Source organism: Mytilus galloprovincialis, chromosome 1, assembly GCF_965363235.1.
Source record: "Mytilus galloprovincialis chromosome 1, xbMytGall1.hap1.1, whole genome shotgun sequence".
NCBI lineage: Eukaryota > Metazoa > Mollusca > Bivalvia > Mytilida > Mytilidae > Mytilus > Mytilus galloprovincialis.
In genome coordinates, this window is record NC_134838.1 from 33,836,332 (window position 1) to 33,908,420 (window position 72,089).

General features: G+C 31.6%; 3 protein-coding genes and 1 long non-coding RNA gene across 4 annotated transcripts in view; 3 read left to right on the forward strand and 1 right to left on the reverse strand.

Moving 5' to 3' along the window:
* Positions 1-735: 735 nt before the first annotated feature.
* Positions 736-4,218, forward strand: LOC143075783 (uncharacterized). The gene is made up of 3 exons (XM_076251376.1): positions 736-826; positions 2,757-2,909; positions 3,987-4,218. The coding sequence occupies exons 1-3, from the start codon at positions 781-783 to the stop codon at positions 4,136-4,138; spliced, it is 351 nt and encodes a 116-aa protein (XP_076107491.1). The 5' UTR covers positions 736-780; the 3' UTR covers positions 4,139-4,218.
* Positions 4,219-10,719: 6,501 nt separating this feature from the next.
* Positions 10,720-14,213, forward strand: LOC143072181 (uncharacterized). Its single transcript, XR_012977068.1, has 3 exons — positions 10,720-10,860; positions 12,797-12,946; positions 13,790-14,213. It is a non-coding gene; the product is annotated as an uncharacterized LOC143072181 (long non-coding RNA).
* An 11,769-nt stretch (positions 14,214-25,982) lies between these two features.
* LOC143072186 (uncharacterized) lies at positions 25,983-50,386 on the reverse strand. The gene is made up of 10 exons (XM_076247009.1): positions 50,289-50,386; positions 39,859-39,916; positions 39,016-39,162; positions 38,483-38,571; positions 37,128-37,374; positions 34,458-34,615; positions 32,270-32,332; positions 31,816-31,936; positions 29,379-29,504; positions 25,983-28,133 (listed from the first exon to the last, which is right to left on the reverse strand). The coding sequence occupies exons 1-10, from the start codon at positions 50,376-50,378 to the stop codon at positions 26,872-26,874; spliced, it is 2,361 nt and encodes a 786-aa protein (XP_076103124.1). The 5' UTR covers positions 50,379-50,386; the 3' UTR covers positions 25,983-26,871.
* A 9,355-nt stretch (positions 50,387-59,741) lies between these two features.
* Positions 59,742-72,089, forward strand: part of LOC143072194 (2'-5'-oligoadenylate synthase 1A-like) — a 15,476-nt gene continuing 3,128 nt past the window's right edge. The window contains exons 1-5 of the mRNA XM_076247021.1: positions 59,742-59,852; positions 64,481-64,666; positions 69,590-69,854; positions 70,617-70,786; positions 71,337-71,527. Of these exons, the coding sequence (XP_076103136.1) occupies positions 64,499-64,666; positions 69,590-69,854; positions 70,617-70,786; positions 71,337-71,527 (794 nt within the window). The 5' untranslated portion in view covers positions 59,742-59,852; positions 64,481-64,498. The remainder of the gene's footprint in view (positions 59,853-64,480; positions 64,667-69,589; positions 69,855-70,616; positions 70,787-71,336; positions 71,528-72,089) is intronic.

Here is a 72,089-nt window from a genome sequence, read left to right on the forward strand (position 1 = left end):
AAAAAGTTAAATTCTGAAACTGTAATTTATTTATGATTATAACCAAAAAAGGGTAAAAATTAATGAAAAAATGGAAAATTATAGAAATTGGATACTTTCAACATGGCTGTAGCAAACAAATAAGTGCCCAACCGTATGATTTTTTAGAGTCATATAAACCAAAAAATCAGGTTTTGATTTTTTTTTTAATTCTAGGCATTGTTAGCTCCTCAGAGGTGTACATCCTAAATTGAACAGGATTAAAAGAAATAGCTAATCGTAGACCTTTCATTGGCAATAATTGTAATAATACTGTTTTGCGATGCATTGTCAATTGTTTTTTTCTTTGCCCTGGCATTGTCAGTTTGTATTTGACTAATAATAATGTATCACGTCAATAAGTAAAAACTACATGTATCACACAATATCACGCAAATTAGTACAACACAAATGTCAGTACTCTCACAGTAATAAATAAATAAACAAAACCTAGTGAAAAATTGGCACATCAAATGAAGACCACACAAAAGAGTTTATCTGATAATTTTGATTGGAAATTGGTGTAGGTATTTTTTTTTTCATATACACAAAGTTTTAATACACTAATTTTTATTAATCTAACTTTTTTTTTTATTTTAAGGAGTTCTCAGTATATGCCACATGTTTGATTATATTAAGGCGAATTAGATATTTACATAATAATTTATTTAAATGAAGTAGACTCGGATATGAGTCGTTTCCTCACTTTTGTTGTATTTGTTTACAATAATTGTTGAATAATGAAAAATAAAAATATTAAAAATGGACAAACTTACTATCTTCCTTTGTCTCCTTTATGTTTTCGAAGGTAAGAACATAGATTTGCATTGTGTGTGTTAAAATACTGGTTATTTTACTGATGGTAAGCCTGTTATGGTTTTTGGCTTCTAGAAATTTGGGTTTCGATGTTGCTTGATTGTTGTATTGTGTGTAAAACAATCGTTATATTCATATTGCTGTTTGATAATGCTGCTAGTAGAACATTTCTTATCCCCTTCTTTATCATCCAATCGGAATCATTTTGTTCCCTTGTCATTAATAAGTATACATTTTGAAATTGTTCAAACCCGTGGATCTTATTTCATTTTTTTGCATTTCTTGTTTATACTTTCTATGAGGATTCAGACCATAGATATAAAAAAATGTGGTATGATTGACAATAAGACATTTCTTCATTCAAGTCACACATTTTAAAAGAAAAACCATGCATGTTTTATTGAAAACATATCTTTGTTCACTTTAATTGACATTATCTTGGAGTTTGGTCGTTTCTGTTGAAGTACCTTCGAATCCAGAAAGGCAACTGATTATGACCAACCAAATTTATGATCAGTTGTGTATGTTAAACAGATTTGTTTCAGTTAAATCGAATGATGATAATTGAACGTTGGTATACTAATATTGCCTTATTTATAAAATTGTTATACAATGTGGATTTTGTTTGCTGCTACTTATTCGTTATCAAAATTGACTTTAGTTATTGTTTGTTTTCAATTTTCTGTTTTAAACAGATTTAGAAACAAATTATGACTAATTTTCGATTGAAATAAAGACCAGCAGTACTTTCAGCGGACAAAATGCGCGTCTGGCGTATTAAATTTCAAATCTGGTACCGGTTGTTAGCTATTATTCGTGTGTTTCCCTGTCCTATATGTTCTCCCATTTATTTGTTTAGTCATGTCATGAAAGTTGTCATTTTTGATGTTATATTTAACATTGCCATAAAAGCGGGAGGTTTGGCATGCCACCAAACCAGGCTCAACCCAACATGTTTTTAAAAAAATGTCCTGTACCAAGTCAGGAATATGGCCATTATAATATTAAAGTTCGTTTCTCTGTTTGTTACAATTTAATGTTGCGTTTCTGTTGTGTCGTAGTTTCCCTCTTATATTTGATGTGTTTCTCTCAGTTTCAGTTTGTAACCCGGATTTGTTTTTTTGTCTCAATCGATTTATGAGTTTCGAACAGCGGTATACTACTGTTGCCTTTATTCAGCATCAGTTGAAACATTAAAAATTCTTAAATAGAAAAGATCTGTTAATTATTGAAAGATTCTGATTATTTTAATTGATATACGATAAATGACGTAGGAGTAGGTCAATTCTGAAATCATGAATAAATATTAAACAGTTCTATGTAGAATGATAGCATTTTGTTTTTTATACTGACTTTGTCAGCTATAACATCATGCGAGCCTGCTAGGGCCAGCGTAGTTCAAATAAGTATGCCGTCTAGAAAGGCTATTTTTGATATTGCTGTTATCTATTTCTCACTATTAAAAGTAAAATAACAAATTCTGAACTCCAAGCAATTACATCAAACGAATGGAAAACAACTCTCATATTCCTGACGTTCATTTTTTTTTCTTCATCAAAAAGCCGTACAAAAACGGCATAATTATTTGGTCTAGGGCCATTAATTATTCTGTTTCTCGGCAATTTGTACATTTACACTTTGATATTACTACCTAATGTTTGAAAGATTATGAAAACGACTTGAAATTCGAAAATTTAGGCTTAACAGTGCAGCGACGTCGCGTCCTCAAGTTCATCAGCGTCAATTTATTAATGAAATGCAAGTGACGTCATTCAACAACTATCCCAACGTATTTTACACGTAAACGTAGTTTTACTATATATGTCATTATATACTTTATATTCCAAACCAATAAACCTACAGTTATGACAAATTGCCGATAATAAGAAATATTAAACATGAAGTAAAAACATCTTTTTTAGGTTACGCAACTTTATGTTATGTATGCAATTCTGACGAATTTCCGGAAGCATGTGCAGTCCACATTGATATGAGGACAAAACCGATAATACAACACATTCAAGATTGTAAAGGGAGCTGCTTTGTAGGAGCGATGGCTGATAAGACAAACGAAGGTTAGCATCATGTTGACTATATTGCATGTTTGTTTTCCAGGAAATCCATTTACAAATGAGTCACAAGGGTGAACTTTTTAGGTGCAAATGCAACGTCTAATAAACCCTAGTTAAATGGTCAAATTTAATTGTTTTGTACAGTTTTCGGACTTACATGTACCTGCTATATTCTCGTATTATAGTAGTAGCAAAATATGCAAATTAACACTGACTTAATGCTAATTTGAATAAGCAACTTAAAAGTCATGGTAATGTTTCTTTATCCAAAACAAATAGTGTTGAAGATGGATCTGTCAAATAGAATTGATATTAATTTGAAGACTTCAGGTATAATTTATTTAGGTTATGTATGTCAAGTATACTTTATACTTTAGGCAAGGCTAGATTATAAGTCTGCATGGTACCTTTGACAACTGAACAGGCATTTTTAATTTGTTAAAACTTATGCACAAACAGTTACGTCCTGATACTGTTACAACATTGAATCTTCCTTCAAGAAATGTTAAATCAAATTATAGCCTGTTCACAGATTCGCAATAATAATTGCACGCTTTTCTGAATTTGCAGATGAGTAATGGAATACATGTAAGACAACGTAGATTGAGTGTATTAACTTACTTCGCCAAAATCGTAAAAAGCATGTGATATGATAACGGTATTTGTCTTATAGCCATTTACCTAGGTATCTCCCTTACTTTAATGTAGTTGGTTTATAGCGACCGGATATTTTGGTTTTTTTTGTTGAACAGGGATCAAACAGAAGACTTCAATCGATCGGACGTCGTTTTGTAATATATGCCACATTGGACGTCGTTTAGAGGGTTAGATCTGATTTGAGAACTTTTCATTAGAAGTTGATTTACGAAACTGACGTATGAAGAGACCTGAGCGTCATTTTGAGTCTTAATTATATATTCCGTATTTATTATATATCTGAAATATTTATCACTTTTAAAGATTAACCTTGATTATCAACATTTCCCGTTTTTTTTGACATTTCGAATCAATTCATTTTCATGATTGGAAACCTTCCTAGTTATTTTTTTTTTGTACAGTTTATATTGTTTTATTTTTCAGCTCATCTTCGAAAGTGTAGCAATGACCTAACTGGATGTGATAAAAAAGACAGCGGATTTATTTGCCAGTGTTCAACTGATTATTGTAACCAAAACTTGCTCACTTGTCATCAACGGAGTAACTGTTCACAAGAACTATTTCCGATATTCTAACAAACTAAACAAAAATATTTTGTAATATACTATATATGTTTTTCTATTATATGTTAATAAATATTAAATTAAAAATAAAAGCAGCATCCTTTATTATGAAATACATTAATCAGACAGTCTCTTGTAGTAATTTGGCATTTAAAATCTCAATTCCCATGTATTAAATTAAGCTTTAGGTCTTTTGTTTGTATTGGTTTGGTTCCTGACAATAATTCGAGAACCACTCAGTTTTAAATTTGAACACAATGTCAAAAACAATACAGGTCGGATAAATTTCATTTTTGACGATTTTTGCATAAACCATTTATGAGCTCTTTTTTCCTTCATTATTTGTAAGACAGAAACGTGTTTTTTGTTTGTTTCTGTGTAATAGTAAATTTGTCATTTTACAGAATAAGAGAGCAGTAGCGTTCTGCTGTTTAAAAGTCATATATCGGTTAAGCGAGAGAAAAAATCCAGGCCACAAATTAAAAACCGAAGGAAACAACCAACAATAAGGCGAAAATAACGGAATAACAGAAACACTGAACTGCTACAAACCGAAACACTAACAAGCATAGAAACGCACTATTTGATAACAACTGCTTTCTTGATTTTAACATAATGTTATGAGCAAAAAATAGCTCAATTTAGAATTTTGAGAAAGACAAATTGCGGGTTTGGGTATCTTTCATCAGATGATACCCGAATTATTGTTTATTTGTGGATGTTTGTACTTTTCAGTCTTTTTTACGGAAATGTTGTTAACCGTGCCCAGAAATTTAGAAATGATCCATGTAAACTTGTCGCTCCTTTAAATAAACTTATTCTAAAAGGTAACCTATTCAACACTGTAATAAGATCATTGAATATTGTTTTTATTGGTATAAATTTGATTTTGTTATCAGTAAATTAAAAGCTAACTAAATATTCCTAGTATGTTATATGTATATACATATTCATGGATCTAGAATCTGTCGATACCTGTAACTTGGCATTGCACAAGGTCATGTTTTTCTCTGGCTGTTTATGACGTCTTTACACTAAATCCATTGGATGTGTACGGATTGATAGTTTAGTCTTAGTTGCATGATTTTTTATTAGTTGTTAGTGGCTTTGAACTAGCTGTAAGATAACTGCGAGTACTCTCATATCTGCTCATTGTGTCTTTTTGTGTCGGGATGTATAAGTACCGGGCCACGTCCACTTGTATTTTTGTCCATCTGATGAGTTAAGCCTTTTTCAACTGATTTTTATAGTTCGTTCTTATGTTGTACTGTTATACCACTGTCCCAGGTTAGGGGGAGGGTTGGGATCCCGCTAACATGTTTAACCGCGCCACATTATTTATGTATGTGCCTGTCCAAAGTCAGGAGCCTGTAATTCAGTGGTTGTCGGTTGTTTATGTGTTACATATTTGTTTTTCGTTCCTTTTTTTTTACATAAATAAGGCCGTTATAGTTTTCTCGTTTGAATTGTTTTACATTGTCTTATCGGGGCCTTTTATAGCTGACTATGCGGTATGGGCTTTGCTCATTGTTGAAGGCCGTACGGTGACCTATAGTTGTTAATGTCTGTGTCATTTTGGTCTTTTGTGGATAGTTATCTCATTGGCAATCATACCACATCTTCTTTTTTATATTTTAACTTTTTTATTCGAGCGTCTTTGATAAGTCATTTGTAGACGAAACGAGCGTCTGGCGTAAAACATTATAAGCCTGGTATATTTAATGATTATGTAGTGACATTAAGCCTCTGCAAGGCACAACTATTGGCATTACCAAATAAGTCTTTCAGTGGCATCAAAAACCCCACTGAAAATTTTAATTTTTTATTTTTTCCTGTTCAAAAAATGAATAAAATGTTTTCGTTGATGCCCTTACTGATCAACCAATCATAAAACTTGGTCATGTAAAACAAAATGTGAAACAAGCTAATATGAGCTGATGTCATCAAAACATTCATTGTGTATCTCAACTTTATAACAATATGACCTCATTTTACATTGGGTATTTATATATTACAGCACACACTTCAAGCCTATTTAGTTAAGATGTTTTCCCGCTTTCAGTCGATATGAGTTAAGTTACAGTAGTGGAATATAAAGGGAAATTCAAAAATGGAAAGTCCCTAAGTTTGATAAATTCAAACACTCGACTATATTACCATCGATATTAGTCCAGCCGATCTAGCATAAATTTGACCCTAACCTTGAAGTAAGACAGACGTTTTAAACTTTAGTATCGTATACCAAAAATACACAGAAAAAAAGTCACATAAAATCTAACTTGAGGAAAACTAAAAAATCAGGATTTTAAAATTCCTATAGAGATTTGCATTGAGAAGTGAGATAACTCTGCAAAAAAGGCAGACAAATCAATAAAAATGTATACAAAATTATATACCGCTTCTATTTAACAGAATGTATTGATTCTTGATGTTTTAGCCGTCTTAAAGAGTATAACAAACAACTCTTAAGGTGTTTTATATCTTTTATCAAGCTACAACTTAGATTTCATAATTCATTAGTTGACCATTTATTAGTTTTTTCGGCATGTCAAGGTAAAGAATCTCAAATTCAATAAAACCAAATAAGCATATATTCTTCTTTTTGGGCTTTAATGTTTCTTAACACAAAGAAGATGCTGAACAAATATAATTTACAGATATAAACAAAACCAATATTCAATTTTTCAAAATGGTCACAAAGCCATAAATTTGCAATTTCTTGGAATTTTATGGAGTATATGTATCTCAATTGATACCGTACTCTAGAGCTAACGTTGATCTTGTTGAACGAGGAATATTGCTTTTTCCCTGGTGTAAGGCGGCACGCAAGCTTAAAGTCGCCTTTGTTGGTTCGTCTTATTTTATCAAAAAATAAGAGCCGTGGTTATTACTAGTAAGATCACAACAATACTGAACTCCGACGAAAATTCAAAACGGAAAGTCCCTATAATCAAATGGGAAAATGCATTAAAAATTTTCTTTATTAGACCTTCGAAACTAAATTTATTTTCTTTTTTAAGATTAACGAATGTCTATCAAATCGAAATTTTTTGCCTTTTTTATTTTTTGGATTCGATCGTCACCGTTAAGTCATTTCTAAACAAAAGACGCAACTAGTGCACAGAATATTAATCCTGGAATCTATTATGAATTTATGATATATTATAATAGGTTACATGTTGTATGTTAATGTTAAGTACAAACGGAAACTTCTATTGTCTGATAAAGGGGAATACAAAATTTGAACTTACCACATTAAAAACAAATGACTTCATGTATATATTTTTGTATTAATTAAGACGTAACACGTTGTCTTGTTAAGCATAACCCTTTTGTTAAAAAATTATCGGAAAACAGGAATTAGTTGACTGAATTCATCAAAACATCAAAATTTTCCTGAAAAAAAGAATATTTGGTTTTCAATTTCATTTTAGTCAATTACTTTGCAGATTTGCACTACAAGTATACTGGAATTGGACAAACAGTACAAAAATTAACAAACACATTTAATTTGTTTACATGTTCTGAATTGAAAAACAGCTTCTTATTAAAAGGGTTTATATAAGTCAAGTTTTTATTATTAAGAAGAATGGACTTTGCTACCTGCATGTGACTAATGACACTTATTCCTTTGATATTGATGCATGTAGTCTATACTTGAGTGTCACTTAAAAAAACGATTGATACTTAATACGTATAATTATGAATGAGATCCTAAATTTTCTAATTAAACAGTTGCCTAACGATGTGTACATTTACGAAAAAACAATTTTCCGTTATTACCAAGCGTTAACATTTATGTGTGCTTCTGTCATAGAGATATAGAGGGTCGCCTCTAACAAAACTATTCAAATAAACTCATTATAAGTTCCATGATTGATTTTTTTATTTGCGCCAGACGCGCATTGCGTCTACAAAAGACTCATCATTGACGCTCTAATAATTAGGTTAAAATGGTCAAAATGAGTACGAAGTTCAAGGGCAAATATTTATAAAAGTTTTGCCAAATACAGCTAAGGTATCAAATGGTTTTTTCAATTTAAAAGTTTTGATGTGGTTGTTTCAAAAATTAAAAAATCTTAAACTTAAAATCATTTATTTGTATTACATTATAATCATACAGAGCTCTGATGATTATCATATTAATATTTTAATAATGAATAAGAGAGGTATGATATACGCTAATGAAACAAAAAAAAAACGATCAAATAGACAACTGATAGGGGAAGCATACTGTTTTTCTCAAACAATAGACAAACTAAGCTTATTGTCAATATCTCACACTGTAAATCATCTGATAATTTTTATTGGCTTGTGTGTTGGTACAAATTATATCAACAAAATATAAAAGAATGTTAATTATAATAAGGGTTCTTGGAAAAGAAAACGATCGAAATAAACTACGAAATACTCTTAGTGACACATGAATAAATACAGCTAAAGAAGCCCAAATAAATCACAAAGTTGAAGAGAAGTAAGAACCAAAACTTCTGAGGATTTTGTCAAATACAGTCAGGGAATCAATTGCTGAGGTAGAAAATCCTTAGAATTGTAAAATGAGTTTTATAATCAGTTAATTAAATAATCTGACCATAACAATGACAATCTATGTTAGAACAAAAGTGACTACTAAGGTAAATACAAAAGATGGAAAAGATAAACAAACAAAACGCAATAAAAACCAAATGAGAGAGAAAGAAACGTCCAAACAAATGTAAAGAAGTGAAACATCAGAATCATCCACAAAAGTACAACACAGAAAACAAATATCGAGAAAAACAAACGACCACTATAAAGACAAAGAAGAAATTTGGAAATAATCTGGTAGTGCATTGTTGGGAGCTTTTGAGAATTTGTTATAATCGAGGAAATGAGGACATTGAATATTTTCGAAGACAGGTATAACATATAGATAAACAATTCAAAACAGTACCCGTTTTCAAAAACCGATGAATTCAATTTTTCCATAAGGAATCCGTATTGATAAATATCTTTGTTGTTAGCAACAACCATGTACCAAGGAAACAAACACAATGTTATATTAAATAGATATATACACTTTGTACATGTGATGGGACATAGAAATGGAAGTTTTACAAATTTGAAAAAAAGTATAATCTATTCTTGATTTTTGTTTTATATCGAACCTCTTTAACATTTAGCAACCATAATATCGTGTCATTTCAATTAATACTGATTCATTGCAATATAAAATATGGTAAGCGAACCTTGCAAGACACTGTGTTTAAGGAGACTGATTAATACGCACACTTAATTACTGCTAGTTTCCGAATGCTATTTTCCATATTGTAAAATCATATTGTATAAAATATATTTAATTTTATGATGAAAATATTATTTACAACAACTGCCTCTTATTGTCTCTAGTTGACAAATGGAATAAAGCAGTTGGCTTTAAAATTGCTTATCACGAGAAATGAATTTACTTAAGGCATTCAATTTTATTATATATTACTTTATTATATTTTAAAAGTCATCATAGATAATGGGCCACTGGGCTATAATTAGATAATCCGACGCATGGTTGGGCTATACAAGACTCATAATTTTTAATCAAATCAAAACATTTGGAAGGCCAAGTTCAAGGCATTTGTTATCAAATAGTTGGTTTTTATGTTTTTGTTTTGGTTGAACATCAGTGATTCTATTGTTCCGATGTTTCTTTTTGTGGTTGATGTGTTTCTTTCGTTTTTGGTTTGTGACCCATATTTGTTTTTTTCCAATCAATTTATGACTTTTTAAAAGCAGTATACTACAGTTGCTTTTACTATTCATAAGCTTTAAAAACAATAGTTTCCGAACATTTGAGCCAACTACGACGCATGATCATGTCTTTCTTTTAAAAAGCAAACCTTAGTTTTGGAATAATTTTAAAATTTATGAGTAGACAATTTACTGAAATGTCAATGATATATCACACTAACACATAAGGCTGACTGTATATTTGGATTGTTAGACTCTCGGACACGAACGTCCCCAGTAGTCTAGTCAATATTACGATTAACCTCAAACAAATTGCAACACATAAATTTTGTTGTAAATCATTGTGTTGTATTTGAAAAAGAACTTAATTAAAAAAATACATGCAGTGACATGGACCCAGTAGTTCTATAATCTCACTAAAGAAATTACGTACACGTTTGTTATTGGTATGGCGCGTGTCGTCTATATTCGAAGCATTGGGGGCTCCCGAATAAAACATTTAGGGCAAAAAATTTAAACAGGCGGAAGAAAGGATTGCAAAAGAGAAACAAGATCTAATAAAATCTAGAACCGTGACAATGTAAAAATGTTAATGCATACGTTATAACTCGGAATTTTAATATTGTTGAAAATAATGTCAATTTTAAATGAAGTTCCATTAGTCAAATAGCACTGTTTTATTAATTGTCAATGATATGACCTGCCAATTCTCCGTAAAATACACTGAACTTATTTAACTTTCAACTTCCCCCTGTGTAGTGAGATATCAATGTGTACATTGTATAATTGTCAATCCACACAATTTGTATACTATAATATATAATAAAATTACAACTGAAGTAGATACGGATACAAGTATTTCTCTTTTTAGTCACTAGTAAGCACGTGACCTGACAAAGTTAAGTAAGACGCCTCTTATACATTGTTTTGTTTATTATTTAGGAATGTATTCTTAATTAAACAAATGGACATCACAATTCTCTTGATTTGTTTGCTCAATGTTTATCAAGGTAAGAAAAATGTTACCATGTACATGTAATTTTGCTAATTGTTGTCATAATTTGTGACGTTATCTAGATATTTATTCAAATGGTTAGACTCTAATATCAGTTTATAAACTACCAAAAGATTTATGGAAACATACTCGTCTATGTTTAAACCAAATGAACAGAGAAGGCAATTAAACATGCACTAAGCATAAATGGTTAAAATACACGCATACGGTATTTGAATCTTCTTCAATTAAACCTCGAAACAACAGGGCGAAACAGAACTACCATTTATTTCTGAGGGGTGCCTGGCAATATGATCAGAAATGTTATTGCCATTTTAAAAGGCAGCAAGCTTATATATTATCAATCAGAATAGTGCCACAATATTTGTTTTCCCCCAAAACAAATAGTCCCAAAATAAAAGGGAATTGACTATGAAATGTTAAGTTATAAATTATCTGTATACAAAACTTAATTTTTTTTCAAAATACTAAGGATTGTCTATCCATGAATGGATTACTTGAGCTGTTTTGAAAAAACCTTATAGAATGTTGGGTTTCTATTTTCTATAGCTTTTTGACGTTATTCGAACGTCAATTGTTAGTCTTTTGTAGACGGTACGCGTGTCTGGCGTGCAAAATTCTAACCGGATATAAATTATAAGTTTATTCTTTTAGCAAAGATAAACATACAACTTCAAACAAAAGAACAGTCTAAATGATTTCTATAATGTTTAGGATCAGAGTAAGGGTTTGTTTAGTATAGCCTATATGCAATGGGACGACTTAAGTGAATGAAGGCACGGTCAGCATTTTTAAAAATTAGTTTTGTTATTATATAATCTTTTTATGTGTTGTTATTTCAACTCATTTAGTTTATATATTTTTTATCATATACCACTTTCAAATATGAACCTATGTCCTTGCAAATATTAGAATACGTTGGCACTTAAAATAAATGGTCACAGTATTCCCTAAAGCATTGCACAAACACTACTTCCTGAAAAAAAACAAGCCATGAAAATTAAAAGAACATGAGACATTTATCTTCAAAACACAGTCGATATTGTCTTAATTTAAACTTGACATAAAAGAATAATCTATGTTGAGAAAGATAGAAAACAACATGGTCTTTTAACCATATTTGACTATCTATTCTCCATTTTGTTTAAGACAGTTGTGTTATTCGACCAATGCCTAGTTATCGTAAAAAAATAAATAAAGGAGGTGTGGTATGCTTGCCAATAAGACAACTATTCATCATAGTTCAAATGAAGTGGATGTAAGCAATAGCAGGCTATTATAACGGCTTTCAGTAACTAGAAAATCCCTATACCGTACACTCGACTATAAAAAAAGCCCTACCAAGACAAATTAAAAATAATTCAAACGCAAAAATCTAACGGCAAATTTTATAATTTTTTTTTTTTTCGAAAACCAAATTATGCATTTAATTTATAACTTTTTTTCATTTGTTACAGCACTTGGTCGATTTCCCTGTTGGTGGATTATCAGTCCCCGAGTGTATCATAATCTCAGTAGGCAATACTTTGCTACTGCCATGATTAATAACGAACCTTTATAAATTTGCTCGTTATTTTTAATATTAGAAAAAACCTACGGTTTCAACTCCCTTAGGCAAAGTTGGCCTTAAAAGAATTTGACATTTATTTTTGGCCATATTTTATTATATAGCTCCTCATCTGTTATATGCTTTATGCGTCATTGAGTTTCAAATATTCTGCTTTGAACGTATCTGGTGAAAGAAAACCAAGGAGGCGCTTCGGACATATTAGATTTATAACTTGATATTTTCATATTTTATAAGTTCGCCTATGGAACATACGTTCTTAATTTGAAAATGACATCTTTAAATGTAGTTGACTGCTCAGCTACCAGAATATTGCTATTGATAAATGTTTTATATCATTATTTTTTATTTTTATTTATTTAAGTTCATGGTATTAAATGCTACTTCTGCAACTCCGAAGAACATCCAGGATTTTGTGGCCGCGAAGGAAACTTGACTGCTGAAAACACGAAGAACATTGTAGATTGTAAAGGAAACTGTAAGGTTGGAACTCTCACAGTTGACACAAGTGAAGGTTTGTTGAATATTCTTTTAGGGATTATTTCCTATACTTCGTGTTAACATAAGTAAAGTCTAAGTTAAGTTAAAATAACATAATTCGTTTTCAATTCGATCTACGTGTTCTTCACGAGATTTTAGCATTGCTTCTATTGTCTTTGCCATCTCTTCCGTTTCCACAACTAACTTAACGACAAATGTAATAAAGACACCGTGAACAGCAATTAAAGTAGAGAACAAAATTGGAAATATATTTAACTTTTATTGTATATTTATTACAAAGAATAAACATCTCTTTCCTACTGACCTTTAGCTTTTCTAAAGACCATTCGACAAGAGACAGGCATCGTTAACATATCTTTCTTTAAGTTGAAGAATTCTTACTGTTTACCTTTCTATCTCATCTTTAAGTAGCATCATTCCAGCAACGCCTGTATATGGAGTACTTATGAAGTCAATACGAGGTAAAGATGAAATCATCCCTTCGAAAGATTTTACAAATGTCATCACGAGTTGGGTGATCGTTTTCGAATGTCTGTTTCACAGATTATGACGGATATGTTCAATTGTCGTAACCACAATCCAATATTCTTTCCCCCCCCCCCCCCCCGAATGTGACCTACAGAATTAGTGTATTAAATAATGCTACCCTTCCAGAACTCACCCACTATTTTTTTGTGTTGCTATATCTTTAGTCTTCTACGTTGAGAGTTGTATTCGCTTGCTCGTTTGCCGTATGAGTTTTAATGTCCGTTTGGTATATTTTGCTTGATATATTTTTAACTTGTTATATATCTTTGTGAGATACTGATTTTTTTTTAAATAGACCATCGTAACAAACTCTTTTTTTTTCTTTTAGTACATCTAAGACAGTGTGTGTCAGGCAAAATAAGTGGATGTGAAAAACGTGAGGGTGGCTCCATATGTCAATGTGGAACAGACTTTTGTAATAAGGATTTGATAACGTGTTACAAACAAAACATCAATAATCCCCGATGCAAACAAGCTCTTAAACCAGTTCATATGACGCAGACATCGGATAGGAATCAAATGGCACCAAAAACATCGTTACAGTTTTTTGTTATCATTGCAAGCGTCTTCATGCTTTTAATTTTTCAAATAAGTTGACTATTTATGACTGCAAAACAGTTTTATTTATCACCATGGAAGAACTCATTTTGATATATATTTTTAGAACTGACCAATTGTTTGAGATGACAGACATTGCATTGGTTTTTCAAATACTTCTTAAATCCTCTTAAAAATATGAATATAACTTTAAATTCAATTAAGTTTAATTTTATTCTAACTGGTTCTAAGGCTGATTTATTTATGATTTATTTTTTTGGCAAAAAACAAGTGACCAATATTTATAATTTTTATATTGAAGTTTAAAGTATAGTTCGGCCGTCTTGTAATACAATTTTAAATATACTATTTGCAAATCGTAAAACCACTGAAGATTGAAATCTGAAGCCTTGAAGGAAGTTGGGAATTCATGGTATAAATAGTTTCTCGAAAAAAAAAGAAACAAAAAATATAATACAACCAATTGCCTATTAAGTCAAAGGACTATCGCTGCAGAGTAAGACAACAAAAAATCATGTGCAAACCATCCCAAAAATTTGCGTAACTTTTTATTATCGAAAATAATAATTTATTTTAATAACATTTAATCACTGTTATTGTTTTTTGGAACAAATATTTAAATTTTCCACTTTTTTCCAGTAAGCAATATTTTTATTTCCTTTTGAAATGCAATGCATATTAGCACATTCCTATAATTATACTTAGATTACCTTATTTATCCAAGTTATTCAGCTACCTTTTTATGTTCTCACTTATATAAATTGGTCACAAATATGCAAGTGACGGCATTAGTCCAAGTGATCAAGTCTACGGCATGCAGTTATTAGACCGGAACTAAACAGACTAATCAGAATTGTTAATTAACAATATACCATGAAACCGTTTTAGTTATCTCTTAATTAAAATATATACTTAAATGCAAAAACTAATATAGATTTTTTTCTTTAGAATTTAATTTTATTCAATATTTTATATTATTTTTGTATTATAATTCAGATTTTATATGTGCTTCGTTTTCTTCCCGCCGAAACCATTGTCAATGAATACATATTACATGTTAAAACGGAGGGAGTATTAATTAGTTTTAATCTATGTTTATTTGTTTCCATCAGATTCTCTATCATACAATCTTCCTATTTTATAAGTACTTTTCATTTATCAGGATTTATAGAGTAAATTATTTCATACCCAGTTGAGTGAATACACTATGTTGATTTTTTATACATTATTACAAAAATCTATTTTCCTTTACAGTATACACATTTTTATTATCTTTGACAATTTACCATTTTTATACATTATCTGAGAGGTGTGTGTTATTTTAATTATTGTGTTTGTAATTCAAATAAAATATAATTTTTTTGCATGTTATTTTTTTTCTATATCTATCCACCCATCAATGTGCAGAAAGGAGTTCTGTGCATACACGAGAAGCCACATTACTTGGAGAGTTATGGAAGCCAACATGTCATCATCTTTTTTGTACGTATGCAAATTCATGATCATGAAGATAGAAAGTCACGTTGCATATTCTCTTATTCAAAAAGATTGTTGACATTATAACCTGAAATGACTTATAATTATAATAGTTATCACAGGTACCAGGATTATAATTTAGAACGCCAGATGAGCGTTTCGTTTACATAAGACTCATCAGTGATATATCAATATTAGTTACAAAGCCAACAAGTATAAATTTGAAAAGCATTGAGGATCCAAAATTCCAAAAAGTTATGCCAAATACTGCTAAGGTAATATATGCCTGGATAAGAAAATTCTTAGTTTTTCCAAAGATTCAAAGTTTTTTTATAACAGGAAATTTATAACAATAACCACATAATTGATATCATGTCAACACCGAAGTGCTGACTAATGGGCGGATAATACCATCAGGGACGAAACGTCCACCAGCAGCGGCATCGACCTAGTGGGGTAAATAGTTATCAAAGGTACCAGGATTATCAGTTAGTACGCCACACGCACGTTTCGTCTACATAAAACTTATCAGTGACGGTCATATCAAAATATTTATAAAGCCAAACAAACAAAGTTGAAGAGCATTGAGGATTCAAAATTCCCCAAAAATATGCCAAATACTGCTAAGGTAATCTATGCCTGGTATAAGAAATCCTTAGTTTTTCGAAAAAAAACAAAGTTTTGTAAAAAAGGAAATTTATAAAAATGACCACATAATTTATATTCATGTCAGCATCGAAGTGCTAACTACTGGGGTGGTGATACCCTTGGGGACGAAACGTCCACCAGCAGCGGCATCGACCCAGTGGTGTAAATAGTTATCAATCAGGTCTCTGGTGTAAATAGTTATAAATCAGGTCTCTTGTGATGATACCAAATAATGGTTTAAAATTTTCTTTTTTCGTCTTATAAGGATGACAACTATTTAATGCACGGATATGTCATTAACACATGATTGATGACGTCATTTTTGATTTCAAAACAATTACTATCACGTCATTATCACTTTCTATCGTCTTGGAAAACACAATTATTTCCGTTACAGTCACAGAAAATGGAAAAAAAATTATGTAGGTAATTGGTATCCTTAACACCTCATATTCCCTGACAGCCGAAATTAGCCTGTTTTATATTGAAAAAATGTGTATTAAGTGGTGAGTAGCTCAAATAATGTGGGAGCAGATCAGTTCTACTCGAAAAAAATCTGAGGCAGCATATATCAACACAAAAAATATTCGGATTAACGCAGAGTATCTTTGGCAAAACGTGGACTAGAAAAAAATCAACCTAAAAATATTGCGAGCAGCCCTGAGCTCGAACGTTTATAAACATCGATCACATACTGTTTAATAATTATTTTGACACTACAATCGTACATTTTAATACTATCTATTAAATTGTGGTATATGACATAAACCAAAACATATTTTGTTTGTACGATCTATCCTTGAATAGCATTAGAAACTTGTTACTCTTATATTAATAATAATGTTACTGTTTGTTGCATTTTGATGAAACATAGTAATCCCTACCTCTCTCTCTCGATAACTTTAGACTTATGTCACACTGTTGTCTTAAAATGATAAGATATTCGCACAAAGGCTCAAATCACTTCACTGAAATATCTCATTCATACCTTTTAGCCAAATGGTGTATGGTGTTTAGGAGGAACAAACATCGAAGGATTCACATGAACTTTAAAAGGAGCTCGACGATGTCAGAGTCTCTTTTTAAAATTCACGTGAATTTTTACTCAGAATACCACACCGCGAATATGACACAATCGGTAGAATATACTAGTACCAAGTACAATGTATCTTATAATCTAACCAGATGTTCCACAGGGCGCAGCTTGATACTACAGCAGAGGTCGAACCCTGAACAGTTGGGGCAAGTATGGACACAACATTAAAGCCTGATACAGCTCTGAATTTGGATTGTGATCAAATAGTCAAAACAGAATAGGTTTCTGACACAGAATGAATGTAGTCTAAGAACTTAAAACATTTAATTTTAAATTGGACTTTTACCTATTGTGGTCCTTTATCCAAAATCTTAATACATGGTTTGAGGCACTTGTCGCAGAAAAAAAATCCTATATATAGACTTAGGAGTCGCCCATTTGATATTTGGGGGGGGGGGGGGGTGCAGGAGGATTTGTTTTTGACCGGTTATTTATTTTTGTAATTTTAGGGGACAAATTATTCATTTTCTGCACTATTGCAGCAAGATTTTTCATTTTCATTAAAGCAAGGGACTGATTATTCATTTTCACAACTGTATTTATGATATTCGAAAACATACAATTTTTAAATGATTTGTTTATTATAAACAACATATTTGTGTTTCCTTTAACTTTTTATTTTGACATTTTTTTTTGCATGCTGAATTGATGTGCACGCAACTGCGTGTTGGCGTATAGGGAGCTACGCGCCTGAATACAATTTAATTAAATATATTAAATAACTGGAAATCCTCCCCCTTTATAAGTAGACAATCGATAACCTACATCTCAGAAATATTAATCTTAAATTTATATAAATGAAAAGTAAGCTTCGTTAAATAAAATTCAACAATGTTTCTTAAAATTGGTAAAAGTGGTTTATAGTCATACCCCAACATATTGACCATAGATAGACAAACAATTCACTTGCATTTGATTCGAATTTGAACTATGTGTTTGTTAATGTAAACCGTTTCAAATGTGAATTAAACTAATTCAAATTAGTTAATGTCAATTCAATTCAAATTACGTGTGAACTCAGTATGATTGTCAGGTAGTTTCAAACTGAAAGATACTTTTAAGGGAAGGGAAAGAAACGGATAAAACCATGTGTGTTACAAACACTGTTTATTCAAGTCAGAATCCTCGATCTCAATAGTACTTTCATAATGTCAAATAAAAACATGAATATGATAGTTACGTACAATACTACATGTATTTATTACGTATTAAATGACATTTATTTTAGTGATTGGTAATTAGGAAAAATCTGAAATTCAGGTGTAAATTGAGACAAACAATATCACTGAATGCAGTTTCTAGTCAAGTGACCAGCAAACACGAAAATCTACTTTTTGAATGAAAGGAGAACTCTTACATTGAAAATGAATGATGTAAATCTAGAATCTAATAATAGCAAAACATAAATTATAAAATTCCTGATAAAAAGCGGTGCTGAGCAATATATGCTTGAAACATATTCAACATAGGCGGATTTAGGGGGGGCCGGGCCCCCCCTTTTTGGGAAAAAAATTGGTTGCTTATATAGGGAATCACTGAAGCGTGACTGGAGCGTCTTAGGTCAGTCAGTGGGCCCCCACTTATGAAAATTTCTGGATCCGCCACTGTTCAAAGAATAAAGTTTTATAACTTCCTAATGTCATATCCAAAATTTATCAAAACCTAAAGGAGAGTTATCTTACTGTGGATTCCTATATTTTTCGTGGATGTCAATTCTCCTGGATTGTTGAAAACTTGCATATTCATCGATATTTGATTTTGTGGTTTTAACAGACAGACAAATAGCAATAAGGTGCATAGGCGGATCCAGGAGGGACCGGGAGGCCGTGCCCCCCCCCTTTCGTGGGAAAAATTTGGTTGATTATATAGGAAATCACTGAAGCATGACTGGAGTGCCCCCCCCCCCCCCTTAGGAAAAGTTCTGGATCCGCCACTGAGGTGTTTAGGAAAACATGACCTAAAACCCCTTCATATAAGACAAAAATACGTGGGAACTCATACTGAAAAGTAAAATGTGTTCAATATGAAAATTGCAGTTAAGATGGTAAAATCACAAATCAGCTGTTACTGTAAATGGACTAAAAGTATGACTTTTGAGCAAATTTAAAGGGAAATGACAGGGAAGGGGCCAAATAGTGTTCAAGGGGAGCAAATGCCCTTTAATTTGGTATGCAGATTTCAACCAGATGCTCCACAGGGCGCAGCTTTATACGACCGCAGAGGTTGAACCCTGAACGGTTGGGGCAAGTATGGACACAACATTCAAGCTGGATTCAGCTCTAAATTTGGATTGTGATTAAATAGTTGACCCAGCATAGGTTTCTGACACATAATGAATGTGGTCTAATGAACTTAAATTTTGTTTTGCCTTTGAGCAATTCACTATGCTGTTGAATATTAATCCTCTCAAAAAAATGTTTGAAGAAATATTCTTTTTATTTATGAAATCTGAAATGAAAAAAATTGAACCCCCCCCCCCCCCCAAATTTTTTTTCACACCCCTTTCCCTTATTCCAAAACTGATCTCAATTCAAATTTCTAATGGAGTTTGCAACAATAACTACTCATTTAAATACATATTAAAATGTAAAAAAAAATGCTTGTTATCTCTGAATGGTAAAGATTGTTTTAATTTATCAGTTGGTAGTAAAAGTGAATATACATTGTATATTGTATAAAGCAATGATTTAAGTTGATTCAACTACTATTCTGGACAAAGAAAGATGACTCCAATTGAAAATATGAAAATATCTTGCTATTGCACAATATTGTGCAATTAGATATTTCTTGCTATTGCGCAATACTGTGCAATTGAAAATATTTGCTATTGCACAATACTGTGCAATTGAAGATTTCTTGCTATTGCGCAATACTGTGCAATTGAAAATTTCTTGCTATTGCACAATACTGTGCAATTGAAGATTTCTTGCTATTGCTGAATACTGTCCAATTGAAAATTTCTTGCTATTGCACAATACTTAATATAATAATTTTGGATCCTGATTTGGACCAACTTGAAAACTAGGCTTATAATCAAAAATCTAAGTACATGTTTAGATTCAGCATATCAAAGAAGCCCAAGAATTCAATTTTTGTTAAAATCAAACTTAGTTTAATTTTAGACCCTTTGGACTTTAATGTAGACCAATTTGAAAACGGGACCAAAAATTAAGAATCTACATACACAGTTAGATTTGGCATATCAAAGAACCCCAATTATTCAATTTTTGATGAAATCAAACAAAGTTTAATTTTGGACCCCGATTTGGACCAACTTGAAAACTGGGCCAATAATAAAAAATCTAAGTACATTTCTAGATTCAGCATATCAAAGAACCCCAAGGATTCAATTTTTGTTAAAATCAAACTAAGTTTAATATTGGACCCTTTGGACCTTAATGTAGACCAATTTTAAAACAGGACCAAAAATTAAGAATCTACATACACAGTTAGATTTGGCATATCAAGGAACCTCAATTATTCAATTTTTGATGAAATCAAACAAAGATTAGTTTTTGACCCTTTGGGCCTCTTATTCCTAAACTGTTAGGACCAAAACTTCCAAAATCAATCCCAACCTTCCTTTTATGGTCATAAACCTTGTGTTTAAATTTCATAGATTTCTATTTACTTATACTAAAGTTATGGTGCGAAAACCAAGGAAAATGCTTATTTGGGCCCCTTTTTGGCCCCAAATTCCTAAACTGTTCGGACCTCAACTCCCAAAATCAATCCCAACCTTCCTTTTGTGGTCATAAACCTTGTGTTTAAATTTCATTGATTTCTATTTACTTACACTAAAGTTATTGTGCGAAAACCAAGAATAATGCTTATTTGGGCCCTTTTTTGGCCCCTAATTCCTAAACTGTTGAAACCAAACTCCCAAAATCAATCCCAACCTTCCTTTTGTGGTCATAAACCTTGTGTCAAAATTTCATAGATTTCTTTTTACTTAAACTAAAGTTATAGTGCGAAAACCAAGAAAATGCTTATTTGGGCCCTTTTTGGCCCCTTATTCCTAAAATGTTGGGACCAAAACTTCCAAAATCAATCCCAACCTTCCTTTTGTGGTAATAAACCTTGTGTTAAAATTTCATAGATTTCTATTCACATTTACTAAAGTTAGAGTGCGAAAACTAAAAGTATTCGGACGACGACGACGACGACAACGCAGACGACGACGTCAACATCATACCAATATACGACCAAAAAATTTTCAATTTTTGCGGTCGTATCAAAATAGAGGGAGAATTAGAGGGAAAGTTGAGTCATCTATTTAGACTTCAGTTAAATAATCACTTATGAAGTTATTTAGACTTACCTTCTAATTCTAAAAAAAACCCACACTACTCAGAACTATGTCTAATTCACTTTGACTACTGATATGCAAACCTAAAAACAGAAAAATATATCATAAAATAGTGATTGAAAGATTCATAACACTTTGAAAGGATAATTCAGACACGTGTTACACGGGGAGCATGTTTGTTTACAAATAATAATGTCACGTGATCGCGCAGACCTCACATGTTGCATCGCCCTTACAATCCACAAATACATAACCCATTATCATGCAAACATGCAACGTGAATGTGATTGGTTATCAAATAATACAGAAATAATGCATGTACAGTTTATGAAGAAATTAGTTCATCAAATAGATCGATTTTCACTTTTGACACGAATAGGTCGGGTTGACATTTCTGTCATCGGGGATAATATCGAGATAAATGGGATAAAACTGACCGGCAAAAAGGTCTAGAGAAGCACATCAGTAGAACCTTAACATTAATAAGTAATACTTACCAAAATTTCTCTAATCAATAAACTATATACCTGAAATTTCACAAAGATAACGGTAAATAATTTTGATGATGGTGATGATGCTGGTTAAATTGGCGCGAAATAATATTCTTACTCCTATTGCTTTATGTAAAAAAAATGTATAGAATTGAATTTGACTAAAGTTGAACATAAAAAAACGTGAATATGCAAAAGCCTGGTAATATATTAATGATAAAGTGTGTATAAATTTCCGTAAACGAATTTACCCGTATACTTCACTAAGAATTACATTTGAGCGCAAGGAGATCTTTATTTGTGAATCGGTTTATTAACCCCGGTTGAACTCAGGGTCGAAGTTCAACATGTTTATATTAACGGAATTTTTTGCGTTGCTTTTAAATCATTGAGGCCATCTATTTTTATTACGGGTTTCCACATCTTTAAATCAGAATTATAGAAAAAATGGAATGTTGTTAGCAGAATCAAAACAGAAATGATGAACACTGCAACATTTTCAACAAAACATAAATAGAATGGAGGATCTGTGTATTCACATTATTTGGAAAACTCTCCTTATTCCTTTGAAGCGTGTGCTTTATATCGAGGCTTACTATGCTTATCATCGACGCCACAGTACTTCAACCAATCAGAACATGTTTATTTTGGGCATTCGACCTATTCTAACTCAGATTTTGGAATTTTTTAATCGAAATTATAGAGAAATGGAATGTTGTTAGTACATATAAAATAGAAAATGATGAATACTTTTTGCTAAAGAAAATTTGGATGGGGGCCTGTGTATTTACATCATTTGCACAACTCGCCTTACTGATGCCATATTTTGGAATTTCCGTGACCTAAATGGTTCGCGAAAAGTAATATTTTTATATATAGTATAGTAATAACTTAAAAAAAAAAACTACAAAAATTCCGATCGCAAAAGTAATTTTTAAATGGATGAAGTCCATAAAACCTGACAAAATTAAAAGTGGGACTAATTCAACTAACGCAACAAATGGAAACAATATAAATTTCTGACTTCCAGCAGTCATTTTCCGAAGAAAATGTTGCGGGAACCCTGGATTTATAGCTAGCCAAACCTCCCACTTGTAAGACCGTTGTATATGAATCCGTTATATTGTCAAAGGGCGAGCAACCCAATCAGACATCATAGGTAAGTTTGATAATAATTGGGATTCAGCCCCAAAACATACATTATAATCTTTTAATCAGTTAAATTGGGGTCTGGAGCTGGTATGTCAGTAATTGCTAGTAGTCCATTGCTTATTTGTATATCATTAACATTTAGCTTAGTTTCTTTTGTTACCTATTCTGACATTGGGCTCAAACGGCTTTTAAACTGCGTTTTACTGTGCGTATTGCTTTGTGTTTGCTTCAACTTTGTACTTATTTGGCTTTATAAATATTTTGATATGAGCGTCACTGATGAGTCTTATGCAGACGAGACGCGCGTCTGGCGTACTAAATTATAATCTTGGTACCTTTGATAACTATTTACACCACTGGGTCGATGACACTGCTGGTGAACCTTTCGTCCCCGAGGGCATCACCAGCCTAGTGACAACACTTCGGTGTTGACATGAATATCAACATTGTGGTAATATTTATAAATTTCCTGTTTACAAAAGTTTGAATTTTTCAAAAAACTAAGGATTTCTTATCCCAGGCATAGATTACCTTGGCCGTATTTGGCACAACTTTTTGGAATTTTGTATCCTCAATGCTCTTCAACTTTGTACTTGTTTGGCTTTATAAATATTTTGATATGAGCGTCACTGATGAGTCTTATGTAGACGAAACGCGCGTCTGGCGTACTAAATTATAATTCTGGTACCTTTGATAACTATTTACCCCACTAGGTCGATGCCCTTTGCATCTTTGCGCATGTCCCAAGTTAGGATCCTCTGGCCTTTGTTAATCTTAAATGATTTTCTTTTAAAATTTTATTTCATTTATTTTTATTTTATTCATTTATATGTTTTGAAGTTTAGTGTGACGTTCATTTTCAGTGAGATAATACATATTCTAGTTTATGGCCAGTTGAGGCCCACCTCGCTGAGGAATTTCCTCGCTGTGTTAAAGACTTCGGCTTCTGCTTTGATTGGGTTGTTGTCTCTGTGGCACATTTCCCATTTCCATTCTCGATTTTATCATAGACACAACTGACTTAAAAATTCCAAAACAAAAACAAATAAATCAGAAAAAGACGCCAACATCAAAGTTATAGCAGTTCATAGTAATCCTACAAAGATCCCAACAAACACATTTTTTTGTAAGAGAGGGACGAAAGATACCAAAAGGACAGTCAAACTCATTAATCTAAAACAAAGAATAAACAACACAAACCCCATCAAAAACTAGGGGTGATCTCAGGTGCTCCGGAAGGGTAAGCAGATCCTGCTCCACATGTGGCACCCGTCTTGTTGCTTATGTGATAAAAAAACCCCGGTAAATGGTCTAATTCGGTAGGTCACATTCATGAAAGGGAAGGGGATTGTAGTTACGACGTAAGGAACATATCCGATATCATTTGTGAAACGGTTATTTCATTGCGGTCAATCAACTCGTGATGGCGTCCCTAAAATTTACGAAGGGATGATTTCAACCTCACCATTTGGAACTCTTGGTTAAATAGCTTCCTTGTGAGCAGCAACACTCTTTCAAGAAAATCATGATAGGAATATCGTATCAATTGGGAGATATATACCCCGTATGCAGGTGCTGCTGAAATATTGCTACCTAGAAATGGAAAATTCATAATTTGAAAGCTGAAATCATCTCTTTTCTCGTAAAGTTTTGTTTTCAACCGACCCTCAATTTCTAAATGTAAGTCAAGATATGAGGCCGACTTAACTGTATCTGTAGTATCCTTTATCTCTAGCTCAATGGGATAGATGCGTTCCACATAGTCCTCAAATTTTGAATTATTTAGTGAAAGAACATCATCTATATAGCGGAAAGTAGAGTTAAATGATATTCTTACTTCTTATCTTTCTTCCCAAGAAGTTCCTGCATGAAGTCAGCCTCATAATAATAAAGAAACAAGTCGGCAAGTAGAGGAGCACAGTTTGTTCCCATTGGAATGCCGACAGTCTTTTGAAAAACACGTCCTGCGAACGTAACAAATATGTTGGCCATCAAGAAATCAAGCATCTTTATAATATAAGTTTATTAATAGCACGTACAGTATATTAAAACTTAATATCGCACTGTATTTATTTTTCTAATCAAGTACAAGTAAGTAAAGCATAAGACTTTGTAATTAGCCTATCGCTAATGATTCGTGACGGAAGAACTTATTTATAGTTAATTTTAGTAGTTCTTCCTCATACACTATTGAAGCAGTTTATGGGTGCCACGTGTGTAGCAGGATCTGCTTACCCTTTCGGAGCACCTGTTTTTTGTGGGGTTCATGTTGTGTCATGTGTAGTATTGTTTGTCTGTTTGTCTTTTTCATTTTTAGCCATGGCGTTCTCAGTTTATTTTCGATTTATGAGTTTGACTGTCCCTCTGGTATCTTTCGTTCCTCTTTTATGTGTAAGGAGCACACTCCAGTGAAAATTAGCATAAATAAAATCCGTATAGTGTGACCATACATGAGCGTATTTACTCAAAGATGCAAACGCCATAAAATCGAGCAGAATGTATGTTACTGCTGTGAAATGGGTAGTTGACAATTAGAAAGTTATGAAGATCAAAATATGAAGCTGACATTCTTATTCCAGTAGTATTCTTAATCTCAAGTTCAGTGAAATGTAAATACTCACTGACATGTGGGTTATTGTGTGATACAACGTCACTAGCTTACCTTCAAGTGAAATGAAAGAACTTTTTCAAGATGAAATACTTCTTTAAATTATGTAGGGATAATTACTGATGAAGACGACACATAGTAAAATAGTTTTGAAAAATATAGTATTTAGCATTGAATAACTAATCAATTATATATTTTATTTGAACAATAATAAAAAACTAAATCAACTTCCTCCACTTATGTAGGGATACATTTCTGTTGGTTCAAATTTTCTTCGCTTAGATGACATATTAATAAAGATGTTCTGTTAGATTTTTTCCCAATAAACCGTTCCATTTTCATATACTCGCAATGAAAAAAAGTATTTTAAAGGCGTTGTTTTGTATAACATGTCTTCTTTGCTAACTTATATTGGTGACCTATAGTACTAAAACGCTAGCATATTCAGTCATTTTATATTATTTATACAATGCTTGGTAAAATTGTAACATATCATATGCATATATATCTGTTCTATTTACGAGGATAGGAATACTAATAGTTCTTCATAATTCTTTGTTTTAACTGATTCAACATTTTGTGTAGCACTTTGTTGAGTATGTTCAATTTTACGGTAGTTCCTCATAATTCCTTGTTTTAACTGATTCAACATTTTGTGTAGCCCATTGTTGAGTATGTTCAATTTTACGGTAGTTCCTCATAATTCTTTGTTTTAACTGATTCAACATTTTGTGTAGCCCTATGTTGAGTATGTTCAATTTTACGGTAGTTCCTCATAATTCTTTGTTTAACTGATTCAACATTTTGTGTAGCCCTATGTTGAGTATGTTCAATTTTACGGTAGTTCCTAATAATTCTTTGTTTTAACTGATTCAACATTTTGTGTAGCCCTATGTTGAGGATGTTCAATTTTACGGATATCATTTTCAAGGTACAGTGACCATACAGGAGAGCAATTCACTATTTACGGTCGGTCATTACAATTATAAAAGCTAAACACATATCCTTGTCCTTTTAATCAAATGCTCTACGTATCGTGCTAGTAATAGTTTTTTAATTTCTAACTTCCTTTCTAATTATCCTCAATGTCAGAGCTAGTTTTGATGTAAGACAATCCTTGTAATTCCTGGCTTGTATCTTGATCATTGTCTTCGTTATAAGAACAGGTAGGGATTTCGACCGCTTGGTTGGATTGTACAGGTAATTGTACTGCATGTTCTAGATGAACATTCGGATATGTGCAGTTACTACACTGATTTGAACTCACAGTGCTAGCTATTGTTTTCTGATTGGTCTCCCCATTTACTGTTGTAGTTGTAGTACTCGTCCCCTGCGGTGTCTTAAGGATTGTGTCGGGGTATTGGTCATTCTCTATAACGACACTTTTGACATATGTATCGGTCTCAACCAGTGTTTTAACAACAGTATCATGTTTTTTTGACTCCACTGTTTTAGTTTTTGTCGAAGAATCTACTTCATCAACAATTTTGACATCGGTTTGTTCCATTGATCTTGGATACGTAGCGGGTGTCTCAACTTCTCCACACGTAGCACCTTGACTTTCTTTAACATCAGTTGAATGAGCAGTTCCAGATTTTGGTTCTGTTAAGCTAGGATCAGAGACATCTCTATCTGGGTGAAATTGAGAGGATGGGCCTGGCATTGGTGGTATATTTGGAATAGCTATTGCATTATTCCTAGGTTGAAGAGTTTCAACTAATATTTTTCTGCTAAACTGTGTTATTTCTATTAATAATTCTTTATTACTTTTGGAAGAAGGTAAATTTTTTATAAGATTCCTCAAATCCTTCACGTGATCACTTCTTACCAATCTATATTTCCTGCCATGTCCTTCCGGTGGACTCATGTAGGAAAAAATGTTTTCACAGTAACTATTTTGTGTTTTATCAAATGCAACAAAGTGGCACCAAATAGAAGGATGAGGTTTTGCCTGTAGATCTTTGATTATTTTGGCTAGTTTGAAGTGTAGTAATTCTTCATTATTTCTAGATATGGAATTTTGAGTGTCACATAAGTTTGCTTTGACATGATACGTTTCACATAAATCTTTTGTAGCCACAAATATCACGTGATTAAAATTTCCAATCAATTCAATTAAGTTACTTTCGATAGTTTCAGGCGTTTTGCTTAAGCTTTCCTCATATAATAGCTGATTGAAAAGGTTGGTCGTATTTGTTGTTTTGATTCCAAATGTTATATTTATCATCTCTTCAAACCGAGAAACCGTTGTAGCTACACCCGAAGACTTTGCAAATGATATGAGTAGTACCTGGTTATTAATTAAAGGTTCATGCTGTGCATTCTCCGTATCATCTGAAAGAACAAAAGTATACTTAGTGGTGATTAATTTATTTACATTTACAGATTTAGAAAGATTCAAAGGAGACCATGAGTATTTCAAATTTCTATTACTAAGTATTTTATCGTTTCAACACGAGTTTGGGAAACATTTCGCTGCGAATTTTTCTCTTCAAACCATTACACAAACTCACACCTTTAAAGAATGAAAAAAATAAAACAAACAGAAATTTTTTGATGGTTCAAGTAAATGTTTCCTTGATATGTCATCGATGATAACTATGAAGGTTCTAACAATGATGTTCTACTTATTTATTGGAGCTATATTTCCTTGATTTTATGTCTAGGTACTATACTGCTTAAATTCGAAAAATATAACTGACAAAAGAATAAATGTTCGGGCATGGCCAAATGTATTGCTATGTTTTGACCTGAAAGTTACATCTAATATTAATAATAAGATGGCCTTTACTCGAAATCGGTCACTATATAGTTTCACTCATTTGTGCTAATCTAAGCTTATAAAGGAAAAAGAACGTCTTCTAAAATAAATTGTATCTACTTGCAATATTGAATCTTCTAATTAACTGTTAACTTACTAATGACAGCCAAATATTTAAAGATCCACACAAGATTTCAAGTGTTATCTTTTCGTACCTGGTTTGTTTACATTCAATTGCATCTTATCATTTTTGTTACAAATATAATAGCTCAGAGAAAATAAAAGTCAACTTAAAAAGCGTTATGTTGACTTATCTGATTTGTAATTTTGGCCGAAATATCTATGAGAAAATACGTGTTCCTTATCTAAATGCCAGAAAACGTTTGCATCTGCTTCTGACTATATCTGCATTTTACATAGCCATTTAAACTGATTTTTACAAACTTATTAAAAAATAGTACATGCTAAAAGAACAAAACTAGTACTAGTAAATTGAAACATTTCATAGTATCCAAATTATTTGTATTTGTTGAAGCTGTTGTTATAAATAGTTATGCTCTGTAGATTTATATTTTTTGAATTTCAACAACAGATTAAAAATTGCTCGTTTAAGCATACTGCTTTTTTCAAATTTTACAATCAATTTATTGAAAATATTTTGTTAAATGTTTGCCAGATTGTAAAACTTTAAGATGTTAATACATTAAATACATATATATGAAATTGTCAAATTAACTGAAATGATGATTTTCCTTAAGGCTTTAAAGGCATGTAAGAACAACTAATGCATGCATCTTATTACATAAAATAAAACTTACCATGATGTCTATTGTGACTTTTTTTTTTCTTCCGGTGCCATAATATGTAAACTACCACTAGAACAAATATAACAAACGCTGCAGTTATAATTCCTATTGTGTACTGCAACCATCTGATTCTATCATCTGTAAAAGTACAACACATTTTGCATATTCAACTTCAATTTCTCTATGATTATCATGGAGTTATAAGAATACCGTGCAGCATTTATTAATATTTCATCAATTGTATTAAATCAAGGAATAGTAAATAGGCAAGGTCACAGATTTTGCTAAAATTTGGCATACAACCTTGGCTCGTTGGACTACAACTGAAAATTGAAAAAAATAATGCATTAATCTCTTTTATTATCTGAAGTATGGCTGATTGATTTCTTGATTAAGGGTGTATATTTTTATATAAAGCATATAAAATCGACAAAAAACCTTCTAAAATTCGTCTTAACATCATTTAATCTCAAATTCTACTTCATAGATTTTCTTAAAAAACTATATGTTGTTGACACATAAATTTCTGTTTTATTGATATAAAATTATCATATGGTCACCGACTTCGTTTTTTTGTCTAATAATCAATTTGTTACCTTGTTGGTAGTAAAAAACGTAAAAAATCAACGTTTTACGGCCAAAAAAGCGGGTACGTTCAATTCGACGTTATTTGGCATTTTTTTTCTAAAGGAACACAACTTTGAATGAAGTGTACCGTAAAAACGAAGTCGTCGACCCTATCTTTATTTTGCATCATTAATACGGTAAATAAATTTATGTGCGGTATGCGTATGAATTTTCGGATCTATTTTAGTTTATTGTTTAACAATAGAATAAACTATATATAGATAGTTATACAAATTAGTAAGGTATTTAATAGATTGAAAACGGGTTTTTAAGTTTATCGAAGGCTGGGCGGTGACCACTCGACTTACAGACAATTTTTCTTTTAATTGTTAAATGTGTATAAGACGTGTGCAGTGAATATGTATTTATAGTATCCTGATTTGAAATGTTTATTTAATAGATTTGATATGATGAAGTGTTTATGAAGAGATGTTTAGGACATTATTGTTTGATGAAATGAAAAGACATTTAGAGAAAATTTATTACTAGTAGATTGTGAATTATGATGATTAAATAGAAATGGCCACCGGGCCTGTTATTATCAGAAATAGTCTTGTCTTATTTATATACAAATATACAATATGAGTCAGTTTAGAACAGAAATTAGGAGCTATCAGAGTTGTACAAGAAAAATAGAGCAAGTTAGCACATAAATATGTTATGTTCGTTTGAACATCGTGAATTAAGAACATAATCTATGTATCAGAAACATATTGGTTTTTTTTTCAGAAAAATCTATGGAGAAGAATCAGAAATTTGTTGATTTTATGTGCTTTCTTTACAAATATACACCCGTTTTGTAAGAATTCAATTAGTTATATTTCAAATGATAAATGAGATAAATGAAATATTTTTTCAATTTTCAATTGAAGTTCATCGAGCCAGAGTTGTATGTCAAATTTTACTGACATTTGTGACATAGCCCATTTACTGTAACTTGACCTTAAACAGAATTGGCAGTCTTACAACATCTCGTTTTTGTATAAAATACATCAGTGAGTGCAACTGCATTTGTTATACGTTTTTGTTATTAATGGAAAGTTTTGATAGTTTCCTGATTAATCAAAAGAAGCGAAACCACATTAAAATTACTTAAAACACTAATTCCTTCACTTTGATGTCTCTTTTTAGATAATTATTCAGAATTAAAATAAATTAACAAGTAATAAAAAAATTATCAATATGAATTCATATATTTTTTTTATCTAGAAATAATTTCGAAAATATGTTTGAAATGAGAACATCTTAATAATGCATTTTCATAACCAAATACAAGGATTACCTTCCTTGTTCTTTCTTCATAAACCAACTTTTTAACATAGGTCGGCCATTAAATTACACAAGTATATTTCTTTTTATACTTTTATTATGTTTGCAATATTTATATGTACTCATTTATCATGACTATCGACAAAAATAGTTTTGCTATGTGACAAACAATTAAGAGTACCCGGATTATCAGGATCTATAGCTATATGGTATTAATTTTTTTCATAACAAAACATTTATAAAATTCCATGCTTTTTTAAAAAACATATTTTCATATACGCTCGTATATAAACTCATCATAGATACAAGGATTAAAAATTTGTATTTGTGGCAGACGCGCGTTTTGTCTACAAAAGACTCATCAGTGAAGCTCGAATAAAAAAGAAAGTTAAAACAGCCAAATAGAGTACGAGGTTGAAAATTAGCTTTGAGGACCAAATATTCCTTAAAGTTTTGCCAAATACATCTAAAGTTATCTATTCTTGGAGCAGAAAAGCCTTAGTATTTTAAAAATTCAAAGTTTTGTACACAGTTAATTATTCAAAATAAGTACCAATGGTAATTTTCTGATGAAATGATAAAGCCTGAGGAGACAATCTGTTCGTTTTGTTGATATGTTTACTTTTAACACAAGTTGGTGGTTCGTCGCTATACTCTGGACAATGAAACAATATCTACAAGGAAGAAAAAAAAATAGAAAAGGGAAAATATTGTCAGAATAAAGATAATGAAATGAGTCATTTTGTCGATTTGATTATTTCCGCATTTGAATTTATTGCATTGCTAAGTTTCCTTTGTTCATTTGTTTGAATTCATTAAAAACTTTTCAACTTTTCGTTAAATTAGTTTAACATATGCACATTACTTTCATATTAGAAAATTGTTTGCTTCCTGTAAGTTTTATTATGGTAGAAAATAAGTTCTGTATAAAGGATATGTTAAATTGAAATTGAAATTTTTACATAATTGAAAATTGCTTTTAGTTGAAATATTCAAGTTAGACTAACCTTTAGAGTATAAATACCTGCAGGTATTCTAGTGAAGTTAAAGTAGCAATTGTCTTTATCATACTGAAAAAAAGAATAATTTAATAAACAAAAATGATAGTCAATCAGATGAAAATCGTTGCCAAATTGTTGGCGTTATATTATGAATTGCAACACCTATGTTCAATAAATGAATAGACGAAGAACTTACAGAGGCCGAGTAATAGCTAAATACAAAGATTATTATATGCCTTTTTTTTTGTAATATGAATAATAACGAGGCGACCGCATTTCCACACACGACACAAAATGTAAAAAAGTCCGCAATAAGAACTGCTGGACAGCGGAGAGAATTCTTGCAGAATATAAACATTTAGACGGGCACTAATACATGTATGTTGCATTACTGTTTCAACAGTTCAACGACAAAATACTTGAAATGTTTATAATTATTGAATAAAATTGAGAATGGAAATGGGGAATGTGCCAAAGAGACAACAACCCGACCATAGAAAAAAAAACAACAGTAGAAGGTCACCAACTGGTCTTCAGTGTAGCGAGAAATTCCCGCACCCGGAGGCGTCCTTCAGCTGGCCCCTAAACAAATATATACTAGTTCAGTGATAATGAATGCCGTACTAATTTCCAAAGTTAAAACAATACAAGACTAACAAAGGCCAGAGGCTCTTGACTTGGGACAGGCGCAAAAATGCGGCGGGGTTAAACATGTTTGTGAGATCTCAACCCTCCCCCTATACCTCTAGCCAATGTAGATAAGTAAACACATAACAATACGCACATTAAAATTCAGTTCAAGAGAAGTCCGAGTCTGATGTCAGAAGATGTAACCAAAGAAAATAAACAAATGACAATAATACATAAATAACAACAGACTACTAGCAGTTAACTGACATGCCAGCTCCAGACTCTAATTAAACTGACTGAAAGATGACTGAACCCTTAATCTATAGCATTGTTCTATCTAGAACAATGATGCAATTGACATGACTCAAAACGGATGGGATTCCATGAACACACTTCATTTTTTGGATAGATTTCAAAATAAGTATCTTAATTATAATATCATCTTTGCACAATTCAGCATTACTCACTCTAAAATTACCAACAATTTATGAATCAATTATATAAATACGTTTTATTCTGATATTTTTGCAAAAATCCTATAAATCTTTTAAGACAGAGTTTTAATTAATATACTTTTTGTTAATGAGGATGTTGATAAGAAATACCTTCCTGGCATTCAACTGAACCGTTTCTAACTAGGAAAGAAAGACAGAAACACATCAATGAAAAAAAAAATCTGAAAGAAAAGTATTGCAATCAAAATATTGTTGAATACTAAATTTAGAATATACCTTAAGAATTAAAAAGAAATTGCAATAAGGATGCCATTGTAACAACAAATAGAAAATCTGACAAAAAAAGTTTTAAAAGACGCTCAATTGCTACCAAACTTTGATAAACCGGTAGAACTATTGGGCTAATGGTTATAGCCGTCTAACATGGCTGACAACGTCACCAAAATTACATAATTTCACATATTATTAAGATTTAATATACAATTATAAAAAAATCTGAAACTGTAAGATTCTGATATAGTTTACTAAATTAAAACATGAAGTCTCTGAATAATTTGAGTTTGATTATGAGTTCATAATTAGAATAGACTCGTCATAGATACCAGGATTGAACTTTTGTGTTTACGTCATACGCGCGCTTCGTCTACAAAAGACTCATCAGTGACGCTAGAATAAAAAAAAAGTTAAAACGTTTATCTTTTCCTGAGGTAGAAGAGCTTTTGTATATCGAGAATTCAAATAATTAGTCAATGATAATTCATGTCAACACATAAGTGCTGACTACTGGCCTGGTGATACCCTCGAAGAATAAAAACTCCACCAGCAGTGGCATCGACCCAGTGGTTTGCAAACTCATCATAGATTCCAGGATTGAAATTTTGTGTTTACGCCAGAACCATCTGTCATCTAAGTAGGAGGTAAAGTGCCTTTGAATATGTTTAAATAAAATATTCAAGAAAAAGCTTAAACCATGACAGCCTTTATTCATTTGTCATAGTTTTCGCTGATTGTATTTCCTGTATTTGAGTATGCTGGTCCCCCGTCGTAATCGTCCTTAAGACATACAAGTGTCTCCAATATCTATTTCAACTAGAGGCATAAGATATTACCTGTTTTGTGCTATTCTTTGGCATTTCCAATAAAAATATGCTATCAATACGTATTGATGTATCTATAGGGCAGATATTAGAGGATCGTACTACAATGCTTGTGGAGGTCAAATTTACTGATAAATCATTTTTCAAACATTTACAGCTGTCTGTCGGTCCTGTAAAGATAGATTGAATATGTTTTTAAATTTCGTGTGTAAATAACGCGTGCTAATAAAGTTGGCCAATAAGGTGTGCTTATAAAGTATACTAATAAACTGTGTGCCATTAAAGTGTTCGAGTAAAGTGTGAATATAAAATGCGTGCCATTAAAAGTGTTCTAGTAAAGTGTGCTAATAAGTGTTCTAATGAAGAATGGTTATTAAGGGCATACGATACAGTTACAGTGAAGGTAATGACGTTGCTAACGTAAAATGTTATTTTCGCGACGTCTATCTCTGACATATCGGGAAAAGATGCATTTTTCGACTGATTTTTATCATTCAAACTGATTTAATTTGAAAACGAGTGCATGGACCCCTATTTTTTAAAACAGCAATTTGTTTCATTTTGCGAGGAGATTATGTGACCCAAATTTTATAAAACTGTAAATAGCGCAATTTTTTTTAATTTTGATAAACAGGCAGCAAAAAATGACGTTTTTTCCTCTATTCATGAACATTTGATAAATATAGAGTTATTTCGGAATAAAAATTGCATAATTTTTAATGATACTTATCAAATGCAGAAATTACCGATTATTTAACAAAAACCATTTTGTGTTTATCTTTAAAAACAAAAACGTTATGTCTTTCTTTCGAAAAAGAAAATACGGACACAAATCTGAATTTTGAGCAAATATACAAAATTTCGACCTTATTTTACTCAAAAAGTAGCACATGAAGGTATATTTTTTATAACATATTTGATTTAATCAGGTAAAAAATAGCCTATATGCAAATTTTCATCAACTTGTAAATACAGGTTCAAAACTGTATCGTATGCCCTTAAGTGTGCTAATAAAGTACATGTGTATATGTCTGTCCCATACCAGGAACCTCTGATGTCTTTGTGAATATCGTAATAAGTTTTTTGTTTAAAATAATGCAGTGTCTGATTTACACCTGCAAAACATGTTTGAATTTGGATATGTAATATGCAGCATGGTGACGGATCATTTAAAAGTTCACTTAAAGGGAAATAAAAGGTAGGATTTCTGTTTACTTTTTTTGTTATGTGTATGAAATTGTAGAATATAAATACACATAGTACTATTTTATATTGTAAGATCTATATATTCTACAACCGTTCAATATTATTGATTAATTTCTTGGTGTTTAACGTCACTTTCAACACTATTGTGCTGTTTTAGGCAGTCAGTTTTCATTTGTGGAGGAAACCGAAAGAAACCACTAACCTTCGGTAGGAAAACTTACAATCTTAGTCAATTAAGATTGGAGTCGTGCAAGATTCGAAATGACGACACCAGTGTTGACTGGCTAGCGATACGAAAGAACGACAACTCAGACCACCCGGTTACCAAGGCCCCAACTAGATTTTTAGAAGAAATACGTGAAAATGCCCGTAACATGATGAGTTATACATTTGTAGTAACCGTAATCCTCGAATTTGTTGTATTTATCATTCAATTTTGAGTAAAGGCTTTACGGAAATAAATCGTGTATTTACTCATCAAAAGAGGGGCGAAAGATACCAGAGGAACAGTCAAACTCATAGATCGAAAATACACTGACAACGCCATGGCTAAAATTAAAAAAGACACAAACTGACAAATAATAGTACACAAGACACAACATAGAAAACTAGCAACGCGAACCTTACCAAAAAACTGGGGGTGATCTCAGGTGCTCCGGAAGGGTAAGCAAATCCTGCTTTACTTGTGGCACCCGTCGTTCTGCTCATGTTATTAAAAAATCCGGTAAATAGTCTAATTCGGTAGGTCACATACATGGTAAGGGAAGGCGATTGTAGTAACGACGTAAGGAACATATCCGATATCATTTGTAAAGCGGTTATTCCATAACGGTCAACTACCTCGTCATGGCGTCCGTTAAATTTACGAAGGGATGTTTTGAAATTCACTATTTGGAACTCTTGGTTTAAAAGCTTCCTAGTGAGCAGCAGACCTTTATCAATGAAATCATATCAGGAAATACAAGCCCGAGAGTGTCGTATCAATCAACAAACTAGATGCAATCGTCAAACGCCAATCATTCCCCATTTTCTTATTTTTATATATAATATCTAGCATCAATCAATTACCTCCATAATATAATGATTTATTTTGACAATAACGCCAAAAAGTAGATAGATTAATATAAGTGTGGTAAAATAAAAAGATAGTACTATATTAATTTTTATTTTCTAAATGTGTATGAGTTAAAGATGTTGACTTTATACCAGTAACCCAATGACACAACATTATTTCTGATGAGTCGATCGAATTAAGGCTATTGAAAACATCCTGGGTTATGTGTAGCTCTACGTTATTTAAGTTTTAATGTATGCTAATTTTGATCACTTATTAGTGATTTTGATTTGATGAGGTACCGTAATGTTTAAAATTGCCATGATTAGTGTAGCTCTTATCTTTTCCATATACATGTACATATATAGCAACACAAATTCTAATGAAAGTAAATAAACTAGTTCATTATTATTTTTTAGTACCTCTTGGTGTGGTGATTGTTCTCTGTATCGTTCGTTTTGACCTTTCGAATTCCGCTGTCTTTCCATATTTTTCGTATTTTTCGGAATACCATCGACACTTATCAACATTGGAAAGTTTTTCCCGTCTTCGATAATTCCGGTTTTTGTAACGTACCAAACTCCATACAGAGACTTCCACAAACGATGCATTAGTAGCCTCCGGCAGATTTATATTTGTCAGTTGGTAGTTGAGCTTTCTTCTTTTTCCCTGTAAAAAAGAAAACATGTAACTAAAACACATTTATTTAAAATAAGTTTATAAACTGAGGGTCTGGATGGAGTTGACAGAATAGAGATTTATCTGCAGTAATATGCAGTCATCAGAGGCTATCTCGATGGGTTATTAGATGGCATATAGACTGCAATACACACGAAATATCGATACATATTATAGAGTCCATGCATCGTAAATTGTTTATTTTAGAACTTTATAATTTGAATATAAAAGAAAAAACTCCAAAATGATGGCTGGACGATTTCAGCCATGTTGACTTATTTGTAGATCTTATCTTGTTGATCATTTTTGCATTTTGCTATTTAAAGTGTCTTTCTAGATATGCTATAATAGTTTTCAAGATAATAATTAAACACTCAAAAAATCGTAAAAATCGTCAGCAAAGAGCAATTACTTCAATAAGTAGTAGACTGACGATATCAGCCATTTTGACTTATAAGTAGACTTTTTCTTGCTGATCATGTTTTTGAATTGAATTGTCTATCTACTACAGTTTTCCAAAAATAAAAAAAAAATCGGCCTCTGAGGGCAATGAAAAGAGGATCGATCTAAACATTCTGAAAATGTTTTTCCATCCCTATTTCCCTTTAATCTATCCATACTGGTGTTTTCATGATAACAGACAGAATTCGCATTTGGAAAGCCTTATCAACTAGATTCCCAAATGATTATTGTAGCCAAGTTTGGTTCCAATTAGACCACTGGTGTCAGAGGAGAAAAAGTTAACGAACAACAACAACGACGCTCGCTAAGTGATTGGAAAAGATCACTATGGCTCTTCGCGTCAGACAAACTAATAAGACACAATTGAAAGTAACGTATCGAAAATATTGTAAACCAACTTATTTTCGCGGATACTTAATTTCGCATTTTACCCTTGCTAGACCATTCCGCGGCTATTTAATTTCGCGATTTTCTCATTCACATGATACAGTTTAATAAGGAAAGATCCAAATTTGACATATTTGAGACGATTTATATTCGCGATATTTTTCTAGTCGCGAAAGTCGCGAAAATAAATCACTCGCGAAATTAAGTTGATTTACAGTATTTCTCAGAAAAAATTAAAATAAAAACAAACCTTGTTTTTCACCACTACATATCTTGATATCAATGGTTCCCATGTTTCTATTTTCAGAAGAAATCCTTTAAGTCTGATATTTTTTTCAACTTAAACGATAGAATATATAAAAATCCATTATCAATTTGTCTAACAAAACATTATAGTTTGTTTTAAGTTGCATTAATTAAGATTAATGATATCAATTTTTTGAAACTCCTTTGTTCAAACTTGTTTATTGTCGTTAATATACTGATTTATGATCTTTTTAACTGTTTGAATACTGGCATATTGACCAGCAGATATTTTAGAAATAGTTAAAATAAACAGTAGAATGCCTGTTCTTGCAATACACCAGGCCACACAATATATTACACTTTTGAAATGCATAAAAAACACCTTTATAACCCTTGTACATTTCAGAAAAAAATAGTAATGAACTTTGATTTCTTAATGTTAACACTTCAAAAAGCCAAATATTAAAATTCAATGGTATCTTTGAAGAAAGAAAAGTAATGAATAAAGCAGAATTTCATTTGGGCAAACATATTTACCTGGTTTTAAGTACTGCCAGCTAACAGATATATTTACAGTTCTTGAAGTAATTGAGTGGTTCATTATTTTGACGTAACTCACTTGAGGTGGATTTAAGTTATCTGGCAAAAACTCCAAGTACTTGGTAATTGTACGATTTGAACAATCTATAAAAAAAAAATTCAAAGTATATATAAGTTAAACGTTTTATTACTATTTCAAGGTGAAAGACTCTTAAATTGTTTGTACTTTTAAGGTTCGATGTCAAGTGAAATAGTCTAAACCAATCAAATATTTATCAATCTATCAATACTCGTGTGTACCCGTGTTACATATTTGTTTTTTGTTCATTTTTGTACATAAATTAGGCCATTACTCTTTGTTTGAATTGATTTGCATTCGTCATTCGGGAACTTTTATAGCTGAATATGTGGTATAGGTTTGCAAATTGTGGAAGGCTGTACGGTGGCCTATTAATTTTTAATTTCTGTGTCATTTTGGTCTCTTGTGGTTGTCTCATTAGCAATTATACCACGTCTACTTTTTATATTCACATATGATGGAAAAATGGTAAATCATAAATGTATATCTTTTTTCTCTGCAGTTTAGCTTCAGTGGACAATTATAGGTTTTTTTTTCTAAAACGTATTAACCTATACGAATTGATGACTAAGACAAAGTATAATTAAGTCATATGAAATGAAAAACAAATATATTTTTCTTCATTGACAATGAGCATTTCAGATTTGAAATTTGAAAAGGCAACATACTGTTTAAGAAAGTGCGGGTTAGTGTTTTCTATTTTTTTTTATGCTATTTATTCTTAATTTCAGTTTTAAGAAGATCAATACAATAAGTCTTACTCGTATGTATTGCTGTACACGTGAATTTGTCAGTAGCATAGTCACCAGTCTTTAGTACCTAAAATATATAATGCAAGAGTAATCTTAAACTTGAGTTTTTCATCTAAACATGCGTCTCATTCTCAAATGCTCATTGTCAATGAAGAAAAACATAGTTGTATTTCATTTTTTTCTTAGTTATCAATTCTTATAGGTTAATACGTTTCTGAAAAAAATAAAGAATGCTTATGGCATTGAATATAGCATTTAGCATTGGGTCAAAATATTTTAAGGTGCAATATATGTGATGGTTATGGTTGCTTGGCAAAGCTCAACTTTGACAGTACAAGAAATACACTGTACAAACTTCTTTAATCACTGGTTTCTAAACACTCAAAACTATTTCCAAAATAATTTTCGTATAAGCATTTAGCAATAAACAGCCATACAGAAAACTAGCATTAACTAGTAGAAGGTCAGCAACTTGAGACTGTCCTTTTCAAATGAGGAAATGCTAGATAGCATCAGAAATGTTGAGCCTATAAAATTATTCATTCCTTGACTTCTCATCCCGTCAGATAGTAAATCCGACAACTCTTGACGGAAAAGTACCAAGCTAGCTCTATACACACCGAAGACCCATATAACAACTCTTGAGAGTCCGTCGGTAGCCTGATTAAATCCAAAATCTTCGGCCGATGCCACTGCTGGTGGACGCTTCGTCCCCGAGGGTATCGCCAGCTCAGTAGTCAGCACTTCGGTGTTGACATGAATATCAATTATATGGTCATTTTTATAAATTTCCTGTTGACAAAACTTTAATTTTTCGAAAAACAAAGGATTTTCTAATCCCAGGCATAATTAACCTTTGCGGTATTTGGCACAAATTTTTGGAATTTTGGTTCGTAAATGCCCTTCAACTTTGTACTTGTTTGGCTTTATAACTATTTTGATCTGAGTGTCACTGATGAGTCTTATGTAGACAGAACGCGCGTTTTGCGTATTAAATAAACTCATCATAGATACCAGGACTAAATTTTGTATTTACGCCAGACGCGCGTTTCGTCTACAAAAGACTCATCAGAGACGCTCGAATCCAAAAGAGTTAAAAAATAAAAGCCAAATAAAGTACAAAATTGAAGAGCATTGAGATCCAAAATTCCTAAAAGTATTGCCAAATACATCTAAGGTAATCTATGCCCGAGGTAGAAAAGCCTTATTATTTCAAAAAATTCGAAATTTTGTAAACAGTTAATTTATAAATATAACAATATCAATGATAATTCATGTCAACACAAAAAGTGCTGACTACTGGGCTTGTGATACCCTCGGGGAAATAAATCTCCACCAGCAGTGGCATCGTCCCAGTGGTTGTAAATAAACTCATCATAGATACCAGGACTAAATTATTATCCGGTTACCTTTGATAACTATTCTGCTCCTATCCAGAATTTCCTCATTTTAAAGTAGCAGTCTCATTCATCCAAATACGCATTAAATAATTGCATTTAGACGTCATCGGTCTATCTTCAGATCAGATGTTTTTTACGATATGAGTCATCTTATAACATAAAATATAGTATGTCAGTCATGCTAATATTTCCGAAAAAAAATATTGAAACCGTTGCAAAAAAAGTAGACTCGCCATTTCTTTTTATCTTTTTAAAAAGAGAATCCATACAAACATATTTAGAGATGCCCTTTCAAATGGAAGAGGAACTGTAAAAAAAAACCGCAAGAAATTCATCCTGAATAAGTAACGTTTTCAAGGGAAGTGATTTTAAATAGTTTTCCATGTAATCAGAAGTTTCTGATTTGAAAAGGTTACTTCCCTTATTTATTGCAATATCGTCTTGAATAATCATAACTATAATCAGCATAACAATAAGAACATATACACAAAAATCAAACTAACTTAGTTAAGACATCTGTCTAAGTTTTTTTGGTTTTCACCAAAAAAAGTCAACCCACGATCGAATAACTAGCATATTAATATCAAGATTATTTTTGGTGAAAAACTAAACTTGTTCCGTCTGTAGATTTTTTTCATATTTCTATTATAAGATCACCAGGAATGAGGAACAGCTTTGCTTTTCTTTGTTTTATTGCACAAAAAATATACAAAAATAGCGTCACCTACATTCTTAAAATGTGCACTTATATATTTGATCCTTTCAGATAAAAATAACACAATTATTGTTGTACTTCTATTAAAAATAAACAGTTACTGTATTTGAATTATTTTAGATTGTATGCATTACTATCAATTACTCATTTTATTAATTTTAGATATAAAAATCGCAGTTTGTCTTTCCTCAAATGATATCTAAGGCAGTAATGTATGAAATGTATAAAGGGAAAGTACCATCAAAGAAATAACAAAACTGCAAGTAGATTTAGTCTATATTGGTGTGGTTTGTATCACGTAAAATCCCATTTCCCCTTAAAAAATGTCTTACTGATGATAACAATTTGTCAAAGTGTATTTCCAATTCTACGACAGTATATCAAATTAAAATTTGAAAACGACCTGGACTATTTAGTAGACGGGGTGTATATCAATAGTATTTACTTTTCATATAAGCTTATTTCTATCTTAACCATAAGAGTAACTCTGATATTCAAAATACATGTCATTTCCCTTAGTGGGTTTCGTAAGTGATTAGATTTCTAACCCTACCCAATATGCTATACTGTAATTATTTTTCAGTAATGGTTAAAATTATCTGTCTCATTTTCCGTTTCAATTTCATTTGCGATCTGTGTATTGGTATTTGGTCTCTTTCTGAATATGCATTAACTATAATTTGCCGTTGTCAGGCATAAGAAACCAACAATCATTTAGGTAATTTGAATGCAGTTTAGTAAATATAAACCACTGATTCGAAACGGCACATGATATTATAACCCTGCTTTATTTCAGTCAATGGACCAACAGATGGTAAGTATATACACTAATTAGCAAAGACTAAAACTTAATAATAAACTGAAGTGTAATATTTGGCACATTAAAAGCGTTATAAGGAACACTCTAACCAGACAAAAATGAAAGCTTGAGGATCTATTATTTATGAGACCATATGGACATGGAAAAAACTATGAATTCAATCTAATACAAATTTGTTTTGGGAGTTGAAAAACCTAGTCTCCTGATAATTTCTAAAGTTTTCAACGTATATTTAGACTATTGAAACTCGAATACATGATGATCAATGCAACCACGAAAGGATTTCGTAAATGGTGGAAATGGAATTGCAAATAGTCAAACCATGTTAAATACCAGGTTAAGATCAAACATGCTATGAACAGCACTGATTTAACCGTCTCGAAATTTTCTGTACTTTAAATTTACATATAAAAAGTTAGTATCGCTATTAATACATTTAATAAAAGATTGAATTCTTTCGATACAAAGTCATATGATATGATTAAAGGAAATAAAGTCTAACCGCAAATAAGTATTTAATGATAAAAAGTCAGTTTCCGTAAATTTATGAAAAAAATATTACGGAAATGGAATTCAATTTTTTTAAAAGAGTAGTTGTAGTTATCACGACACTTCTTATTATTAAACACGTGTGTCTGGCTCTTAAGGAACACATATAGTACTGACCACATGTTTTTGTTTCACTTCAGTTTAATATAATACTAATGACTATTTCACCCTTTTCTCTTCCTTTACCGAGAAAAATGTCTTCTTTTATTAAAATTAATATCATATTAGGAAGTAGTACTAGTGCACAAGTTCTTTTGTTGTATTACGTCTGTGTGTCCTACTTTTAACGCTAAAGGTGTGTATTATATACGAATAAGGACAAAACCATAGTGAATATAAAACGAGAAAATCAGTACGTATCTGTGCTGTTCTGAAGGTCTTCAAATTCTTAAAAGGTGAAGGATCCAACAGAATTAAACATAATACGCAGGTTACAACAAAATGAAGACGTGTGAACGAGTCTAACAAATACAATAACTGTAATTGTGGTGTATGCTGTACAACATGGGAACTTGATATTATACCCAAATGCTACTTTTCTGAGTGAATTCAACTGGCTCGTATTTCAATAATGCCATGATATATTCTAGTAAAGTATGATAGTCAAAAAGAATTAGAAAATGAATACAATAAGCGTCATTCATTATCCAATAGAACATGCTTTAAAGAAAACAATCTCTCTTTTTTGCTTTTTGAACTCAATATTGACACATATTAAAGTAATACAAGCACTAGTTATAAATTGTTTAAATGAACATTCCTTATACATTAAGGACTATGTATTTTCAAGTTTCTTAAATTCATTCTTGGAATCTGTACGTGATATTAAGGACAGCAATTGATATCTAAATGTAATCAAATATGAAACGCAAATATGGAATTGTGGTCACTTTTGATAAATCAGACCAGACATAGAAAGCTTCCAGAAACTATATTCTATTTTAGTCCATTAATGCATGTTATCTTTATAATTTTGATCGAGTCATTCGTCACATGTACACAAACTGAAACCTTAATCAGACCATTTATTTTCTCGTATGAGTTGTCTCTACATTTGTCATTTCGTAGCTTGCTATGCAGTATAAAGTTGGGTTCTATTTTGTATTAAATTATCTGCGTCATGTCATTATAATGAGACGAATATTGCTTCTACCATTTACCTCTTATATTTGATGTGTTTCCATGAGTTTTAGTTTGTAACCCGGATTTGTTTTTTTTCTAAATCGATTTATGAATTTCGAACAGCGGTATACTACTGATGATTTTATTTATAATTCTGCATTTGGCCACTGAACTCGTTTGTCATGTACTAAATTCTAAAGGATATTGCCAAGTCAGGAAAATGGCCATTGTTATATTATAGTTCGTTTCTATGTGTGTTACATTTTAATGTTGTGTTTTTGTTGTGTCGTAGTTCTCATATATTTGATGCGTTTCCCTCAGTTTTAGTTTGTAACCCGGTGTTGTTGTTCTCTCAACCGATTTATGAAATTCGAACATTGGTATACTACTGTTGCCTTTATTCATAAAGACAAAAGTCAGTGTGGACTAAAAAAAGGAATGACATATCCAGAAGATGTGATATGATTGGCAATGTAAATCAAGAAACGTCGACTCACCTATAGAAACCGGCTTAAAAAGATAATGAATCTTTGAGAGATGCAATAAGTGTCTTTAGAACTGAAGTCTTCCTTTGTAGCTAAGAATATACCACATTATATGTCCAAACAGTTATTTATGAATCATGAAACTTACATTCGTGTCATTTGTAGCATTGTTTTGCTAAGTGATAGTATAAATGTTGTTTCGTTTACCAGTCATTATCGTATAAAAATGTTTTTAACAAAACAATCTGAAATGTTGGCTTAAGCGTATGGACAATTATTAAAGTAATACAAGAACTAGTGTTTGGAGTTCCCTTCCTTGGCAGTTTCTATACATAAAGCGTAAAACATATTTTTTTTGTATTTTCCAGTTTCGTAAATCCATTCTTTGAATCTGTAAGTGATATAAGGACAGGATATGATGTGCAGCTGTTATCAATTATGAAACACAGATATGGAACTTTTAATAAATCATTTAAAGAAATGTTACCAAAATTGTCAAGTCAATTTCCATACACGGAAAAAAGAAAAAAAGGTAAAACAACCACATGTAGAGAGAAAACTTCAAAGTAAGAAGTTCACACAATATTGGTGTTAAACTAGTATTAGACTTATTGATTGCGATAAGACGCTAGTGTTAGTAAAACATGGATATTTTAAAATCAAAGTGTTATTTTGCTTACCGAAAGCCAACAGAGTAAATGCGCAAGCCATGAAAAAACATTCTGGTTTTATGAAAAATTTATCATTTTTAGTATATAGTGCACATGTTCTTTTGTCAATACGTCTGTATCTTTTTTTTAACACTAAATGTGTGTATTCTGTAACAATTAGAAAACACATAGCGAATAAGCAGAGAAAATTAGTAAATATGAACGTCAGAGACGGTGTGCTGCTCTGAATGTCTTCCAATTCTTTAAAAATGAAAGGATCCAAACAGAAATTAACATAATACTCCGATAACAACAAGATAAAGACATGTGAATGAGTCAAACAAACACAATTACTGTAATAAGGGTGTATGCTGTACAACATGGGAACTTGATATCATATTCAAATGCTACTTTTCTGTGTGAATTTAACTGGTTCGTATTTTAATAATGACACGGGAACAATAGTAAAGTATGTTAGTCAAACAAAACTCGACATTTAATAAATTGAATAAAAAAAAAACGTCGACTTAACTATAGAAGCAGGCAAAATATATTATGAATCTTTGAGAGATGCAATAAGTGTCTTTAGAAATGAAGTCTTCGTTTGTAGCTAAGAATTATAGACCATCTTTAGTCAGATTTAAGATCTGTTATAAACTTAGTTGCTGTTTTCAGATGTTTAGTCGCTAACAAATAAAAGTACAAATGTTGTATTTAATGGTGAATCTTCGTGCTACTCATAGATATAGGAAGATGTGGTGTGAGTGCCAATGAGACAACTCTCCATCCAAATAACAATTTATAAAAGTAAATCATTATAGGTCAATGTACGGTCTTCAACACGGAGCCTTAGCTCACAGCGAACAATAAGCTATAAAGGGCCCCAAAATTACTAGTGTCAAACCATTCAAACGGGAAAACCAACGGTCTGAATCTATATAAAAAAAAACGAGAAACGAGAAACATGCATCTTTTTGATAAAAAGGTTTTCTATCTAGATTTCTCTAATTTTTGTGCTATTTTTACATTTCCTGACCGGTGTGAGAAAAATATTTCTCCTCACTAGTGAAAAATATGTTCTCGGCAAATAATTAATAAAAATTTGATTATCACGTCAAAATATTTTGTTTTTCTTCTGAATTTTCCTATTGTGACGTCATGAAAAAAGGCGACCATGTCTGATGACGTCGCATATAAAGAACACATTTTTCTGAAAATCTTTGAAAAAGAAGGATAAAAATCATCAGAGAAACAGATTCCGACACTATAACTCGTGTATTACGATATTTCTCCACTCTCGACAGTTGAATTTTAATTATTTAAAAAGCTCGGCAAGCCTCGCGCTTTAAATAATAAAATTTAACTGTCTCGAGTGGAGAAATGTCGTAATACACGTGTTGCAGTGTAGGAATCTATATTTCTATATGTTGATTCATGTTAATCTAGCTCACTTATATAATTATGTACTTTTGACATTTAAAATAATGAGTAAGTCATTTATTCCGTCTATCGCTATGATTTTTAAATTCAACAACGGTCTTTTATGAAAAGAAAATGACACAGACTGAACACACTTAATTTTCCTATATAGGTGATGATGAGGTGTTGACCATGCATTCCTCTTATAGTAATACCGCCATTGTTAATATTGTCCTTACGCGTTGAAGGTTCATTGGGACAATGTCTTTGAAAAATATGTCCAAACGGTTAATTATAAATGCTGAAACTTACATTCGTGTTAGCTCTATGATTTTGTGTTTAATGATCGTTTAATTGATATTTCTTTTCCGGTTATCATCGTATAAAAAATAATTTTTAACAAAACAATCTTCATTGTTGGCTTTAAACTTATGGACAATTATTATCGAAATACAATCACTAGTATCAAGAGGTGCATTACTTGGCGATTAAATGTTTCTATGACTTGGCATGCAATAAATAGAGCGTAGAAGATATTTTTTTTTTTGTATTTTCCAGTTTCGTGAATACATTCTTGGAATCTTGGAAAGCATTCGATGTCTAACTCTTATCAAATATGACACGCAAATATGGAATAGTGATATCATTAAATGAATAAGACAAACAAAACATTCCAAAAATTGTATTGAAAATTCTCAGACACGGAAAAAGAAAATTGGAATTACAAACAAATACAGGGAAAACACCGAAGTAAGAACACAATATTAAATAAATAACTTTTAGAATGTGATCAAACGCGATTGTTAATATAAACAAAAATGAACATGAATATTTTAAAATAAAAAAGTTATTCTATATACCGAAAACCGAAAAATAGAGTTTATGCACAAACAGAAAAATCTTGTTAATTAGACGAACTAAAACCTATATCAGACCGCTTGTTTTCTCCTTTGAATTGTTCCTATCATATTTGTCATTTAGTAGCTTGCTATGCATTATAAGGTTGAGTTTTATTTTGCCATAAATTATCTGCTTTCTGCCATCACAATGAAAGGAATATTACTTCCACCATTTACTATTCTGCATTTTGACACTGAAATCGTTTTTCATGTACTAAAGTCTAAACAACATTGCTCATAAAGACAACAGTCAGTGTAAATTAAAAAAAAGGAATGCCATACATGTATCCAGAAGATGTTATATGATTGACAATGTGACAACCCTCAATCAGAGACCTAATGTCTTAGAGGTTTACCAACTATATGTCACCATACGACCTTTAACAATGAACAAGATCCATACCACATTGTAAGCTGTAAAGAGCCCCAATATAACAAATATAAAACAATTCAAACGTGAAAACCAACGGCCTGATTTATGTTCAAAAGAATAAACTAAAATCTAAAATGGTAAACAGCAACACATGACAACGACTGAATATCATGATCCTGTCTTGGAACAAGCAAATATAAATGCAGATTATGGCAAATAAAACACGTTTGTAAGCGCGCCAACCTTCCCCCTTATTGCTCAGAATAAGCATGCAAAGAATTACCCCCATACCGTTTTAAGCTATTAAAAAACACATTTAGAAAAAATACAACCAAAACTTCATTTGTAGACATCTTACAAAATAATTGGTTTTGATGTATTTATTAATTTTGGCATGTTGTATTTGATATGAGGATTGTTTTATATTAAATTTGTTTCAACATGTTTTGTTTGTTTGAGGTAAAGCACCAATTACCGGGACTTGAACATTTTCATTCAGACTTATGTTTACCTTGTTTCTCTGTGATGTGAATGTTTTTAATGAATTGTCAAGTCTTATATTATTGCATTCAAGCACCGATTGCTGAAGCAAATTTTGAGAATAATCTCCTTTCTGTGCCATCGTTAGAATAGCGCAAACTAACATAATTAAACTATTGTGTGTGCTTTTCAAAGGGATGACGACAATTAATTTTTAAAAATGGGAAAAATCTCATCATTTTACAAATGACTTTTTAATAGACATTTTACGACGCAAAATAGCGACCAATAAGATCTTTAGTGTTAACTATATCTTTTAAACGACTTTTGGATAAAAGAAGTTTTCAACAAGATAATAGATACACTCATCGTAACCACAAAGTTAGCGTCTTTAATTTCGCATAATGATGACCTTGTTTACATGTTTGGGAGATAATTTTTAACGGTGGGGAATACCATATTTAATGTAAACATTTTATAAATAAGCTTCACGTATCAAGTTGTCAAAAATATTGAAAATCGTATAATGAATTATTTGTACGCGTAAACCTTAACGGCAATAGTCTATAGCCTGAGTATGGGTAAACAATTATAAATCCTTTGAATGTTGGTGTCGATATGTTGCTGTTTTATTGACATTTACCCTTAATTTCATTTTATACCCTCGCTAAACTTTTGAGTCTTATACATTATTATAATTTACCGGAATAAGACATCAGTTCACTTGCTTTATAGAGATCAGCTTTTTATTTGGCAAAATAAGTGCCGAGGATCTTGAGCAAAAACAATTAAAAGGAATATAAAATTCTCTGCAATGAACTAAATTTGAAATGTTCATTCAACGATTTCGGTAAAAAAAATCAAACAACTTTATCTCGTCATGAGTTATCCCAAAACAGACGTCTGAAATAAGAACGAACATAACAATGATACAATCCAAAGTTTTTAGTTCAACCGATTGAAGTTCTACAAAATGATGTATCTTGATTGTTACACAATGCTGAAGAATAATAAACAATGTACTAGTAGTCAATAGTTTACTGTGATTAAAGTCCAGTTCAAGTACTATAACACAGACAACATGTCAAAAGTGCACACCACCTTCAATTCATACAGATAAGACAAAGTCGGGGTTTTTACTTTGGAAAACCAAAATAGTCATTTAGATAAAAAATTAAAATAGCGATCCATAGATTATTGGGTAATGAAGATTTTATGAAAGTTCAATAGTATATCATTCAGTAGATTGAAGGAGTTCAAATAACAGTACAGTTGGACATACGGACATAATGATAACTATGTCCCCAGCTCCACTAAGATAGGATGAAAGACACAAAATACCTTAGTGCACATGCACACGATACATACCAGGTTAAAACTTCTATTTATACTTAATGCAATGCACCTGTGTATCTGGCAGGTATAATTGTAAACAAATATTTTTTCAACGGCGCAGGTGAATATTGATAAAATTTAAATCATACATTTAAAGATGAAATTATTTAAAGAAAAATTATAAAATCTTACTTTAACTTTGCAAATTGGCCGATCAGACGGAATGCAAATGACAGAAGCAGTCCACATTATCACTATGAAGAGTTCCTGACAGATGTACATGTCGAATGATAGCCATTCTGGGGGTTTCCATTCTGTATTTATACCCTTAATTATGTCCTTAAAATGGAATTATTTCCTTGATAATTATATGTTTGATCAATTATTATTAATAACGAGTTATTGGAGTATAGAACTGTTTTACTCCATATAGACTTCTTTTGAGATGGCATCCATCATGCAATTCGGGGATGTATAATAGATATGCATGTTCGTCTAATAGAAATATGGACGTTAAATATGAGAGGTTTGTACATACAAAACACAACTGATTAACACTGAAAAAACACTTTAAGGATTTCGTATGTGGCTTGGTGCTCTACAAAATTATGTTTTGCTCTCCACCCGGTCAACCCATTTTGCAAAACATTTGAGTAAAAATTGTTCAATTAGTTCTAATTTTGAATATGCATACAATATCTGCAACTGAATAAACAATCAACCAACGTAAATATTATTTAACCAGCATTTGGTATATATGAATAGTAATAAAAAACAACAGTTCTGAGGTAATAAACTCAGAATCTTCTGACTACGAAGATGGGCGAAAGATATCAGAGGAACATTCAAAATCATAGATTGAAAATAAACTGACAATATATATAGCTAGCGTATAACATTTAAATCATGGTACCTATGGTGAAACTATTGTGCAATGCCTTGCTCTGCAACTTCTATTTTATCACTAGATTCATTCATTGTAAGCACTTTAGGATATTTTCAATATATGTGTGTACTTGTCCATAATTATGTTTTCGGGTCTTATACGATAGTAAAAAATGGCAAAACAGAATTTGTTTGTATCTGACAAAACTCTAGTCAAACTGACATTTAGTGTCACATGTGGAGCAGGATCTGCTTACCCTTCCGGAGCACCTGAGATCACCCCTAGTTTTTGGTGAGGTTCGTGTTGTTTATTCTTTAGTTTTCTATGTTGTGTCATGTGTACTATTGTTTGTCTGTTTGTCTTTTTCATTTTTAGCCATGGTGTTGTCAGTTTGTTTTAGATTTATGAGTTTGACTGTCCCTTTGGTATCTTTCGTCCCTCTTTTAGTGCATGTGTTTACACTGAAGATCAGTTCCTGAAAGGAAGTGAAAGGGGTTTTGAGAGAAGTTCAACCAAAATAAATATTCTTCTTTGAAACGGGGGGTATCGATGGCCACAGTGGTCTAAGTAGTTCTACTGAAATCACTAGCCAGTCTACACTGATGTTGTGACTGCAAAACCCGCTTGTGTGGGTGCACTCGACTCTAACCTTAATTGACTAGAATGTTCAGTTTTTTTATCGAAGGTCGGTGGTTTAATCGGGGCACTCCGGTTTCCTCCATAAAAAAAAACTGGCATTAAAACACCAACAATCAATCAATCAAGCTATGAAACGGATGTATGCATCATTCACGATAACATATTGATATAATATCCGTGTATTTGATTAAATTTAACATATATTAATAAAAGCGATTTCCTGTTTATCTGAATCGCTTCTAAAATAGATTCTTGTTTACGAATCAGAAATGTAGCCTGCATCTCTTAATTAAAACCTTTCTAGCTTTTATAAAATATTTTTATACTAGGGTTGTTTTTATTTCGGTGTCAATTGCGGAACCTGATCTTCTAATCCCTATTAAACACCTGTGGTCACACCTCCGCCACCTACCCTATCCTACCCCTCTTTTTTTTTTTTTTTTTTTTGTTGAGTTTTGTGTTACTTAAATAAAGAAATCAAAAGATGTTGTATGATTTCCAATGAAACAACTCTCCACAAGAGACCAAATGACACAAACGTTTACAACTATAGGTCACCGTAGGGGCTTTAAAAGTGAACAAAGCCCACACCGCATATAGTCAGTTATAAAAGGTACCGGCGAAACGAGGATTGTAAATCAATTCAAACGAAAAAACTAACGGCCTTATTTATGTACAAAAAATAAAGGAATAATAAAAATGTTATAAAGCCAAAAATGTAAACCACTGAATTACAGGACCCCGACTTGAAACAGGCACATACAGAATATTGCGGGGTTAAGCAAGTTTGCTGACGCCTAACTCTCCCCCTATCCTGGGACAGGGGTGTAAAAGTACAACAATAAAACACAGTATAAAATCAGTTATGAAATGTCAAACTCATCAGTTGAAAAAAAACATAGAGTGGACGTGGCAGGGTACTTATACATCTCCACAGTACAAATCTACAGCGAGTTTAGTTTTCTATTCAATGTTTGGTTAATTTGTCCGCCTTTTTATCGTTTTTTGTTCGTTCTTGTCATGGATTTGTTATTTTCTCTATGACTTGTAAGTTTTTAATGTTTATTTATTTTCCTCTTTGTAATCTAGCATAGAAAAGGTTTGATTTTGCTGTACAAAATGTATTCTTAATTTATATATGTCATCATATTAAAACGCTTATATATCACTAGATTTTATTTCCCTACAATTTGAAAATATTATTTATTTCGTATAATTAGTAATTCACGTTTTTTTTTTAAATTACTTCCTTAACAAGTCTATTGTGAAAACATCGTTTACGAAATACGTGCTTATACATGCATATGGAATATCCTCGTCTTTATTTAAAAGTTCATGCAATAGAAATTTTTTTTATAAATCCAGTTAAAGGTTCTGCAAAGTTGGTCTTACGTGTCAAAAGAATTGAAATATAAACTGGTACTGGAAAGGATGGTACTATTTTGGACCGCGTCAGAAATGTTTGTTATTTCAAGTCTCTGTTTGAATTTTTATACATAAATAAACATTTAAGACAGACAGACAGATACCATAACCTTATTGACATATAAATATGTCAGCCAGAGTTTGAGCTTGTTTTGCTATATCTATAAAAACAAGATTGACGAAAAAAGGTCATTTATTCAAAATCATAAACTGCAAAAAAATACAATTTGCAAATAAAACATTTGACATAAAAGTTCATAATAATATGCAATTATAATACATAATTAATACGAAATTACATCAACTCAAATCATATCAATTGAATAAATGACAAATAATAGCAAAGGTGGGGAGAAAAATCTGCCCAACTAAAAAAATCTATTTACAAAACTACTTGTAAAGATAAATAAAGGAAGGTTTGCGGGTGGGAAATTTAAATTTCACGCAATGTTTTAGAATCACAAGTTATCAAGACGAAAGTTAATGATAAAAGGAAGTGCACACATGGCACGTAAACTTGTGTTGACCCCGAAAGATCATTGACCAATAAGAAGTAAGGAATCCACTCACATGGTTTTCTACACGTGAAAAAGTGTTATACAATTTAGACAATTAATCAAATAGCAATGTTATACAAATCTGACCCACTGGTCACTTCAGAGACATCGTAAAATTTACAATATAAAGTTCTCATTCTTTTTATCAGTTAAAGCTATAAAACTACAAAGTTAATCTTCCCTGCTGTCTTAAATTATTTTATTCCGCTTCTTAATTAGCAAATAAAATTGGTTTTATTATAATTCAATCAATTTGGAAATGTGCCGTGTTCCTCTTACATTCTTTTAAATTTCAGTTAAAAGTTAATTCTTTACTAATTGTTCCTTGTTTAAACGGGAAGATGATTATTTACACATGCTTAAAAAATAAAAAAAAAGGTGTGGGTAGAAAGGGTAACTTCTAGTTTAATTAGTGCAACATTTGTTTATTCTAATTATTTCAAAGTATTGGTGTAAACTTTCCAACTACCAATTTTATTTTCTAAAAGTTATAACACACTCCCCATCACAGGACACAAATTCCTTTGACATAATTTAAAAAAAAAATACCATTGCATGCTCCTATAGTGTGACACTAAAATTTACAAAACCACAACATTTTAATGATTCGATTTTTTAAAAATATGTTCTTCAAACAGATCATTGACCCACATTAAAATTTTTATTTGAAAAGTTATTCAACGTAAAAAGATGACATAACTTTGCTATTCTGTATATTATATTATCAGGAAGTCACATTTATTTCCTTCGAAAAATTTACGGAAACCATCATGAATTGGACGTGTTCTGTTATTCAGATGACGACGGACATGATCCAAATGAATTGGCGTAATCACAATCCCGTCCCCTTTTCCACAAATGTGACCTACCGAATTAGACTATAATTGATTTACCGGGTTTGTAATAATGTTAGCAACACGACGGGTTTCACATGTGGAGCAGGATCTGCTTACCCTTTCAGAGCACCTAAAATCACCCCCAGTTTTTGATAGGGTTCGTGTTGCTAGGTCTTTAGTTTTCTATGTTATTTCTTGTGTACTATTATTTGTCTGTTTGTCTTTTTACATTTTTAGCCATGGCGTTGTCAGTTTATTTTCGATTTATGAGCTAGACTGTTCCTCTGGTATCTTTCGCCCCTCTTTAAAATATGAGCCGTTATAACTTTAAACGTTTGGACATTCACTGCATCAGACTAAAAGAAATTAAGACACTGGGATTTTGATTATCCAAATCTTATCTTCACACCCGTTTAATGAATATATTGTGTACAAGTTATCATTTTGTACAAATTATAATTTGTACCATAAAATTGTACAAATTATATATATATATTGTATTTTAACTTTGTACAAATTATAATTTGTACCAAAAAATTGTACAAATTATATATTGTATTTTGACTTTCATTGTTCATTTTGTAATTTGTACAAAAAGTGCTTGTACAAATTACAATTTGTACAAAATTTGACTAAAATTGATGTGTTTTTAACAGCTTAAATATGATTTATCGACACAAATCTTTTTAGAATGACTACAGCTGTTTTGTAAATGTAAATTCATGCCTTTTTTACAGCATAATCCGAACTATAAATTATTGTACAAGTTAAAAGTGAATTTTGGTTAAATTTTGTACAAATTGTAATATGTACGAGCACTTTTTGTACAAAGTATAATTTGTACAAAGTCAAAATACAAATTCAATTTGTACAATTTTAAGCAGACATCAATAGGTTGGGGTAATATTCAACACTAAATTGGCATGATCGAAGATTAACATAGAATTTTTTTTTTTTTTTTTAAATTAAAGTTCAAAATGAAATATCTTCATCTTTTAACTTACTTATATTATTGTGTCTTTTTTATCTCAATTTTATTCATACAGTTAATTGTTTCCAAATTATTGTAATCATTGTACATTTTGTAACTTATATCTAAAGGTAAAATTTGAATGCTTATGATATGTTAGAGACTGTTTTCAAATTATTCTTTACCTTTGAGCATAACCTATTATATAGATGTCCCACAAATTGCACACAGTCTATACACTCCCATGCTTTTTAGCGATGTGTTTCGAGTGTGTTTCTGAAGATGGCCTACTTTCGTTTTCAAAATGCCATTACAACATGTACAATGAAAAGCTCAAATCACACACATAACGTTCTTCTTCCATATACTTCCCACATTCAACTTTCTGAATATACGTATCTTCAATCAGAAGCCTAGAAATTTGACTGATAAATATGTCTCAAATCTGGTCGAGTGCGTAGGTATCAAGCACTCGTCAGTTAAGAAGAAAATATGAATATTTTTTTCACTTTGGAACTGGAAGTTCTCGTAATGAGAATTTTTCTAATGGAAATTTTATAATACGAACCACCATTTTATCGCCAATATCGGTGAGATAATAAGGCCGACCATCTTATCCTTGACGTTAAACAATTAATTTAGTCTTTTTGTTGGTAAAATAAATTTTTCTCAACATAATCCTTTTAACTTCAATAAGACATGAAATCCAAGCCTCCTCTATTGAAACAATGTGTGTTTCAAAGTTCTGAAATATCCATTTATCGAGAGGTATTACATTTCCCCCGTTTTCAGTGTTAGTTTTTTTCCTCCAAATGTATCGTAGACGGCAGAAACCTATACCTTCCCTCATATTAACTCTAAATCCTTTAACCATTTTTGCTTTACTCTTGTTTCCTTTTCAAGTGAGCTATTTTTATAACTTGGCGTCCGTCGTCGTGGTCCGTTACCTTTTACAAAATCATCTTCTCTGAAATTAATGGCTCAACTTGGCCACACACATCATTTGGATATCTTGTTTCATTATAATTTAACAAGCATACCACATCTTATTTTCATATTGACAATGCGAAGACAAATAACGAAAAACGACCATTAAACAAATATCAGTATGTAAAACACAAAAAAAAACCCTCAAGACTGAGCAACACGGAAGTTTAACATTCTTTGTATAAATTGAATTATATTTGCATCATTGCATCATTTAACAAAAGTAACAGGTTGGATAATGTTTGTTAATTTAAATTGGAATATTACTGTATTACTGTTTTACTGTATAAATATAATACGTTCGCTCGTCCCATTGAAATTCATTATCGATCACTAATTCTTTTTTTGAAAATACCAATTTTTATAACCCCCATGTCCCCCCCCAAACCAACCAACAAGACCACCCCGTAAACCAAGATTGTTGAGGTAAATATGAGTCGCTTTGTTTGTTCGTTGTTTGTCAGTCTATGGGATTTTTAAGTACAACTACTTCTGAACGGCTAGATATTGATGAAACTTTATGCAGTTGAACAACACTACACTTGAGGTCAACATATTTTATACCATGTATGATGAGTTTGTGGTAAAGGAGGAACAATCGAATTTGATTACTGCAATAATGCATTTATATATGTGGTTATAGTTTCTAAAACGGGAGTCTCCTCCGTTATAGCTTGACAACTTCCAATAAGATTACTTACCAAAATTCACGGGAATGATTCTACACACCAAAACATTTCTTCTGCAGTACCAATGTTCAGAGAATATGTTACGTAAAATAACAACAAAAATCACTGAAGAATCGTAGATTGTTTACCTGCAGACATGAGTGCTAAATTGCCAACTCTCGTCAGCAAATGTGATCAACTACGTATATTCCTTCAAAACAGCAAAGAAAATAATGGAACTGAAACAAACAGATTTGGAACACGTAAGGTACAGTAAGAAAAAGTAACAAGAAAGGAACAAACAAACCTGTCTATAAGATAAGTGAATAAGTTGAAGAAAATAACAGATGAGGAACATGAACTACAGAGGAGACTTTAACAAACGAGACCAGACTGAATGATTATGGAAAATAGCTATTCTAAATAAGGGTTTTGGCTAAGGAACGCAGTACAAGGGCGATTTTTAATGAAATAACATAAAAAAGACCATTCACCACCTGAAAATATCCAGAAATGTAGGCATCAAGAATGTTAAAAGAAAATATATATATCTATAGGATACTTCGATAGATCTAGCTGTTTCATTATGGACAATAAGGCTAATCTGCATACGAACAATTCAGCACCAAAAAATTTAGATATTTCATGCATGGCTCTGAACAGCACTGCACTATTTTTTAATGTAACTTCGTAAAATATTAAACTTTGTTTACCAATACTAAATTTACCAGTAATTGAACTAAAAACCAAACTTCTTCTGGAGTTACGATGAGCTTTGAGTTTTTAATCAAATGATGAACTCTGAGGAAAAATCAAAACGGAAAGTCCCTTATCAAATGGCAAAACCAAAAAGACCAAACACATCAAACAAATGGATAAAAACTGTCATATTTGTGACTTGTATTATAGAGAGTGATCCTTTGCGGATTGAATAAAATATATTTGAAAGCAATGCAAATGACATTGTTTTAAAATCAACATTTATTTCTTTCGTTGAGAGTTTGCACCTTCAAACATATATCAAACATGGTTTACATTCTCACCTCCAACACTTCTCAATCAACAAAAAAGAATACAAATGGATACTTGAAAGCGACAACCAATGCTTAATTGTATAAAATCTGTATATTGTCCGTCATGCAGGACGGAGAATACAATGCATTGTTTTAACTAGTGTCCTTGGCATAGACACAACCATCGTCATCATCATTCGAGATTATGTACTCATGATGATATCTTTATTAATGAACTTCTTTCATTATTACAGAAGTCTTAAGTATACACCATAACCACACGAAGTTATATATTAAAGAACCTTTATTTTAAAATCAAATATTTCCAGAAAACTCATGTTACTGATACCAACTCCGATCCTTACAAACAACAAATAGTATCTCGTGTTTTGCATATTACAGACGTTCCTGCCCATTTATACAAGTAAAAATTGAAAACAACACGTTTAATAATTTCAATGCGTCCGAAGCGTTTTTCTGGGTTTACCTTCATCAGGAACGCTGAAAGCCAAACATTTGAAATTCGAGGATGTATAAGTACCGAAACCGTTGAAGAGCTATATGACAAAAATACCTAAAATGTATAGCCAAATTTATATAAAGTCAACTTTGACTGAGGGAGTTAAAACCTTAGTTTGTAGCTAATTTATAAATTTTATAAACGTAAATGAATTTGAGTCTCAAACGGTTATATTGATCTTCACATCATCTTGTAAGCATACACATTAAATTATTCAGTCATATTCGATCAGTCTTCGGTCAATTTTCAGGCTAACATTATATTTACTGCGGCAAATTCAATACGGTTGTCAAATCAGGAATGAAATATTTTGGACAATTTTGACAATAACACTTTGTGAACTCAACTCCTCTTAGACATTGACAAAAAAATGGTTAGGTCTAGAGTTTCCTCTGTAGATGGCTGCTGCTAAAAAGATATATATTACATTACTTATCCCATAGAATTTTCGTTTAACACCATAATGATTTGGTTGACCGTTATGGACTATATGAGTCACACATTGCCTCGGATATGTTCCATTTTTCTCAATCATGTCATATAATTGAAGATTGGGAATTATAAACGGAATGCTTCTCAACACCAAATTTTTAACTTTTGAACTATTAAGTAACACGATTCACACAAATGCACAAGTTAAATAAATACTGCTTATCCTCCCAAAGCACCTTTTTCTACTTGTTACAGCGCAGGTTTGCCAATGGAAACTGTGTTTTACTTTCAAACTTTCTGTTAATGTATGAAATGTAATCGCCTTTTTTGACTTATCAACATATTTTCTCACGAACAGAACGATAGTTGTAACCAGATTTAATTATGCATGATGTCGCTATTAATAAACACTAAAATGTAAAATAAAAAGAGGTTATTATACTGTTTGAAATCCCTCACTGTATTGAAATCGGAGCTTTGTAAATGTGATTTCAATAAAAATCCGTTGAATGTCCACATATGGTTATTTATAGATAAAACATATTTATCTGTAGTCATTTAGATCGTCAATAGTGTTAATTGTAATATTCAATTTCTCCATATACATATCATTATGCATATAGTCTAGACGTACAACATGTGCAGTTCAACACATGTTCAACTGAAATAAAAATATTGATGTTTTATTCTAAACAGTTAGAAATTCCCACTCTATTTTTAGATTCTGCGTCAAGGAACTTTTCAAATCGATGCGTAATTAACATATGAAAAATACAAAACGAAACTTAACTATATTGAAAGAAACGAACATATATTCCAACTGGTAAGTTGTCATATTTATAATGTTTTATTAATATGCTTAAACATGTTGTTTAATTGTTTTTACTGCAAGGAATTTAATTTCATGCTTTTTTTTTTGGATAATAAATCAAGTTTAGATTCAACTTTGCTGCGCATTTTAAATTAACTGAAAACTGGAAATAGTTGATATCAATGTTAGTCTTCTAGCTGCCAATGTGATGTATTTTTGAAAAAAATGACTTTAAATTTAAGACAATTGACAAAAACGAGTTTTTAGCTCACCGTTTCAGCTTTTGTCATCACTTGGCGTCCGTCGTCGTCTGTCGTCGTATGACCAAAATTGTCAATTTACCCCTTCAGGTGTTCTTGCCCTTTAAAGGCAATTCTTAACAATTTGTTCATCTAATTTGATTACTTTAAAAAAATCTTCCCCTTTGAATCTGCTGAATCAATTTCAGCCAAACTTGGGTTAAAATGAGTTATAGAGTATCTAGTAAACATTTTGTTTTTTCTTTCTATGTACATCGAGAAACATAGCCGCTATGGCTAAATTAGAACATAGGGGTAAAATGCATTTTTTTTGGTTTTGAAGAAATATGACAGATACAAAGAACATTAAATGGATTTTTTTAGCCACTCATTAAAACATAATGAACAGCAAAAAAACCTTTGATGAAAGATTTTAAGCAAAAGAAATTACAGGTGAGCGATTCCGATTCCAGCTCCTGATAGCCTCTTGTTTTTTCTTCTAATTACTAACCTTATGATCAGGAGGTAAAGGATGATTATCATAGATGTAAAATCTTAGAAATGTCTGCGTCGGTATACATAATCTGTGTTGGTACATATAAAGGAAGGTTCGGATGGATTTCGGGGGTTATGGTCCAAACTGTTTAGAAATTTGGGGACAAAAACAATACTTTTCTAATACTTTGTATTAATTGCTCATTTGTTTGGGGTTTTATTCTTGAATTTTTGGGGTTCTTTAATATGCTGAATCTAAATATTTATTAAGTTTTTTTAATTTGGGCCCCGTTTTTAAATTGGTCTACATGAGGTCAAAAGGGTCCAAAATTAAACTTTGTTAGATTTCATCAAAAATTGATTTACAGATGTTCATTTTGGCCGTATCTAACCGTGTATTTTGATTTTTAAGACAATAACAATCAAAACCAAGGAGTAAACAAAGACTCACAAAACCAAAGGACATTTACATCAACAGTTATAAATAATAATTAAGAAACAACACGAACTCCACTAAAAACCGGGAGTGAAATCAGGTGCTCCGGAAGGGTAATCATTTCCTGCACCGTATACGGCACCCGTCGTGTTATTTCTTTGTTCAGTTCGGTAATGATGGAAGGTTATTATGACTGAGGAAGAATATCATATATGATTTCTGACACACTTTTGTCATAATGACCAATCAGCTAATGATGGCGACCGTAAAATTTCTTGAGTGATGACCTTAATTTGATTGATTTATAGCCCTGTCTTAGCAACTTTTGAGAAAGCAGTAATCCTCGTTCAACAAAATCAACGTACTTTGAGCTAGCTCTAGAGTAACGTATCAGTTGAGACACATATACTCCATATGCTGGTGCCGCTGGGATGTTGGTACACAGAAATGGAAAGTTGACTATAGGAAAATTCAAATCATCGCGTTTGTCATAAATTTTGGTATTCAACCTACCATCAGTAGTCATTTCGAGAAAAAGGTCTAAATATGAAGCATATTTATCTGTGTCGGTAGTATCTTTAATTTCAAGTTTACTTGAATTTATCAAATGTAAGTGATCACTGAATCTATTATTATTAAGAGACAGTTCATCATCAATATACCGAAAGGTGAAATTAAAAGACTGGGCTAATTTTTTTCTCCTTTCTGTACAAGCTTCATAGGAAAATAAAAACAAATCTGTAAGTAGAGGAACGCAATTGGTACCCATTGGGGTTCTAATAGTCTGTTGGAAGACTAAACCTCCAAATTAAACAAATATGTTGTCAATTAAAAAGTCCAGCATGGCATTGATATCCTCGTCGGTATATTTTTTCCTTGACTCTGTATTATTTTTCACAAAGTAAGCTGAATTCCAGCCCAAAACTAGATATTTAAAACGTCTAGTGCCCTTAACTTTGGGTCCTGTTTTCAAATTGGTCTATATTAAGGTCCGAAGGATCCAAAATTACACTTAGTTTGATTTTAACAATATGCTGAATCTAAACATGTATTTAGATTTTTGATTATGGGCCTAGTTTTCAAATTGGTCCAAAGTAGGTCCAAAATTAAACTCTGTTTGGTTTCAACAAAAAATTAAAATATAGGTTTCTTTCAAATGCTCAATCTAACAATGTATTTAGATTTTTAATTTTTGGGCCCTGTTATCAAATTGGTCCACATTGAGGTCAAAAGGGTTCAAAATTAATTTTTGTTTGATTTCATCATAAATCAAATTATTGTGGTTCCATGATATGGGAATCTAACTGTGTTCTTAAATTTTTGGTCCCATTTTCAAATTGGTGTACTTTTTGTATATTAAGGTCGACAGGGTCCATAATTTAACCTCATTAGATTTTAACAAACATGTATTTCTTAGAGTTATTTGATATGCTGAATCTAAACATGTATTTAGATTTTTAATTATAGGTTTAGTTTGCATGTTGGTCCAAATTGGGGTCGAAAATAAAACTTCGTTTGATTTCAACACAAATTTTAAATATAGGGTTCTTTGATATGCTCAATCTAACAATGTATTTAGATTTTTTAATTTTTGGGCCCTGTTATCAAATTGGTCCACATTGAGGTCAAAAGAGTCCCAAATTAAAGTTTGTTTGATTTCTTTAAAGATTAAATTCTTGGGATTCTTTGGTATGCTGAATCAATCCATGTATTGAGATTTTGGATATCGGACCATAAAAGGGAAAAACAAAAAAAAATTAAGTTCAATAAGACCACATTCATTCTGTGTCAGAACCCTTTGCTGAGTCAAATATTTAATCACAATCCAAAATTCAGAGCTGTATCAAGCTTGAATGTTGTGTCCATACTGGCCCCAATAGGTCAGAGTTCAACCTCTGTGGTCGTATCAAGCTGCACCCTGCAGAGCATTTTAGTTAGAGTTCAAATGATAGTCGTCTGCAATGCATTACCTGTAGTGATTTAATTAATTTGTTTTGATTACTTCTGGGAATCAATGTATGATGTTGCAGACGTAAAAACAGTTCGTCTTAATCATGCAATAAGATAACGTCGAAAACAATGTCGTGAAATTGTGATACAAAATTATTGTAAATATTGTAAATATTCGATATTAGCATTATATATATATTGGTTATATTTATGGATACATGAACGTTTATTCCAATGCGTGATTTAATTTGTCTCCGTTATAATATTCAAAACATAAATAAATTCGATTGGAACAAATTCAATCGAATTTATTTTGAATAATATTTTTTTACTTTATCTCTATGACTTGTTGTGATGAAATGACTTCACTCCTCTGATTAATCAATATCGTAGTGGAATAAGATTGAATATCGGCATTTTTCTAATCTTAGTTTTATTTATATTTATCCTGCAATTGGGTGTTCTACTATTCAGATACAGCCCTACAGATATCACTATGCTGTATCTGTTTACTGTACAGATATCGCTTTAAAGCTCCGCCCACTGCCGGACTGAGTATTGTATGAACCTGCGTGACCTTAGCTTATGTATCGCAGTTGCATTTCAGTGACGAATTAATTGCGAAATAACGATTACTTGTGTACGTTTTGTTTGTTTTCAAACATTTGTTTAGAGCAATCAGAATCAAACAAATGTTCTGATAGCATACACACATGCACAGCAGTCTTTTCTACGATGACAACTATCGATTTCAAAACGTAAATGTGTATGATTATGTAACAAAAACAACCATGTCAATTTCAGCATGCATGTTTAGTGAATGTCGAGTCTGAAGCGTAGGACAAGTCGTTCACTCCTGTTACAAATTATACAATGATTTGTTGTTTGTTTTTACTGTTGAACTTAGTTGTTATATGTTAAAATAGATAATTATTCACCTTGAGCGATGTATTATTGCTGACCATTCGAGATTCTTTTTTAACGAACCTGTCTTTAGCTGAATGTGTGATTACTGCATTGTATTACTCTATGCGTCTCAAGGGATTTCAAATTGAAAATAAATGCAAAACATGTGTTTTTGTGTCTTGCAGAATAAATTGCAGGATAAAGACAATAACCATGATAACTGTTTAATGTTTTTCAATATCAGATGTATTTGTACTCGGCTCGAAACAGGTGTAGTAGCTCGCATACACCTTGTTTCCTAGCCTCGTACAAATACAGCTGATATTTAAATGTTTGCTCGTATGGATGATGGACGATTAAAATTAGATGTATAGAATACATGTTGCGTTTTATTAGAATGCATATATGATCATGTTAAATTTGATGCAGATTTTCGGATGTGTCACGATCTTTCCGTCAGTCTTTGACAAGGGTCTGTGTATTACCTGTTCAAAGAAGATATCCCCTTCTCGAATTCAGATGTTGTTTGAACATATCGTCATGAGTTTTGTAATATATTTTAAACAATTTTGTTTATAAACAATCATCAACGTTAATATTAAATATCATTCTAGGCAAACAGTTTTGATAAAATGGTAGATTTCAAAGATCGAAATCCAGGGGAATCCCTTGAGAGCTTCATCGACAGAGTTGTAAATCCTGATTCATCTTATGTTAGTGAAACAAAACAGGTTATACACACTGTAGCAGAACTGATGAAATCCAAAAGTGTGAATCACAAAATAGGCTCTACCGTAAAGGTAAAGTATCACCAATTTTGTTCTATTATATTAGGCTCATAAATACGGGTTATACGTATCACTGAGCTACGATTCTTATTTTTGGCATACCCGTATGTTCGGGTTTATCCTGCAATTGGGTGTTCTACTATACAGATACAGCCCTACAGATATCCCTATGCTGTATCTGTATACTATACAGATATCGCTTTAAAGCTCCACCCATTGACGGACTGAGTATTGTATGAACCTGCGTGACCTCAGAATGTGTATTGCAGTCGCATTCCAATGACGTATTAATTGCGAATTAACGATTACTTTTATACGTTCTGTTTATTTTCAAACATTTCTTTAGTGCAATAAGAATCACACCAATTTTCTGATGACATACACACATGAACAGCAGTCTTTTCTACGCTGACAACTAACAATTTCAAAACTTGAATGTGTATGATTGTGTAACACAAACAACCATGTCAATTTCAGTATGCATGTTTGTCGAGTCGGATGAGTATGACAAATCGTTCACTCCTGTTTCAAATGGAACAATGTTTTGTTATTTGTTTTTACTGTTGAAATTAGTTGTTATGTTAAAATAGTTAATAATTTACCTTGAGAGATGTATTCTTGTTGACCGTTCGAGATTCTTTTTTTGCGAACACGTCTTCAGCTGAATATGTAATTACTTTATCGTATTACTACACGGGTCTCAAGGGATTTCAAATCAAAAATAAATGCAAAACATGTGTTTTTGTGTCTTTCAAAACACAAATAATGTACAGAATTAATTGAGGGATAAAGACAATAACTGTTAATGTCTTTAAATATCAGCTGTATTTGTACTCGGCTCAAAACAGGTGTAGTAGCTCACTAAAAGCTCACATACACCTTGTTTTCTAGCCTCGTACTGCTGATATTTAAAGACACTAAACAGTTATTGTCTATTTGGGTTTTTTTTAATACTTCAATGCTAATAGGTCCATAGTGCAACCTGTTGTGCCAGTTTTGTTTTTCATACTTTGTTAGGAACGATGATGTCGCTATCACCTACTGGTTGGTTTTGTTTTGACACTCCAAATTTAAACGACATTGACAAAGATCCAGATAATTGACAATTCAAAATATGTTGATTGCGACAAAGTAAAATATTTGTGGATTAATCATATGTTCAGTATTATCAAATCACAAAATAGATACTGAAAATTAAAAACAAAATAATGTTCATCATCTACGAAGAGATACTTCATTTTCATCAGCTGAAATCATGAAAATTATTATTGGGTTATAATTTATCAAGTCGCGATAGAATTAGTCTTTTATCACATTCTGGAAAAAGTTAAATAACAAATACACCGAAATCCGAGGGGAATTCTTAACGAAAATCCCGTAAGGAAACGCCAAAATTAAAAGCTCAAACACATCAAACCAAGTACTAACAACTGCCATATTCCTGACTTGTTATATGCATTTTCTTATGTAGAAAATGGTGGCTTAAATCTGGGTATATAGCTAGCTAAACCTCTCACTTGTATGACATTCACAAAATATTCCATTATATTGATAACGATGTGTGAACAAAACAAACGGACATAATATGTACAATGTCAAATATATAAAAGGGTACAGCAGTCAAAATTATGATATAATCTTAATATGTATAATAAAAAAACACCTCTGTCATCACAGAAAAAAAAAGGTATATAGACAAAGCACATTAACAAACTAGAAAGACACGAGCCACGTGAAATGGATATTACTAAACCGTAAATTAAAGTAATAATTGTGGGGGATATTTACATAGCTGTTTACATAATATTTAGGAATAAGGGTTCAGAAAGGACTTAACAAAACAATTATTTGACTGGATCATAGATAATAACTAGAGCGTAAATATATGGATCTCTATTCAATTAAAGCAAAAGGTTTCATACCACGAAAGGATGGTAAGAATTTATTTTAGGGGTTGTTATTGTAGCTCTTTAGTAATAAGGGACCATGTGTCAGGATAAATATTGGTGTATTTAGGCATAGTTTTCTATGAAACCTTTCTTCAATATTTCATAATTTGATTGGCATGTTAACATTTTTTTACTGGGGTCATTGTTCAAACAGTTTGATAATTAGGGGTAGAAAATGCGCAAGAAAAGCCACTATATTTTATGGGTTTTAGACAATAATTTGATTAAAAGTCTTTGTATTGCTATTTAATTGCGACTCAAGTTGTTATAAGATAATATTTAGGATTGATTTTAGGGGTTATGACCTTAACAGTTTAGCTTGAAAGGAGCTTTAAATAATACTTTTAAAAATTTGTATTAATTGTTATTCCGTAAGCAATTTCAATGCAGTTTAATTTGGTATCGTGAACTTTTGGGGCCTATTATATGATGAATCTAATTGGGTATTTTTGATTTTGATGTAAGGTACCGTTTTGAATTCATCCAATTTATGGTCTAAATGGTCCAAATTTAAAAAGTTGTCGGACTTCACAAAATAAAAACAAATCAGAACAAGAAAAGTAATAATATCGGTGATTTAGACGAAAAAGAGTACCGAATAAAGACTATTCATAATAATTCATTATCAAAATCTGCGAAGAATGTCATTGTACTAACTGCAAGTGATTCTTAGTACTAAATTTTTTATAGCGGAGATTTGAACAGAGCGGAAATAAACAGTCTTCGCTAACTTTGTGTCATATAGCTCTTCAATTGTTTCGGTTCTTATATATCCTTGGCTTTCAAATATTTGGCTTTGAGCGTTCCTGATGAAGGTGAATCCAGAAAAGCGTTTCGGACGCTTAAAATCTATATAACTCGTTGTTTTCAGTTTTTTTTAACACTGTCTCGATACCTTTTGTGGTGGAATATCAGTCTACGAGGTTCATCAGCTCAGTAGTTCCTACTGACATAATCAATAGGAATCCTTTCTAAAATAAATCCGTTTATAAGTTTTGAAATTGTAAAGAACTAAGGATTTAACTCCCTTAGGCAAAATTGGCCGTATATGGATTTGAATATATACCATTGGCTTTTAAATATTTGTTTTTAGCGTCCCGAAAGAAGGTAAATGTAGACAAGCGCTTTCGACGCATGACGAAGTCGAATGTCTATCTGTCTGTTCAGCTGCTACTCCGGCAAATCATTTTCCCCACTTTTTGTCATGCTTGAAGACGATGAAGATGTTGATTTGATATTTGGTGTAATGAATTATTACGACAAGTTACAGATCAAGTTCGATTTTTTTCCTGTCTGATGATTTTGTGCAGAGGTATGGTCCTTTGACTTTGAAAATTCACTAAAATAGTCTTTTAAACATTCTTGAAGATATTGATTTGATAACTGGTATATAGTTTTATCATGACAAGTTACAGTATACGTTTCCTTATTGTTCCGGTCTATTGATTTTGTGCAAAGTTATTGTCCTTGGACTTAAAAGCTCACTCAAGTAATGATTTTTTGCACTTTTTTTTTTTGTCATGGTTGAAAATATTGACATGATATTTGTAATATAGTTTCACCATGACAAAAGAAAAATCACAAATTACTGAACTCAGAAGAAAATTCAAAACGGAAAATTCCTAATCAAATGGCAAAATCTAAAGCTCAAACACACCAAACGAATGGATAACAACTGTCAAATTCTTTACTTTATACAGGTTATAGATCAATATAAAATTTTGTTTCAATACAATAAATTGTTAACCAGTAGGGGAATCCCCTATGTCTTGCCATGCAATGTGCACAGAATGCTTGTTTTCTTTGTCATATAGCTTTTTATTTGTTTTTGTCCTTGTAAATCATTGGCTTTCAAATATTTTGCTTTGAGCGTTCCTGCTCAGTAGTCAGTACTTTGGTACTTACATGGTTAATAGCAATTCTGTTTAAAATTGTCCGTTTATAAATTCTGAAATTATAAGGAAACTAAGGTTTCAACTCCCTTAGTAAAAAATGGCTTAAGCCGAAGCAATTTTTTCGGTTGTTTTATTATCATATAGCTCTTCGGTTGTTTCGGTTCTAATAATTCATCGACTCACAAGTTCTTTGCTTTGAGCTTTCCTGGTGAAAATAAATCCAGAAAAGCGTCTCAAACGCATGGCATTTATATTACATATTGTTTTCTTTTATTAAAGCACTGGGTCATTTTGTGCAACACTGAAAATAACAAAATTAATGGAATTTAGTGGGTTTTTTTAGTCTTGCAGAAATTGACTATTAAGAACATTTGTAGGAGACAAAAAATATCTCTTTTTGTTAAACAATTTATTGTTATTTTTTCAGTTAATAAACACAGCTACCGTACTTTTGTTAACTCATTTTGTTTTATTTTACTGTTCATTTCTCGAGGTTCATTTAAACATTTTTTTTTTAAATACATATAAAAACAGATTAGACACAATTTATCACAACTGAGATAGTCCTCTTCTACATATAGTAAGTTATAACATAAACTAATAAATATAAAACATGCATCAACAGCATTAGATAATTATAGATTTGTATAATAGTCATAGAAAAAAAAAGTTAACGTTTTCCCGTGACATCGTAATTGCTCAATAAGCATGTTACATATTTACAACTTCGTACGTCAAAAAGATAATTCATCAACATACTAAACGATATCAATAAAAAATATCTTTCTAAAAGTTAAAACGTTAACTTTTTTTAATAAAATTCAAAACTTGTTTAATTAAGGATGGATTTTGACTTAGAGCCAAGTTTTCGTTTCCATTTAGTAAAGAACCAAGATCTAAAGATGGAACAAAAAGTTGTTTGTCTAAATATTTAATTCTGATTTGTGCATGAAGTGGACATTCCAAGAAAAAATGAAATATGCCTTCAGTCAGACTCCCGTACTGACAGCTCTGATAAAGTGCTTTGCTTTATGTCCTCTATCTCTATGTTTCAAAATAACACAAATATAAAACTGCTTTTCCTTCTACAGGGTGGATCACTTGGAAAAGGAACAGCTGTCAGAGGTCGTTCTGATGCAGATTTATTATTTGTTTACACAGATATATCATCTATTGAAATGCTAAAGTCTGAATTACCAGCTCTACTGGAGGAACTACATTCTGTTCTGGATCGTTCTCCACACATAATTAACTCTGTAAACCACACTCCGTTTACAATACAGTTTGACATTGAAGTAAATAAGAAGCCCAACGAAGTCGATCTTCTTCCTATTATTCAATTAGATACTGGAGATCGTAAGTAAATATTATCTAGGATCGATTAGAATGTCAGAGTGAATTTAAAACTCCACAGATGGTATTCATATATAGAGAAGTATATATACAAAACATTATACTCTCATTTGAAATGTGTCTGGATATATTTGTTTTTCGTGAAGCTGCAAATATGTAGTCCAAATTTTAGGACGATTTGAAGAATACTTTATTTTCTTTATTTAGGGTCTGCCAGGTTGGACGGCCCTTGTACATTTTCCCAAATATCTGTGATTTTTTTGTATGTCTGTTAGATTTTCTTAGTGTTTCTTAGACTATTTCAGAACTTTCTGTGATAATTGGTCAAATTGATTTAAGATGGTTATGACTGTTATGTTAAGATTGTTAATTCCTTCCAAATATTACATTCATTTTGTTTCTCAAACCTTGACCCAAGACTTTAGCACACCGGTTAAAGATTAATACATAACACATATGTAATGATTTTTTTTTTCTAGAATCGTCCCAAGTTAATAAGTCTTCTATTTTATTGTTTTAAATACTATTAGCGTAGACTCGTTTCTACGTGAAAACACTGTAAATGAAAACAATTTGAAAAATATTTAATGAAACTAACACTTAACAACTTATATGTATGGAATGATGACAGATAATGTCCTATGTCATATTGACCGTTATCAATATACTTTCCTCTAACGCATACGTCAAAATTTTATTTTATCAAGTATAATATTGAAATAATAACATGTAGTGTGTTGTTTTCATAAATACAAATATTTGAAGGTTCAAGAGCGAAGATGAATCCAATTTACCAAAAAATGAAAGCAAGAGAGGACCTGAGAGAATATTACTTCAAATGTTTAGCTCCATTGCAAGTAGACTTTGTAAGCAAGGAGGATGAAAAAATCAAGAGATCAATACGGCTTCTAAAGTACTGGATAAAAACTCGTGAGGTACAGATATGATTCATGCTCTTGCTGTTTTACTATAAATAATCTCATCAGAGATACCATTAAATTTTGTACGCTAGAAGCGCGTTTTGTTTACAAAAGTTCTATTTTGAGTCGTCATGTACGCTGTGAATAATTAAGAATTGTGTGGTTTTATTTTTTCTTCTCTTTTTTGTTTCAATCGAGAAAATGATACGCGCAAAGTCCTATTCTAGTATACATTGTCCCTCCCGCCGTCCACACGTTGTACACACATATTTGTTGAAATTTTACGGTCTGTTGTTCCAGAGTTAGATTTAAACCAACATGGTCACATACATTTGTATCTTATCTTTATGGCAAATATACAGACTTCTTATAAATTGCCATTTACAGTATTCAATTTAATTTTTGTAACATTTTTAATTTGCATGACATGAGCATATAATTAAATGCGCTCCTCAATCAGCACGGGTTTATTACATACAAACTAAAATATTAATAAAGATATGGTGTAAACTATTGCAAACCTTTTACCATACATATAACCGATGTGAAACATGTTATTTTTCAGCATGTGCTGAAATCATATGCAGCAGAATTGTTGGTAATAAAGGCATATGAAGAAATGGGTAAACCACCAACTGGTAAAATGGAGACACTCGATTTGATGAAAGTTGTCTTTACGAAACTTTCAGACCTTGAAAACTTGGAAGTATCTTGGGACAAATATTACAGACCATCAAGTTATTACAAACCGCTACCGTAAGTTTGATATCATCTTTTTACAATGATACGTTTGTGTAAAGAGCAAAATCAAAATTAGCCTCATACATCAACACACTATTTTCTTTCTTATTTTTGTGATTCAGTTTATATGTATCTGTATGCATCTTTTCTTTCACCTCACAAGTTGCTTCAATAGTTTTGTCATTAGTACTTACGTTTTTTGCTTTCGATTATTTGTGTTTCCGATCTCCTTTTCTTGATAATTTTTCTCCCATTTGCCATAAACAAAACGTTAACTGTCCAAATTCCAGCGTCTGTTCAGTTTTTATAGTAGACACTTGAACCACCAATTTTAATGTTTTCTACCTCCCATAAAGAATAAAATAGAATTTTATCACTACATCTTGGTTTTCTAGTTTAAGGATTAATGGTTTTCCAAGCATTAAAAACCTCTTTCCAAAATTTATTTGTTGACCTTTTAATAGGCCCAATATAACTTAGTTCAATAAAATTTTTTTGCTCCACAATAGAGACTAATCTCACCCACTTCCAATTTGAACTATACAGCCGTCTTACCCATGTAACTTTCAATCCCTGT

Coding starts and splice junctions, on each gene's coding strand:
- LOC143072186 (XM_076247009.1), bottom strand. CDS start 50,378: ATGTACATCTGTCAGGAACTCTTCATAGTGATAATGTGGACTGCTTCT. Junction 37,375..38,482: donor ATGTAGTGGTGAAAAACAAG/GTTTGTTTTTAT, acceptor TCTTTTTTACAG/GGAAAAAGAAGAAAGCTCAA. Junction 28,134..29,378: donor AAGTCACAATAGACATCATG/GTAAGTTTTATT, acceptor TTGTTCTTTCAG/ATGATACGGAGAATGCACAG.
- LOC143075783 (XM_076251376.1), top strand. CDS start 781: ATGGACAAACTTACTATCTTCCTTTGTCTCCTTTATGTTTTCGAAG. Junction 827..2,756: donor TCTCCTTTATGTTTTCGAAG/GTAAGAACATAG, acceptor CATCTTTTTTAG/GTTACGCAACTTTATGTTAT. Junction 2,910..3,986: donor GGCTGATAAGACAAACGAAG/GTTAGCATCATG, acceptor TTTATTTTTCAG/CTCATCTTCGAAAGTGTAGC.